The sequence below is a fragment of the Schistocerca serialis genome, chromosome 10 (assembly GCF_023864345.2).
Source record: "Schistocerca serialis cubense isolate TAMUIC-IGC-003099 chromosome 10, iqSchSeri2.2, whole genome shotgun sequence".
Taxonomy (NCBI): Eukaryota; Metazoa; Arthropoda; class Insecta; order Orthoptera; family Acrididae; genus Schistocerca; species Schistocerca serialis.
Window position 1 is genome coordinate 181,911,494 of NC_064647.1, and position 72,089 is coordinate 181,983,582.

Genomic DNA, 72,089 nt, shown 5'->3' on the forward strand with positions numbered 1-72,089 from the left:
TCCTGAAGGACGGCACGGTGCACAACAGCGCATGACCACGACGAAATCAGAAGATACGTATTTTATATTATTTTTTTAATGGATGTAACCACTGAGCTTAAGAGTTGATTTGTGTGTTTTTTGATTTATTTTGAAAGGAAAAGATTTACTTACCTGGTTAATTATAACATCTGTGCTTAATTATTTGTCATAATTCGTTGGGCGTCGTAAGCATCACATGTAGGGAGGTTTGTGGTGTAAAGCTTTTAAAAGGAAGGAAAATATTTTGTGATACGGTCCTTATCGTAGAGGCTACGGGTTTTGAGTGTACGTTGATAGCAATCAGATTTTATTGTATTTAAGTTGTTGTTTTAATTAAAATTTTGTGATCAATATTTTATTACCTTTAGAGATCACTGTTGATATCTAAGAAAATTTTGGTATTGCCATGTGACGTTAGAATCTTTTATTTAACTTTGCGTTGTGCAATTCGTATTTCTTCCTTTGCTTAAAAAGGGAGTTTGAGTTTTAAGCGTTGATTCTGAGAGCTGTTCTTTGATCTGTTATTATTCAAAAGACTGTTGGTTAAATAATGCTTCAGGAACTTTCATGAAGAAACTGTATTGAGGATCTTGCTGTTTTTGATAACATATGTTATAAAAGATGCAAAATTTTAAAATTAAAAAAAAATTTATTAGAGAAACGGTGCCTACCCGTACTCCCCACAACTTCCCCGTATTCAAGGTATTGATCTTCGGGCGTTGTCTGATGTTTTGCCCTCTATCTATCCCAGCTAACGCCTGCGGGGCCATGTCAGGTGCGTGAAACAGGCGCCTGCTGCGGAGGTCCATACACAGCAACACCCACCAAACGGTCGTTGAGTAGACACTATTGGTAGCCACTTGGTTCATCTGGGAGGTCAGCTGCTGAACAGTTGCCCGTCTATTCGCCTGTACACATCTCTCCACCCGCCGTTCACCTGTCAGCAATGGCCCGGTTTTTGGACAGCGCCATTTTGCACGAACGGTATACTTTAACCACTATGGCACACGAACCTTTTACAAACTTAGGCGTTTCGGAACTGCTTCCGCCGTTGGCCCGAAAGCCAATGATCATGTCTTTGGATATCAGACAAATTGCTCCGTTTCCTCGTGACAACAACGAATTCACTGTTATCTACATCTGCTCGACACGCTTTATACGAGGGTTGGAGCTTCAATAGTGGCAAATTGTTATTTGCAGCTCGTACAAAATAGATACGTGTTTCAAAGTTTTACCGACCTTCAAAGTAGTCACAAGCCTTGTGTATAACCCGTTGCCAGCGACGTGGAAGTCGTAGGATACCCTCAGCAGTGCCAGTCGTGCTGAAAGTTCGAGCGGCTCGGTCTATTGCCCGACGAATTTGTAGCGGTTCTGAAACGCATGCCGTGAAGCGTCTTCTTCAGTTTAGAAATCTAGTTGAACTCACGAGGGCTTAAGTCAGGGGAGTGCAGTAGGTGGTTTAGCACTTAGCAACACCAACACTCAAACAAATTAGTAACAGCTTGCACTGTACGTGCTTGTGTATTGTCCTGCAAAATGTTGGTCAGGTCCTGCAGAAAGTGTCATCACTTCTGTCTCTATGCTGTTCATTTTTGGAACACAACCTACGACCAGCCTAGAGACAGAAGTAATGACACTTTCTGCGGGACCTGACCATCATTTTGCAGGACAATGCACAAGCACGTACAGTGCAAGCTGTTACTGATTTGTTTGAGTGTTGGCGTTGCTAAGTGCTATACCACCTACTGCACTCGCCTGACTTAAGCCCTCGTGAGTTCAACTAGATTTCTAAACTGAAGAAAACACTTCACGGCATTCGTTTCAGAACCGCTACAAATTCGTCGGGCAATAGACCGCGCCGCTCGGACTGTCAACACAACTGGCATTGCAAAGAGTATCCTACAACTTCCACATCGCTGGCAACGGGTTATACACAAGGCTTGTGACTACTTTGAAGGTCGGTAAAACTTTGAAACACGTATCTGTTTCGTACGAGCTGCAAATAACTATTTGTCACTATTGAGGTTCCAACCCTCGTACACCATCCACTCCTAGTGCTGCCACCAGCTGTTTGTGACAGTTTGTCGTACGTTGAGGTCGATCAAAGGCGGTGTTGACATTAGTGTGACTTGACCGTGTATAGCAAAAGCAGTCCCGCGGCTGCTGAGGCGCGCATACATATTTGTATTCTGGTTCGATAACAGTACCCATAGACCACACAAAGATTCTATCAACAGTCGACTACATGCGAAAATGCAGAAGAGCTGCATAATAGAAAGTGCTCTCAATTCCAAACACAGGAAAGCAAAGAAACTATGTGATGTTGTAAGAGGCAACCCACTCAAGAATGTCACTTAACCGAAATTTCCGCAACACCGGCAGAACTGCGTATGGCAAAATATCACGGGACGTTTCTTACCACCAGAAGTCCGTAGCACGTGGTATAAAGCTGCAAACCTGACGATACCAGCCAAAGAGAGTCTGGCAAGCGTACACCCGATCTCAGCACACGCCTTCGACAGGCAAGCTCTCGAGCACAGTTTTTTGTATTTGAACCGTCACGGACGTTTCACAAGCTAATAAAATGTAAAAAAATTGAAATAAACCCATCAAACGTGAAATGTGACATGATCTGTGTCAGAAATAAAATAGATTATACAAACATTTTACATGCCTCTGAATGACGCTCAAAATCATTTACAAAAAAGTCCCGATTGTGAATTTACAGTTCTAATTTAAACCTGAAATTTAAGCAGTACTAGAGGATATTTGTCTAGTGGATTATTTGGACCATCCAGTCTGTAGATACGTGGTTTTATCATATTGTTGCTGTGTCAAGTCAAACAATAAGATGTATTTTACCAGCTGAAATATTATGGCTATGGAAAGTCAAGTGGTTAAATATCTAAATAAATGAGTTACTATTGGAAATAAAAAGCAGAAGGAAATTCTGCAATCAGGCCATGATAACCACGTGGCAGTCGAGTGGCCTCCGGTATCATTCTCAGTTATTCATCGTGGGATGCAGCATGGAGATGCATGAAACCGCACTCCCGACCGCTGTCGAAGTTTCGACATTGTAGCTGCTACCACTCAGTCAAGTGCCTCCTCATTTGGCATCTCGAGGCAAAGCGCACTCCTGCCCAGTCCTTGCACCAAGGAAAAATCCATGGCAGTGCCGATAATTGAACCTTGGTCCTCAACATGAGGGTATGACGAGTCGACCACTTTTTTTTGTAGGTGTTAACCATTTTCAATTTTTTTCATTTCTTTATTTTTTTGGTGGAACATGAGACGGAACTATAAACAGTGTTATAAGAAATACACCAGATCAGCAGATAACGTCAGAAAATGCGAATGCGGAAAACTAACAGTTCCTTGTAAGCAGACTGAAGGTAGGAATGATGGAAGATGTGTACATGTAGGTCACCTCCAGCTTCATGACAGGGTGAGAGGTGGAATGAGCAGGGGTCTAGCACTCGAGGCCTGGACATGTCGTCCCCACATCACCAAGCAACTGGAGATTGACAAGAAGGGACAGTCAAGAAAGTAGTCAATTATAATCATGAAATTTCATCGAGTGACACGGTAGGTATGGAAGAGGGGAAATGGAAAACAAGGACAGTGTGGTAGCTGGCGCTGCACCTGCTGGAGGCCTCAAGTAACGTGATGGGTGTTAGCAGAGCACCTCGACACCAGTCGAGTCAATAGCGCCAGGCACGTTCCAGCTGAGTGGGGCTTTGCGCTAAACTCCATGGAGGTAATTCACAAAATAAGCTCTGTAGCGTGGACGTCGTTCAACCACTGTATGTTCATTCTGTAGGAGGGTCTAAAAACTCCCACGACTTGTCCTCAACTACATAAAGACTATCGTCCATCCTTTGACCCAGACTATGGCATGAGCCTTGACTGCAGGGAAACACACGTCCTCTGGGCGAATGAAAGTGTACAGTTCAACCACGGATCGACAGACATGGAGGAAACAGACGACCATTGGATGCCCCATCGGTGCAGGTCAGTCGGTGGATGTCATCGTCCACTAAGTGACCAGTGTAGTATAAAAGAGTGTCCATCACATTAACCGCATGTAAACTTCGCTTAGTGGTGAATTTTCCACAGTAAATGTGACATCATGTGGCCCAGAATGATATGGCTGATGTAGGTTACACCACACCACAATCCACCTTGGTAATAGATGATCTCAACGTTGTTGCAAGGTGCACCATGAAGTAATTGAATGTAGAAACCCTTCAGATGTGGTGGGCGTGCATATGGAAGACCAACGCTTGCCTAGCTAACGTTCACAAAAAAGATAGACAGACGCACAAATAGAGGTGCAGCTTGCCCTACCTACAGTGATGGGGAGATGGTGACCGATGTGTAAATTTCCAAGAGTTGTCATGTGGCTGAGTTCCCTGTGCCCGACCACAGCTTGTTCGTGGTGTTCACATAAAAGGGCGGACATTGGTGAGTCCAAGTCAGTCTGCCTTCTGGGAGAGGGTGAGAGTATCATATCTGACCTTAAAAATGTTACCAGCCATCAGGAAGTAGCGCAACACAGCCTGTAGGCTGCGACCAATCGCCAGTGAAATAGAATGCATCAGCGTCCAAACTACATAGATAGTAAGATATTCCACATGTTGCAATGTATCAAGACAGATGTTGCCAAATTGGTTGCATTGGTGACCTATAGGCCATGCCAGAAGCTGACCATTTTAGTGCAAAGGGTGGTCGATGTAAAGTCAGTACCAAGGTATTGGAAGCTCCAGACACAATGTAGAGAGCCAATTCTTCTCGTGTGAGTCTGCACGAAAGCAGTATCACTGTATATTTGTCAACATTCAGATCAGTGCCAGTGTGTCCCTGTACTTGGAGATCACATTAAGTATGCGCATAGTCTCTTCTCGTGGCCGTACGAGCACCAACAGGTCGTCTGCATTGACATGACAGTGGAACATGTATTACTGCAGGTGAAGCCTGACAGTATACCGTGACTCTCGCAATAACTGTCGTCTGGCTGAGAGCACAGAGGAGCATCGATAGCAGTCATCTCTGACGTAAGGAATTTCTGCTGAGTCTGGAGATTCGACAATTAGTCTGTACAAAGAAGCAGATACTGGCATAGAGTCGTCACAGAGTACCAGTCAAGGGGGCTGGAAAGCTCATGCACTCCGTGACAATGTGGAAGGGTTAACCATTCACCTCGAGATTATCGTGAATTACAAAAATGTTTTGAAAAATTTTAAACATTACTAAATTTTTTCGAAATAGAGATGCTAGATCACGAAATTCATTATCACTGATTTTAAGTTTCTTCATTCCCTTGCATCTCAGTTTAATATAAACATTTTCAAAAAATTTAAAATCCCAACCACTAATTATTTTAAAATATCTGTCTGAGAAAATAATTTTAAATTCGTTATTCAGTTCCAAACATATTTTATCTAATTATTATTTTCCCTCCTTGTCTCAACATTCAAATATTCAAAATAAGTAATGTTACATAAAACATTTACTTGTAGATCACTAATCTTTTTAATTATAAATTGCAATGAACTGTAATAACGTGCGTCTGCACATACAGACAGACAAAACATAATTGGTATAGGATTTAGTATACATTTTGTTTTCACATTCTATCTCATATTTTGTTTCACCGCAGTCAGGCTTAAAAAATGTCTTTGACCACTTTGAGTATATCGGATCGCAATAGCAATCTTTGGCGCTCTGCGTCAGAACAGGTCACGTTATATCACGCGACTTCTACAATTTCACTCAGTCTTCCATTCTCTGGAGAACTTATTCAGCTAGATTCGGTCTATGGACGCACATAATATTACACCTTCCACCGATTTTTTCCTTTTAGTGCACGTTTACCCCTTTACAGTCACATCTTGACCATGGGAGTACGGCATATGGTTCAGCATCGCCCTCCGCATTGTGGATGGTGGATCCTATACGCCACTGTGGACTTAGTCTTGCAACAGGAGCTTTCTGAATAAGCCCAGTGAATAGCCTACTCGTGGAAGCTGGAGTTCCTCCATTGTGGAGCAGGCGACAACAACTGCTTGCCAATTATACTGCACATATTTGCAGCTGGCTTAAACACCCAGGGTATCGTCTCCTTTTCCCGACTGCTGGGATCCACCTCCTGCAACGGCGGCCCCGATCGGAGAATTCCAATTGGATTCCATGTCTGGTTCCTTCTTACTGAACCCGTGACTTTCCCTCTACCACCTTTCTGCGGGTCCTCTCACATACACCTCCATGGTCCATGCCGTGACCACAGATTCGTCTCGACCTAATGCAATTCCCAAAAGCCTCAGTTCTTACTGAGGCCCTCAGCCACCAGTTTTTCTCTATTTTCGGTTAATTCCAGGGCTCAGAAATAGCCTACACAGATAGCTTGGTGGTCGATGGTGACGTTGGCTTCGCCGCCACTCACGCTGGACATACTGAACAGCACTTCTTGTCAGATGGCTGCAGTGTTTCCACAGCAGAGTTGGTAGCCATTTCTCACGTTCTTGAGTACATCTTCTGTAGTCATCATCTGACCACAATCTATTGGTTATGAACTGTAGATTAAAACAGAAGAAACTGCAAAAAGGTGGAAAATTGAGGAGATGGGACCTGGATAAACTGAAAGAACCAGAGGTTGTAGAGAGCTTCAGGGAGAGCACTAGGGAACGATTGAATGGGGGAAAGAAATACAGTAGAAGAAGAATGGGTATCTTTGAGAGACGAAATGGTGAAGATATCAAAGGATCAAGTAGATAAAAAGACGAGAGCTAACAGAAATCTTTGGGTAACAGAAGAGATATAGAATTTAATTGATGAAAGGAGAAAAAACAAAAATGCAGTAAATGAAGCAGGCAAAAAAGAATACAAACGTCTCAAAAATAAGATCGACAGGAAGTGCAAAATGGCTAAGCAGGGATGGCTAGAGGACAAATTTAAGGATGTAGAGGCTTATCTCACTAGGGGTAAGATAGATACTGCTTACAGGAAAATTAAAGAGACCTTTGGAGAAAGGAGAACCACTTGCATGAATATCAAGAGCTTTGATGGAAATCCAGTAATAAGCAAAGAAGGGAAAGCAGAATGGTGGAAGGAGTATACAGAGTGTCTATGCAAGGGCAATGTTCTTCAGGACAATATTATGGAAATGGAAGAGAACATAGATGAAGATGAAATAGGAGATATGATACTGCGTGAAGAGTTTGACAGAGCACTGTTGTTGTTGTGGTCTTCAGTCCTGAGACTGGTTTGATGCAGCTCTCCATGCTACTCTATCCTGTGCAAGCTTTTTCATCTCCCAGTACCTACTGCAACCTACATCCTTCTGAATCTGCTTAGTGTATTCATCTCTTGGTCTCCCTCTACGATTTTTACCCTCCACGCTGCCCTCCAATACTAAATTGGTGATCCCTTGATGCCTCAGAACATGTCCTACCAACTGATCCCTTCTTCTGGTCAAGTTGCGCCACAAACTTCTCTTCTCCCCAATCCTATTCAATACTTCCTCATTAGTTATGTGATCTACCCATCTAATCTTCAGCATTCTTCTGTAGCACCACATTTCGAAAGCTTCTATTCTCTTCTTGTCCAAACTATTTATCGTCCATGTTTCACTTCCATACATGGCTACACTCCATACAAATACTTTCAGAAATGACTTCCTGACACTTAAATCAATACTGGATGTTAACAAATTTCTCTTCTTCACAAACGCTTTCCTTGCCATTGCCAGCCTACATTTTATATCCTCTCTACTTCGACCATCATCAGTTATTTTGCTCCCCAAATAGCAAAACTCCTTTACTACTTTAAGTGCCTCATTTCCTAATCTAATTCCCTCAGCATCACCCGACTTAATTAGACTACATTCCATTATCCTTGTTTTGCTTTTGTTGATGTTCATCTTATATCTTCCTTTCAAGACACTGTCCATTCCATTCAACTGCTCTTCCAAGTCCTTTGGTGTCTCTGACAGAATTACAATGTCATCGGCGAACCTCAAAGTTTTTATTTCTTCTCCATGAATTTTAATACCTACTCCGAATTTTTCTTTTGTTTCCTTTACTGCTTGCTCAATATACAGATTGAACAACATCGGGGAGAGGCTACAACCCTGTCTTACTCCCTTCCCAACCACTGCTTCCCTTTCATGTCCCTCGACTCTTATAACTGCCATCTGGTTTCTGTACAAATTGTAAATAGCCGTTCGCTCCCTGTATTTTACCCCTGCCACCTTTAGAATTTGAAAGAGAGTATTCCATTCAACATTGTGAAAAGCTTTCTCTAAGTCTACAAATGCTAGAAACGTAGGTTTGCCTTTCCTTAATCTTTCTTCCAAGATAAGTCGTAAGGTCAGTATTGCCTCACATGTTCCAGTGTTTCTACGGAATCCAAACTGATCTTCCCCGAGGTCGGCTTCTACTAGTTTTTCCATTCGTCTGTAAAGAATTCGTGTTAGTATTTTGCAGCTGTGACTTATTAAGCTGATAGTTCGGTAATTTTCACATCTGTCAACACCTGCTTTCTTTGGGATTGGAATTATTATATTCTTCTTGAAGTCTGAGGGTATTTCGCCTGTCTCATACATCTTCCTCACCAGATGGTAGAGTTTTGTCAGGACTGGCTCTCCCACAGCCGTCAGTAGTTCCAATGGAATATTGTCTACTCCGGGGGCCTTGTTTCGACTCAGGTCTTTCAGTGCTCTGTCAAACTCTTCACGCAGTATCATATCTCCCATTTCATCTTCATCTACATCCTCTTCCATTTCCATAATATTGTCCTCAAGTACATCGCCCTTGTATAGACCCTCTATATACTCCTTCCACCTTTCTGCTTTCCCTTCTTTGCTTAGAACTGGCTTTCCATCTGAGCTCTTGATATTCATACAAGTCGTTCTCTTATCTCCAAAGGTCTCTTTAATTTTCCTGTAGGCGGTATCTATCTTACCCCTAGTGAGATAGGCCTCTACATCCTTACATTTGTCCTCTAGCCATCCCTGCTTAGCCATTTTGCACTTCCTGTCGATCTCATTTTTGAGACGTTTGTATTCCTTTTTGCCTGTTTCACTTACTGCATTTTTATATTTTCTCCTTTCATCAATTAAATTCAATATTTCTTCTGTTACCCAAGGATTTCTACTAGCCCTCGTCTTTTTACCTACTTGATCCTCTGCTGCCTTCACTACTTCATCCCTCAAAGCTACCCATTCTTCTTCTACTGTATTTATTTCCCCCATTCCTGTCAATTGCTCCCTTATGCTCTCCCTGAATCTCTGTACAACCTCTGGTTCTTTTAGTTTATCCAGGTCCCATCTCCTTAAATTCCCACCTTTTTGCAGTTTCTTCAGTTTTAGTCTACAGGTCATAACCAATAGACTGTGGTCAGAGTCCACATCTGCCCCTGGAAATGTCTTACAATTTAAAACCTGGTTCCTAAATCTCTGTCTTACCATTATATAATCTATCTGATACCTTTTAGTATCTCCAGGGTTCTTCCATGTATACAACCTTCTTTCATGATTCTTAAACCAAGTGTTAGTTATGATTATGTTATGCTCTGTGCAAAATTCTACCAGGCGGCTTCCTCTTTCATTTCTGTCCCCCAATCCATATTCACCTACTATGTTTCCTTCTCTCCCTTTTCCTACACTCGAATTCCAGTCACCCATGACTATTAAATTTTCGTCTCCCTTCACAATCTGAATAATTTCTTTTATTTCATCATACATTTCTTCAATTTCTTCGTCATCTGCAGAGCTAGTTGGCATATAAACTTGTACTACAGTAGTAGGTGTGGGCTTCGTATCTATCTTGGCCACAATAATGCGTTCACTATGCTGTTTGTAGTAGCTTACCCGCATTCCTATTTTCCTATTCATTATTAAACCTACTCCTGCATTACCCCTATTTGATTTTGTGTTTATAACCCTGTAGTCACCTGACCAGAAGTCTTGTTCCTCCTGCCACCGAACTTCACTAATTCCCACTATATCTAACTTCAACCTATCCATTTCCCTTTTTAAATTTTCTAACCTACCTGCCCGATTAAGGGATCTGATATTCCACGCTCCGATCCGTAGAACGCCAGTTTTCTTTCTCCTGATAACAACATCCTCTTGAGTAGTCCCCGCCCGGAGATCCGAATGGGGGACTATTTTACCTCCGGAATATTTTACCCAAGAGGACGCCATCATCATGTAATCATACAGTAAAGCTGCATGCCCTCGGGAAAAATTACGGCTGTAGTTTCCCCTTGCTTTCAGCCGTTCTCAGTACCGGCACGGCAATACCGTTTTGGTTATTGTTACAAGGCCAGCTCAGTCAATCATCCAGACTGTTGCCCTTGCAACTACTGAAAAGGCTGCTGCCCCTCTTCAGGAACCACACGTTTGTCTGGCCTCTCAACAGATACCCCTCCGTTGTGGTTGCACCTACGGTACGGTACAGAGCACTATAAGACCTAAATCGAAACAAGGCCCCAGGAGTAGACAACATTCCATTAGAACTTAGCCTTCAGATAGCCAGGCCTAACAAAACGCTATCATCTAGTGAGCAAGATGTATGAGACAGGCGAAATACCCTCACACTTCAAGAAGAATTTAATAATTCCAATCCCAAAGAAAGCAGGTGTTGTCAGATGTGAAAATTACCGAACTATCAGTTTAATAAGCCACGGCTGCAAAATACTAACACGAATTCTTTACATACGAATGGAAAAACTGGTAGAAGCTGACCTCGCGGAAGATCAGTTTGGATTCCGTAGAAATGTTGGAACACGTGAGGCAATACTGACCCTATCACTTATCTTCGATAATAGACTAAGGGAAGGCAAACCTACATTTCTAGCATTTGTAGACTTAGAGAAAGCTTTTGACAATGTTGAATGGAATACTCTCTTTCAAATTCTTAAAGTGGCAGGGGTAAAATACAGGGAGCGAAAGGCTATTTACAATTTGTACAGAAACCAGATGGCAATTATGAGTCGAAGGGCATGAAACGGAAGCAGTGGTTGGAAAGGGAGTGAGACAGGGTTGTAGCCTATCCCCGACGTTATTCAATCTGTATATTGAGCAAGCAGTAAAGGAAACAAAAGAAAAATTCCGAGTAGGAATTAAATTCCATGGAGAAGAAACAAAAACTCTGATGTTCGCCGATGAGATTGTATTCTGTCAGAGACAGCAAAGGACCTGGAAGAGCAGCTGAACGGAATGGACAGTGTCTTGAAAGGAGGATATAAGATGAGCATTAACAGAAGCAAAACGAGGATAATGGAATGTAGACGAATTAAGTTGGGTGATGCTGAGGGAATTAGATTAGAAAATGAGACACTTAAACTAGTAAAGGAGTTTTGCTATTTGTGGAGCAAAATAACTGATGATGGTCGAAGTAGAGAGGATATAAAATGTAGATTGGCAATAGCAAAGAAAGCATTTCTGAAGAAGGGGAGTTTGTTAACATCGAGTATAGATTTAAGTGTCAGGAAGTCGTTTCTGAAAGTATTTGTATGGAGTGTAGCCATGTATGGAAGTGAAACATGGACGATAAATCGTTTGGACAAGAGGAGAATTGAAGCTTTAGAAATGTGGTGCTACAGAAGAATGCTGAAGATTATATGGGTAGATCATATAACTAATGAGGAGGTACTGAACGGAAATGGAGAGAAGAGAAATTTGTGGCACAACTTGACTAGAAGAAGGGATCGGTTGGTAGGTCATATTCTGAGGCATCAAGGGATCACCAATTTAGTACTGGAGGGCAGCGTGGAGGGTAAAAATCGTAGAGGGAGACCAAGAGATGAATACTGCAAACAAAATTCAGAAGGATGTAGGTTGCAGTAGGTACTGGGAGATGAAGAAGCTTGCACAGGATATAGTAGCATGGAGAGCTGCATCAAACCAGTCACTGAACTGAAGTCCACAACAACAACATATATTCCTGTGCCTGCTTTTTTCTGCATTTCTAAATTATGCCCTTTTTGTTGTTCTAATTCTTTACCATCTTTTTCTTGTCCATTACTACTTTTGCAGTACCAGCTGCTCCACCAGCTAGTGAACCAATGGTTGCAAGATCTGTTAACACTGCCAGTAACAAACCTATTCTTATGAGTAAATTCCCACAGTTTTATCTCTTTTTTTTGCATCAGTTAAAAAATATCAGCACTACTTTATTATTCATTATTGAGTTTAATTATAATTGATTTTGGTTTAGTTTTGCCACTGGGTAACAAAGTGTAATCAATGTTGTAGTTATTCATTTATAAAGACCAAAATTTTTATATCATTGATATTTTATAGCACCCAACCACTATCATCAAGTTCAATACCGATTCCTAATATTCTCTTTCCATACATTATTCCTCTAACGGTTGTAGTAGCTAATTTTTCTCTGACTGATGCAACAGTAGCATGCATTCATTCTTTTGAAGCTAACTGAAGTTGTTCATCTGCTTCATGTCTTTTCTATAAGTCTTTATTATATTCGTATACAATATCAGATTCTTTATAAGCTCTATCTACTGGTTTTATTCCTTGCTCTCCTCCAGCTAATCTGTCATCTTATTTGGTCCACAGACCACAAAACCTATAGCCAGATAGATGAATTTAAGAAAGTAATTTATTAATTAAGGTCCTATGTAGTCCTTTTCCATAACATTTATTTTGCTGGATGTGTCTAGTAAGTTATTCAAAAACTTAATCATATGCGGAATTCCTATTGCATTCTTGATAGTAAAAATCTCTGAATATATTTGTGTTGTTCCCACTTTTTCATTATGGTAATTTTTATTTCCAGATAATTAAACATCTAATATCATTCATCCAAATTTTCAGTTTGTTTTTCTGTATGCCTTTTTTACTAAGCCTTCACCTTTTGTATGCCTGAAAAATCGGAACTTGAAAGTGGTTGTCTTAATTTTGGGAAATTATCTTCAGCATTTTCATTTATCAAACTTACATATTTTTTACCTTTACTCTTTCTTATTTTATTTGTGTTACTATCAGTATACAGTGCTCCTGAAATGAATAATATATTTGCATTATGTAATAGATCAACAGCATAAAATGTTTCACCCATATCATCCACAGTAATATTTTTTTAATTAATCGATTCATTAATCCATCTATGCCCTCTTATTATTTTCCACAAATAGTTAATTTATAACACACAAATTTTGCTGGTACTTTATCAACATATTTAAACATATAAACAGGTTTCAATCCAAAAACTTTATATTCATTGCAGTTAATACTCTTTAACATTCTTTCACTATATTTATTTTTCTGCTTTCACCTTCAGCTTTAGGTATCTTTTTTCTATATTTAATTTCTTCTTCAAATTTCTTCAATGCATCTTGTATTTTTAATTCACTTAATATATGGGTTCATATTCCAGAAATATTTACTAAAGATAAAAAACATTAACAAAACATATTTTTATTTATGGGTTTATGAAAATTAATAAGATAATGCATTCTGCTTTTAACTTATCAGAAAGATAAATCCACATTTATCTGGACCATATTTAGCTTCTTTACTAGCCCATGAAAAGTTAGTATAATGTTGATCAGTTTTTTTTATAATTTTTCATATTCTGCTCTCTAGTCAAAAGGTTCTTGAAGTACAATCATTATGGTCTAACATGATATGTAATATCACATTTTGAAGTACTCAATTAATAAAGATAAAGACAGTGGTCTAGGAAGTCTTTTATACATTATTTGTATTTCCCTTTATTCAGTTTGCTAGTCATGTATATTGTAAAATATCAAACCTGATCATTTCGACATTAACTACACATTTCTTCAAAATCATAAGATTTCGTGTCACCAACAAAAAACTCATAATAGATATGATTTAAATTGTAAATGATTACTAAAATTATTTAAAAAGATAGGTTGTCCCTTTCTAATCGATTTGGTATTTCTAAACACATCTGAGCTAAGTAAAAATAATTTAACCCTCTATGTCCTCCTCTAGTAAAATATTCTCTAACTACATCTTGATTTTCAAGAGCCAAATCATCAAATACTACAAGTGAATTACCTTGGAATTGATCTAGTGTTATAATTGCATCATTGTTTTCAATAAACTTTAGTCATCTTCTAGTTATTTTTATCTTCTAGTTTATTACACATTTTTTCTAAATATTTGATTTTTCAGTTCATCTAAACTTTTTGAATAAACATACAAGTGATTTACTTTATTCCAACTAACCATCGTAGAGCTAGAACATAACCATCAACAATTAATGTTGTTTTTCCACAACCACTTGGTGTGATCATTGCACACTGAATAGAATTAGGAAAGAGATTACTGTGATAATTTTTTGATTTCTTCTCTAGGCTTCTAATTTCTGGTTACTAATTTGTTTCATTTAAGTAAATAAAATTTTATTAATATTAAATGGGTTTCCTATTATAAATAGAGTGATTATTAAAAGTGATATTATATTTTATGTGAATATAGAAGATAGTATTGGAAGTGTGGTTGGATTTAGTAGTCAACCTGTTGAAGTTAATGAAAAATCTGTTGTTATTCATATTCCTAAATTTGTCCCATTTGAATTAATAAACATAAATTTTAAACAAGGTGATGGAAGGTTTCTAAAGGATACTGATCCCTTTCATCGAGAAATAAATAACTAGAGCTGATGTAAATGATAATTAAACTGACTTCAATGGAGCTTGTGTGACAGTTGTTTTAGAAATGTCTTAATAAATTTTTATCCTTATTGAACTCCATCATCATCATTGAGTCAAAAATTATATTTCTGAAATTTTGAAGGAGGGCTTTGTGTGCTCATAATAGGAGCGCATAAAGTTTCCCTACTCTTTACTTCTTTTCAGGAGTACACACATCAACACAAACCTAACATTTCACTCTTTTCTTTCTTCCAGGTCCTTCCAGCTATCATGAAAACTTTGGAGGTCGATCCCAGTGTTTCTTTGCTCAGAAACGAAAAACCACAAGTTTTACATTATTACTGTACGAATGCAAGACAACCAACAGTGTAACTGGCAGCTGAAACTCAAAGGAGCATAAGAAAGTCGCTGGGTTTATCAATTCAAACAAAAAAAGGCATAGATCAACAAGTGAGCACTATGAAGGGAGCTATTTAAACACTTATTTGTTACCTTCAGATAAGGACTTGGTATTATATTCGCAAAAATCATAGCTGAGACTCGCCAGTTTTTGGCACTTTCAGTGTACCTTGAAGTCGTGGGTGCATGGCAAGTAAGTGGTGTGTTGGCATCAGTTAGCATTGGCATCACACTTAGAGTGCATTACTAAGAGGAGGTTAGTCGCCGCCTCTCTCAGAGCGATTTAGAAATCTGAGACAGTGAAGCAGGGGAATGGGACATGGTTCAAGTGGGGTCCTGTATGTGCCATGTAGTTCCTGATTCTTACACACGTATTGTTTGATCCTGAGTGTCCCATAAAGGGATGATGAGAGTCCCACATGGTCACACGTCTATCAGGTGGTCTTGAGCTTTCTGCCCTTGACCTGGAGCGCAGAGAGAAGCCTCCTCACTATAAGGTAGGCAGCGGTGCAGCCACTGATGGCGACCACTAGGAGGAAGGCGACGACGTCGAGCAGCCAGCGCTGGATCCAGTGGAGGTCCAGCGAGGCGCAGCGCAGGTGGGGCGCCCTCTGGTGCCACCAGACGGCCGTCTCCAGGGCTGTCTGCGGCCGGTCCCGGTAGATGGCCGACAGCCGCTTCATGTGCTGCTCGTAGCTGGCGGCACAAACAGGTTCTGGTTCACAACCGTGTTATCATCTGTAGCATCGCATAGACGTCCACAGCAGTTGATGGGGCATTGTTGGTTTTTGTGGGAGTTAGTTGTGCAACATTTGCTTGTCTGTTCACTTGTACACTTCTCCTGTCATCTATGGCCTGTGGTGCACGACAGTGATCTGGGCGCGTTTTGAATAGTGCCATTTTGCCAGGCATGGCATACTTTAACCAAAGTGGCATGCAAACAGTTTACAAACTTAGCTGTTTGGGAAATACTTTCACCTTCGGTCTGAAAGCCAATGATCATGCCCTTACAGATGTCTGATAAATCAGTCTGTTTCTTCATTAAAATGACTCCACTGTTTCCTGTGTCTCTCAGATGTGCTTTATATACCCTCAACCACTAGTGCTGCCACCCGCCACTTGAATGGGGTTGTTGCATGTCGAAGTCGAACATGGTGGTGGTCACATTAATGTGAATGGACTTGTAGATTCGTCATATAAAGTGAAGAGGTTTAGGAATGCCACTACCGAAGCAGTAGTGCTGTACTGTGTGTAATAAAACTGCAGAACTCTGTTTACGAATAACCTCGTCTTTTATTTGTATAACAATAACAAGTAAGGAGTGATTTGCTTTGAAGCTCGATGACGATAATAGTGGTATACAATGACAAGCATTTTCACAAGATTGGAATGAGAATGTAGACTATGGAACACTGGGAGGGTTTGTTTGTACTGTCAGGGTCGCCAGCAGCCGTAGCTGGACTGCTGTGTCACGACCTCTTGAGCTTGCCGCCCTCCTGGAACAGCGCCGAGAGGACCTTCCTGGTGAGGAGGTACACAGCTGAGGACGCGGCAGCGGCGGCCAGCAGGACGAGTGCGATGACGTCGAGCAGCCAGCGCTGGAACCAGTGGAGGTCCAGCGAGGCGCAGCGCAGGTGTGGCGCCCCTTGGTGCCTCAGGGCGTACTCCGTCCACCACACGGCCGTCTTCAGGGCTGTCTGCGGCCGGTCCCGGTAGATGGCCGACAGCCGCTTCATGCGGTCTCCGTAACTAAACATGGACTGAGCTAAGCTGTTCCTCATGTGGAGGTATCATCTCACCATCAAACATAGGAAATCTCATACAGTGACTCTTGTAACGTTTCTGTTATGATGAGTTCCAATAATTTTTTAACAACTTTCCTAATTTCATACACTAAACATATAAAAGGGATACCAACAAGGAAAGGTTCCAGTATTTTATCCAGTACACACCGAAATGGCTGAGCAGCACTCAAAAAGCAACAAGAAACCTGCCCCAGGAGGCAATTAAAAATGAGGCATTTCCTTTATTATGTAAAACCTTTACGCTATTACCCATTATATATAGTAAATAGACAAATCAACCACCTCCCTCCCGCTCTCCCACCCCCCTGCCCCCCTCGCCTGAGTCCTTAAGGAATCCAGTTCTCATCTAAAAACAGCTGTGAACGTCAGATTACTTCACAAATGCGTTAACACGTTACATTTTTGACGTTAAGCACCTGAAACCCTTATGATTCAAGACATTGTAGTTTTTCGCACAGCACAATGTCTATGATGTCATATCTCCTGAACTATGTGTGGTAGAATGGTTGCAATATGAATAACTACTAGTATTAATTACAATAAACAATAAATTAAAACGCCACGATTGATGCCGGAGCTTAACTGCACGAATAAGGAACATTTAGCGAGAGATAAACTGTTTTCTTCTCATGATTTTGTGCGTTACAAGTAAGAACAAGTTTAGAAAACGATTGAAATTATGTTTAAAGTTTCTTTCAAGTCTCTGAAATCTCTCATTTATCATGCACTGGATGAGTGTAGTCTGGGTAATTTGCAGTCTGCTTTAAGAGAACCTTGTTCTTCATACTGTTCAGTGCTTACGACGTCATATCATCTGAACTAGGCGTCATAGAATGATATAATTTTTCAAATATATTCACAGGTGTATAAGGGCACTGCCTGGAAAACGTGTTATGGATAGAATTAGTAGTAAAGAAATAATGAAAATAGTGAAAATGTTGTTCCAGATGCAGATGTTCTTCTCCATCAAAAGCGAAAATTAAGTAAGCGATAAACTTTTTCCATTTCCTTATTTTGTTGAATGTCAGCTACAATAAGTTTGTAAACTGTTTGAAATTATGTGTAATGTTTGTTGGAAGTCGCTAATAGGTCTCGTTCTTAAATACTTGATGAATATGGTTTGGGTAATTTGACCATTTGAGTTATGCTGCCTTAACACGTATATACAGTTAGTCATACAGCAAGATCCACTTTGGCCCACTTTGTTTACATTTTTGACATCACATGACCGTGATGTCATCATCATCATCAGCATTTATATATGAGGCGCTCAGTGCACAATCGAATCAAATCACATTAAGAAAGTTTTGTGAAAAATAGACATGAAGTGTGTGCTGAATAATTAATAACAGGAACAAGTTTAAAAAAATCGATAGAAAATATTCCGTATACTGTCTTCTCATATTAAAGTAGGACTAATTTAACACTGTTATATGGTATTTCGAACAGAAAAATATAATTTCGGACTTGAGTCTTTTGTGCACAGTATGTATTTTACTTGTAGCTTCCTCTTTATTCCAGAGCTCAGCTTCTATTACCGAAACAGTAAGGATAACACATATTTGATTATGTAATTATATTCAATGTGTTTGGTTACAACAAATATTTCCGAACAGGAAGTTATGCAACTTGGACTCGAAGAAAAATATATTCACTTCTGTCTGCTTGCTTTTGCATAGCTGGGGAAGCTCTTATGGCATTGTCACATGAGAGGCTCTTGAAAACACTTTCGTTACTGGTCAATGTTTGGTAGAACGAGGGCCCTGCAAAATTTTACGCAAGTATGTCTTGGGATGGCTCGCCTTCTTTCTTAAGTCAGCTTCTTAAAATTCCACATCGGGGTTCAGAGACTGCTTAAACATTATGGTAAAAGAACATCCCCTCCCCTCCTCTCCTCCTTATCTCCTGCGAGTCATAGTCCACAATTAAAATCAATCAGCCAATCAAAAATTCGAGATGGCGGAAATAACCCTAATATTTTGCTTTATGCCCCATATGTGCTCAATCTCCAATCGAGGTGTAAAAAGAGTTCCAAGTTACATTTTTTCTGAAAGATATCTGCGTCTGTCGTAAAAATTGTGTCAAGTTGCAGCATAAAAAGGTTATTAGGTTGTATTATTCTGAAGGATAACTGCATACTTCTGTCTTAAATCATTCTTCTATTAAAATCATGCATAAAATTGATACCTGCTTTTATGGCTTCGACACCACGTTTTCTTGTTGCCGTCATTTGCATCACAGATGAAGGGTTTTGGAATTCCAGCCGGCTGGAGTGGTCGTGCGGTTCTAGGCGCTACAGTCTGGAGCCGCGAGACCGCTACGGTCGCAGGTTCGAATCCTGCCTCGGGCATGGATGTGTGTTATGTCCTTAGGTTAGTTAGGTTTAAGTAGTTCTAGGTTCTAGGGGACTGATGACCTCGGAAGTTGAGTCCCATAGTGCTCAGAGTCATTTGAACCAATTCCAGCCTGAACCGACATTCCAGGCTTCTGGAGCTCCCTTCGCTTTGTTTCGGTGCCGACAGAGCTCGCGAGATCGACATTCAGATCTGCAGTGATGTATGCAGCTGTCACTCTCTTATGTGCCGTTACAATCATCTTCAATGATCGTTTGTCACGATCACTAAAAGACACACGTGTTGTGACTCAGCGCCTCACGTTTTCCCGCTTTCCCTCTTCTCGCCACTAATCTCTTCAAACAGCAAGAAATAATATTAATTGAAAGCCGCTTGTCTGATTTTGACGAATAAATACGGTACTGCAACTATTGTGTTTTCGGAAGTACGATGCATCGTCCTTCCATCCAACACAGACACTGCGGTATTGTATTTATAAACCGAAACCGTGCAAGTGACTCTAAATTAATGGTAGGTAGGTGGCTAGTGTTTAACGTCCCGTCGACAACGGGGTCATTAGAGACGGAGCGCAAGCTCGGGTTAGGGAAGGATCGGGAAGGAAATCGGCCGTGCCCTTTCAAAGGAACCATCCCGGCATTTGCCTGAAACGATTTAGGGAAATCACGGAAAACCTAAATCAGGATGGTTGGAGACGGGACTGAACCGTCGTCCTCCCGAATGCGACTAAATTAATGTCTCTCCCCTGTACAGAAATATAAATAATGGATGTAGGAGTTAAGGTTGCAGACACATGGTTTACAACATACGGAAGTTTGAATCTGGCCTTGAGTCGTGCACGGATAGCCTAATGGTGAGGGGACTGCTCGTCATAGGCGGGAAATCAGGGTTCGAGTCCCGAAACGCACACATTTTCACCGTTACACACCTTATGGTTGCCTGTATTCGCAACTGTGAATACATTTCCCATGTACTTCATTGATTTGTAACTTTGGATCTAGTCTACTGGGACAGCGGTTTCCAAATGTGCTCCCCATGGGATGTAGCGCTAGCAAAAATACCTCATGAGTGGTCTGATGGGAAAGCGGTGAAGGCAGCGGATGGAATAGGTAGCACCAGGACGCGAAGCCAGGGGCCATCCAACACGTCGGGAGACCCTATCATTACGATCCGCGATTGCCCCCCCCCCTCCCCCCCCACCCAAACCAGAGACCGCGATACAACTTCCGGAACGTGCGATTGGCCCAGCTGTTGCAGAGGAGCCTGCAGTGCGGCCTCTATAAAGATACGATATTGACAAGAACCCGACATGTCGCCTGAAGCTGACGAGTAGGAATCTTGTCGAAACGTTGCCGCAGAACGACGCCTTGACTCGGGTGATAATCGGAGAAGACATCATCATCGAGAATGGCCGGCAGTTCGTGGTCTAGTGGCTGAGTGTCGCCTTGCGCGCCGAGCGAGCAGGTCGTGGTTAACTTCCGGCTCTGCCGCAACGCCGCTTGTGTCGAAACTACTCAGTCTTGTTGGTGTATCGGCCGGAGTCACATGTCACATCGTAGTTGCGCAGCGGAGTTGGTTGTCGTTCTCCTCTGGGCGGCCGTGTTTTCTGCCCGCGCCGTGGTGTCTGTCGAGTTTCCTAAATCTGTTCCTCCTCGAGCTACTGTTCATTTCAGTTTTGACAAGAGTACGCGTCGTGTTCAACCTGGCTCGTTACAAACGACTGGTTGGCTGATGTTATCCGTTTTACACTTGATCAGGTAGATACTGCTTACTTTGATTCTCATTTGTATGCATTCGTTGTCAAGTTTTATGATCCCATTCAAGTAGAACGGCTTCTCACTTGGGTTGGTTCTAAAGTGTTGTTTACACATCGAAATGGTTCCGTTAGTCAAGTCCTCCTTGGAAATGCGACAATAGAGTATACTCGTTTCTTAAAACAGCGTTGCTTCCGTTTGGAGCAGTACGGCATATCCGATGGGAACGCTGGTCAGCACAACATCGCTTCCAGTGTTGTAATGGTATCCGGACTGTAGACATGTGCGTTAAAAAGAATATTCCTTCCCACTGTTTGTGATTACCGGATCCATGTTACGTATGCAGGGCAAGAAGGAACATGTTTTCTCTGTAACAAAAGCGGTCATCTCAGATCCAACTGTCCGCGCCGTACTACTGTTCTGACGTCGTCTTATCAAAAACGTCTTCCTTTAACATTAGTAGACATAGTGTCATCGCAGTCAGCTGTCAGTCAGTCTCCAGCTTTAAGCGATGTAGGGGCAACATTACCCCCTACTTCTTGCGAATTTACACCGTTACCGGAGCGTCCCAGTGTGGGACGACGGCTCCTGCAGCGCACGTCAAACGCCGGCGGACTGAGGACGGTACAGATTTCGAGGACGCCCCACTCCAGTCTCGGTCTTCTGACACGGCGTAGACAGAGGGTGCACCTTCTGGCGGTAATGAGTTGTCTACTGAAGTTAACTGTGATTCCAGTATTACCTGAGCTGATGTCGCTGCTTCTGTTCATGTAGAAATGTCTGTTGAATCTGCGCCACCCACTTCACTCGTAGAAGCCACGGTTCCCGTGAGTTCAGATGATCCTGCTGAGACGTTGCCTGCTGGCGAGTCTTAACAGTGTTCCAATGAAATACCACCCCTCCTCCATGCTGAGACGGTGGAACAAAAGGACTCTACGGGTTCTCTTCCTGGTGATCAGGAGATGTCACCTGACACCTGTCTCTTCTGTACCTGATGTTGCTGTTGGTCATTCTGAGATGTGCTCCCCGATTTCCGATGAACGCAGTGGCGATGGCTCCTCTATCAAATCGGAGCTTGACGTGCCTCCAACACTTCCACATCAAGAGTGTATATTTCCATGGAGTGGTGTAAAACAGCGTTTTCAACCTGCAAGCGCAGCGGCAAGCCGTAAAAAGAAAAACGAGCATTCCTCAGCTTCCAGTGGGGAGGATTAGAATTATACCTACTTTCTACTGCCTCCGGACGTTGAGGAGAGAAGGGCGTGATGAGTGCATTTTGCTTTGTGTTGTTTCATTGACCTTACATGTGCTAACGGATGCAGGCGTATACATTTCTAACCCTCAATGTTAATAGGGTACGTTCCCAATTACGGCTTGCTGCGTTACGCCAGTGTATTTACGATTCCCAAACCGATATTGTGTGTTTACAAGAGGTATTATTTGATGTGTTTTGTCTTCCTGGATACTCGTTGTTTTTCAATGTCGCGCCTGAAAACTCTATCGGTATGGCTTTGCTTTATCGAGATGGAATCCCGCTGACGGTCTTAGAAACGCTATATGATCGTCGCGGTACAGGGTGTACTTTTTATGACCTCACCTTAATTTTTCTTTACGCTCCGTCTGGATCCGATCGTTCATCCGATCGCCTGCGGCTGTATATAAGGAAGAGGTTGTTTATTTACTCCGACGGAACCCGCGCAAGATTTTGTTGGGGGGGGGGGGAGAGGGGACGATTTTAACTGCGTCTTATGTCGTGCAGATCAGACCCACAATTATACATACTGTCGGGAACTTAATGATATGGTGACGTCTTTGCATCTCCGAGATATTTGGGTTTCCAGATATCCTACATTGGTGCGGTTTGCGTTTTTTTTACAGCTACTTCAAGTAGCTGATTAGACCGCTGTTATTTATCTGCCCCCATATGTAGTCAGCTTCTATCGATTGATGTAACTCCTGCCAGTTTCACTGATCACTGTGCTGTTTCAGTGACTTTTAACCACGTCCCGCAGCGGGCCCATCTTTCGCGCCCTTTACGGAAGCTGAACACTCTACATCTCACGGACCATTCTCTGGAAGGCATCATCGTAGACGTATGGCAGACGACAACCCAGTCCCAAGCGCGTTATCCCTCACTTCTAGAATGGTGGGTTGCTTTTGCTAAACCCCGGATTCGAAATGCATTCAAGCACTTCAGCGCTGAAAACCGGCTGAAATAAGGCGGACTAGGGACTTTTATTATATTGTCCTTCGCGATCTTTACGACAATGCTCGTGGTGGCCCGTTGAGAGTTGTCGACGTCCACCGTGTGAAGGCAAAACTTCTACAACTCAAACTTAGGCAAATGGTCCGACTGCGTTCCCAGGCTCGTTCAATCGTACAGGATGAGTTGACCTCTCTCTATCATCTTCTCCGGCTTCACAAGCGATCTCAAAGGACGTGTCTTTCTACGTGAGTGGTCCTCCCAATCTGATACCATGCATGAACTTTACCAGTACATTTTCGAACTTTATACCGAACTGGATTGAGACGGTCCACCGTCTGTTGACTTTACCTCCTTCCTTGATAGTCTTGTTACGCCAGCTCTCCAGGAAGAGTTTTTCTCTGTATTCCGTCGCGATGATATACTTGATATTGCGGCTCGTTCTCCTTAACACAAATCGCCTGGCTTCAAAGGCCTTCCCAAAGAATTTTATATTCGATTTTGGCCCCTAATAGGAGATTCGATAACTTCCGTGTCGAATGAAGTGGTCCACGGAGGCCTTCTCCCGCCCAGCTTTAAGGTTGGTAAAACTGTCCCAATCCCCAAAAAGCGGGGACGTTTGCGTGTGGATCAGGTCCGCCCGATACCCTCTTCAACTATGATTATAAAATAGTAGCGCGAGCGGTAAATAGCCGACTACCGGTATTGTTGGCTACCATCATCGCGAGCCATCAAAGTTGTCTTCCGGGTCGTACTCGCCTGACTCCCGTTGCTGAACGTCGTGATTTAATTTCGATTGCTTCCACCATTCCCGTGCCAGGGGCTTTGCTTTTCATTGATTTTCACCAAGCGTTCGACCGCGTTCATCGTGGATTCCTTACACGAGTATTGACGACTGTTGGTTTTAACGATGCTGCACGACGGCTGTTTAGCTCTCTAATTACTGGTATTCGGGCGTCCATTGACGTAAGTGGCCATCTTACTTCCCCCATCGCGGTGTGTCAGGGCGTCCTTCGAGGGAGTCCATTATCTGTGTTGCTCTACGTGCTGTTTCTGGAACCTTTATTGCGATCCATAGCTGATCGTTTGGGTGGCTGGTCGCTGTTGGGAGAAAGGTTTAACAGTTCGTGCATATGCTGATGACGTTATGGTTCTTCTCCGTACCCATGATGGTATACCACCGCTGAAGGAAGTTTTGGATGCCTTTTGTCGTCTCATGGGAACGCGGGTTAATGACCTGAAATGTCGCTTGCTCAGTCTGCGAGGATTTGACGCTGTTGGAATTCCATGGGCTTTGAAGGTCACCCTATATCGATCGTTAGTTGTTATAATTGACAGTTTACCGCTAAAGATGGCTACTGTAAACTCGAAGTCTGTCAGGGATAAGATTCAGGGAGCAATCATTGAACACGAGCGTCGTTCTTTCTCACTTCTTCATAAGGTCCGGCCATGGAAACGCATGTGTTAAGTAAGGCTTATTTTATTGCACAAATCTTTGCACTTCCTGCGATGATGTACCGCAAGTTTCAAAGTATAACTGGCAAGTTTATATGGCGCAACTCTATATTTCGCATGCATGGGTCATGGCGCGCCCCCGTGTGCCGGGAGGTTTGGGCCTCCCTGACATTCGGGTTATGGCTTCTGACTTATTCATCCGTCGCACCGTTTTAACATGTCTACGTGCCCCCCACTCGCTTACAGCTCGCCTTCATGACTGTATCCGACCGGCGACTTTAACTTCTCCAGTAGATATTGGTAGGATTAGTTATAAACTACGGCACGTTAAGGATTTCTTTCTTGAAGTCAGTTATTTAGGAGTAGATATCCTATCCCAAGAGAATCTCTCCCTAAAAATGCTGTTAAGTCGCTGGCCAATTCCACATTCCCTCTGTGGAAGCCCTGTCGTTAGAAAGGAAATAGAAGATTGTTTGGTCTAAAGTTAGCTTCCCGATTTTCCCGATGGAAGAGGCGTTCTCGTGGTACCAAGTTGTTCATGATATTGTACCTACCAACGTGCGACTTTTTCGTATTGGCCTCAATGTGACGGATCAAATGGTTCAAATGGATCTGAGCACTATGGGACTTAACGTATGAGGTCATCAGTCCCCTAGAACTTAGAACTACTTAAACCTAACTAACTTAAGGACATCACTCACAGCCGTGCCCGAGGCAGGATTCGAGCCTGCGACGATAGAGGCCGCGCGGTTCCAGACTGTAGCGCCTAGAACCGCACGGTCACCCCGGCCGGCGTGAAGGATCGCTGCAATCGTTGCCATGAAACTGATACATTGTATCATCCATTGACCTCCTGTGGTCATGGCCATTGGAGATGGCTTCGTCGACAACTGGCTTTTCTCCTCAGGACGTCGGAGGCGGCTATCTCGGGGGAGATTCTCGTGCGTCCCGATTCATCCTTCTTTCCTCGATCGAAGAACAATACCATCATGTGGCTTGTTTGACTTTATGTCCACTACATGATGGTGAGTGGATATGACGCAGATCCGTGTGCCCTTTTACAATATATGGCCACAGCCCATTGGACGAGGCTCAGGATGCCAAGTTATCGTGAGCTTTTTTCTAGTATGCTGTGTCTTTGTTTTTCATCGACAAGGAGTTGGATGAGTTGTAATCCCCCCCCCCCTTTTTTTGTGGACACTCTTGTTTGGATTTAAATGTTACACGATGTAGAAGTGACGGCGGAAAGAAGGTGCTGGCACGTTAAAATTAAAGCCATATTCGTTCATACTTTCTCATTTAACCCTTTTGTTTTTGTCGAAATGACTTCTTTTGTTTTATTTTAAATTGATTGCCTTAAATAAGTGCTTTCGAGGAAAAAAATATGATTGGCGTTTGTGCAGTGCACGAGAGTCGTGGGCGAGGCAAAGGCTCTAATCCTGCTATAACTAACTTTTTAATTTATATTTTTTGCTTCACTGGTCACATTATTTGAAAAAAAAAGTGGCTAGCGTTGCTGCCTCTGGATCACGGGGTCGCGGGTTCGATTCCCGGCCGGATCGGGTATTTAATAAAAAAAGGTGATGTAGGGATTGGCACATTTGCCTAGTAAGGAGGAAACTCAGATTCAAGTCCTGACCATGGTACAAATTTTGATTCATTGCTTCAGCCTCTATCTTTATCGAAGTCAAACTAGTTGTTAGACCGTTTCTGAATACATATTAAACATTAAAATAAATTTACAGCACTCTTTGCAGTAGGTTTATCATGTATAAATAGAACAAAATGCACTGCTAACCGATCAGGCGTTATCTACAGTACTACACGAATATAAGTCATAGTTCAACGTTACTACCATATATCGAGAAAAGATCTAGATAGATTTACTTCAGATTTTTACACCATACGCTGATAAACGTTCAGGTGGACATAGGTTATAAATATATGGGAAAGCTTTTTAGCAAAAATCTTGGAAACTTCTTGACCAATTTACTTCAGCTTTTTACACAATTAATAAACGATTGGAGAGACATAGGTAGCATATTTGTAATATATACAGACACACACACACACACACACACACACACACACACACACACACACACACATACACACACACACACACACACACACACACACACACACACACACACAGCAAAGGCTCTAATCCTGCTATAACTATAACACACACACACACATGCACACACTTATAAATGAAGACGGTCACAGTTTAATGGTGTTATCAAAAATTTTCTAAAGTTCTTGACCAATTAAAAAGAAAAGTGGCTAGCGTTGATGCCTCTGGATCACGGGGTTCCTGGTTCGATTCCCGGCCGGGTTGGAGATTTGCTGTGCCTGGGATGGGTGTTTGTGTGATCCTTATCATTTTATCATCATCATCATTCGTGACAGTGGCAAAACTGGACTGTGAAAAAATTGGGCCTTTGTATGGGCGCTGATTACCGCGAGTTGGGCGCCTCACAAACTAAACATCACGATCATCGAAAATCGCCGAGGTACCTGCGTTTCCATACATCCAGATGTTGTTTCCAGGCTACGTTGTAATGAAGACCACCACAGTTCACCCTACCAGCCCACTGATTGACACACATTGTCTTTTCCCATGCGTCAACTGCTTCGCTTTGTGGGGGCCAGTCACGTTTGGCGCTATAGTCAAGCTGACATCACGGGTCACGTTGACGTCCAGGTTTGAGTGGACGTAACAACTTCCCGCCCTTGATGTGAGGGGAGGAATTAGCCGCGTAAACGGAGTGTGGAGAGTGACTGCCCTGCACACACACACACACACACACACACACACACACACACACACACACGAACAGAATAACAGCTTCCATCCACTTGAATAATGAGAAATTCGTCTCATTAATAAAAAAAGGAGCGTTTCGGTGTGTAATATTGTTCAGGCAATTATAGTAATCTGATGAGCAAATCAGGAGGTCTGATAGTACAAGAGCAGCCTGAACCAAGTGTTCGGGTTGGAGTCAGCCTCAGAATGGTACCTTACCTGGGATCTATGAGCACTTGAGTCAGCGCCTTGAGCACAGACTCCTTGGTGAGGTTGAGACTGTCCAGCTGTAGCGCCCCGCCGCGCGCCACAACCCTTCGCAGGTTGACGTGCTGGTCCGCGAAGAAGGCCACGCCCACCACGGGCACCTCGTGCTGCACCGCCTCAGACGTGCTCAGCATGCCGCCATGGCTGACGAACGCCTTCACGTTGGGGTGCGCTGCAAACAGTGGGCGCAAGGGGAGCGGCCGTGAAAACCACGCGCTGTGGGGTCCCGGAAACCAGAGCTTCCAGATACTACAATGATATATCACATCCAGTGTTCCTAATTTCTATCTTATATGACTCGTTTTTGGACAAGTAATCGTCTTTGGGGCTACATCAGCAGTTTAAAAAAAAGTGGTGTAGTGCACAGAGGATTACTCATGGATAGGGCAATGAGAGATTTCCAGAGGGAAGTTCAGTCATAGGATTATTACCACCAGAAACGAACCGAACCAACAGCTGTCCCTGTCTGAATGAAAAGAAAAGCACAATTAAGATTTGTAATATGAGGGGCGTTCAATAACTAATGCAACACCTTTTTCGTTTTGGACAATTTCGGTAGAAAAAATGCAGAGTTTTTTGTGGGATGCCGTGGAGTATTCCGCTTCATCCACTACAGTTTCATCAAGTTCGGATACGTCGCGGCGCTATGCATTGTCAGCCTCGAAAATAGCTTGTGTAAAGGAGATGCGTTCCAGGCACAGAGTTGTGATTGAGTTTCTTTTGGTAGAAAACTAGAGGACCGCCGATATTCTTAGGTGCCTGAAAGTGTCTACAGAGACCTAGCAGTAAACAAGAGCACGGTGAGTCGTTGAGCGAGGCGTCTGTCATCATCGCAAAACGTGGCGCAAGCCTGTCTGTTCTCCAGCGTGCCGACTGGCAGCACACAGCTGTGACTCCTGCAGTGCTGGAATGTGTGGACGCTCAACTTCGAGGTGATCATCGGATCACAATCAAACACCTCGCTGCAGAATTGGACGTCTGGGTTCCTCGCCGCCAAATACGCACATCAAAAAATGTTTTGCAACACCGCGTTCCCAGAACTCCTGAAGATAAACATTGACTGTGGATATTGTATCACAAACACAGTCCCTTTCACTATTCAGAGATGTCACTAAACCCATCTAAAGATGTAAACAGCCATGCATGAGTAGTGTCTATTTGACGGAGGGGGTCGGACAGCCAATCAGCTCCAGTCATTCCACCAAGAAAGAGGTAAACGGCTCGTGTTGTCTGTAGATCAACCATGCCTAGACAATCAATATCGCGTTTCGATCACGTCCGCATTGTTACTTTGTACTATGAAGGGCTCCCAACAAGGAAAGTGTCCAGGTGTCTCGGAGTGAACCAACGTGTCAATGGACAGTGAGTGACTTGGAGTGACAAATCGCGCTGTATACCCTGTGGCAATCCAACAGAAGCATTTGTTTTAGCAAATGCCTGGGGAATGTTATGTTCCAGCTTGTGAAGCAGCAGTGATGAAGCACAGAGAAGACGTTGTTCAGGTATGCGGTTGTTTTCTGAAGGTCAGGGTGGGGGTACCCTTCTTGGAAGTAAGAAAACGCTAAATGCGGTAAAAGATGAACATGTTGTGCATAATTGTGTACTGAGAATACCAGAGGAGCGGTTTGGAGACGATGGTTGTATCAGAATCACAATGCACTCAGTCATAATGCTGCTTCTGTGAGGTAATGGTCTGCAGGCAAGAAAATTCCTGAACTGGACTGACAAGCTCATTTGAAATGAGCTAGAAGTCTTCGCCCCAGACTCCAGAGTCCAACCTCACTACCTTCTCTGGCCTCTGCAACTAAGGATGAATGGCCTGCGATTATTTTACATACACTGACAGGTACTGAAAGTCTCCCTGGCACAGTTAAAGTCATCATGAGGGTGAAGTGTGGACACACCCCATATTAATGTTCATTGATATGTGTCTGGGTACTTTGGGTCAGATAGTGCACCTGAACACCGTTTGTACTCTCTTTTCGCTGAACTGAGAGCATTATGAGTTTTAGCTGCAGTGTTACACAGTATTGGTGCTATATCGAATCCCCTTCCCTATGTCTACACACATTACTATTCTGATTCCGTATAACCGAGCGGCACAAAGAAAAGACTTCACTCCCATTAGTTACGTCATGGTTGGTGGACCACTTAACCGCCAGGTACCAGCTTTGCACCGACAGTACCCTCAAATGAACACTTTTCTCTTTCGACGGAGTGAATAATATTTTGTCCGGTGGCGTAGTGCGTAAAGTTCACAAATAATATGTCTTACCGAGAATATCGTTTTGGGGCGCCCACTTGATGATCTTGACGTTGGGCGGCTGTCCAGGCAGGGAGTCGGACTCCCACTTCCAGAGCACCTTCTGGGGCAGCTCCTGGAAGGCCTCCAGGAAGGCTCGCAGCTGGTTCTCCCCCAACTTGTCGCTTCGCACATTCGTGCCCAAGCACATGTATATGACGCCCTGGGGCGCAGAGTCCAGATAATCCTGTAGGTCCTAGAGGGTAGGAATGCACAAAAATGAGTTATCAACAAAGAAGTTTGTTGTAAAGAACTTACAGAACTACAGTTCACTTGCAAAGTATCGGTACATTCCCAAATAGGTTATATCTGAATATCGAATTCATTGACATTACACAGTAATCTTTTGGGTAAACGTTATCATAGTTACTATTAATATAATTTGTATTTTATGGAGATCAAAGAATTTTTTATACATGTGTCAAAAAGAAGAAATGAACACATTTTCTCGATTCAACAAGTGGTTGTGACGCGACTGTTGTAATGAACACCATATGATATATTAACTAAGCCAATACATAGACATTGTCTAGCAAACTAAAAAAAAAAAAAAAACAAGTACAGGGTGTTCAAGGAGGTATGGTCAATATTCATGGTTGTGACAGGAACCAAAGAAGTCTAGTTAACATAGGCGGTAAAATTCATACCTTAGCGCTACGAGAACTTTTTCTTCGACACTAGCAACGAAATCTGCTCTACTGAAAGCTCTTTGCTTTCCGTATTTCGGAAGGACGTAGCCGGGACCAAATTAAGAAAAACTGTATACTAAACCTGGGCTCTAAAATATGTACATTAAGAGCTTTGAACGGTTGTTCAGTAGAAGGGAAGTATTTCACAGCGGAGAAAATGAAAAAGAGCTCATAGTTCTAAAGTAATTCGTTTTATAGTGCATACTTACCAGAATCTACGCTTCTAATGACTGTCCCTGTCATATCCGTGATTGCTTGATAGGTTCCCTGGAATTACGCCGGATAATATTGCAGAAACCGCACAATATTTCAGCGAGACAACTGCCCGCCATCTTCGGGTGCTACTGTACTACTGTAGTAGTACTACAGTAGTACAGTAGCACCTGAAGATGGCTGGCAGTTGTATCGCTGAAATATTGTGCGGTTTCTGCAATATTATCCGGTGTAATTCCCGGGAACCTATCAAGCAGATGCAGCGCCGGGAAAGCCTCAAACAGCACATATCCGTGATTATTGACCAGTCTTCTTGGGACGTCCTGCAGAATAATCACCATGCGCCATTCAACTACCACACAGAACCAACTATGACCGCACTAGAAATTCCAATTTATTTCTTCCAGCGACTTTAGAAACATGTCAGAGGCAATGATTGAATTCTGATAGGTAGTGCCAGTGACATCAAGCTATGAATTTAGGATACTGAGAAACCTACAGGGCATGAGAACAGAAGCGTAAGATGAGTTTTCTTTCTTCTAGACAGGGAAAGAATTGAACATACCATACTAGAAGCAAAGAATTAAACATCAAAGAGCAAATAGGAGAAGTGTAGAAAGAAAGTCAAAAGATAATTCACAAGGACAGATGGCAGCAGAATGAGACATTGCTGATTTTTTTAAGCAACCAAATAGCTTAATGGAAAGAAACAGGATATGTTATAATCCACGACGATGTTGCTGATATTGACAGTGTATTTTAGAGAAAAACCATTGTAGGCAACTGTGTAAGCAGCAAGGATGGTAAAAAACATGGTTGCACTAGGTGTGCTGTTGTCTGTAGAGACTACTGCATCACAGAAAGGAACCACAGACTAACTATCAGAGAGAAAGATGACGAGAATTGTGTGCTCTGAGGATGCATGATCCTAAACTGAGTGGCCGAAAGTGACGGGAAGGACTGTCCCACTTGTTACTAGATGCGTGGTGTGGGGAAGTGTAGACACGTACCGTAGCAGTCTGTTAGAGGCGCGTGAGTTGCAGGCAGGGCAGCGCGTCCCAAGTCAACCGACTTTGATCGTGGGGTAGTAATCGAAATGAAACATGTGCGTGATAGCAGCTCAGAGATTTCACGAGTGCTTGTTTCCCGTGGTCGCAAGTGTCTAGGACGAATCTTCAGTATGGCAGAGACAGTGGTTCCACGCGAATAAGCCGCTGCACACGGCGAACACAAGCGTCTGACGAATGGACGTCGTGTCGCCTACGAAGAGAGAGACATGGAGATGAAATGCTATTACGTTGGCACTAACTGAGAGTGATAGTGGTGAAGTGAAACTTCCAGGCAGATTAAAACTGTGTGCTGGACCGAGACTCGAACTCGGGACCTTTGCACTTGGCGAGCAAGTCCTCTACAGTCTGAGATAACCCAAGCACGACTCACGACCTGTCATCACATCTTCAGTTCAGCCAGTGCCTCGTCTCTTACCTTCCATACTTCACAGAAGAACTAGCAAGTTTGGAAGGTAGTAGACGAAGCACTGGCAGAACTGAAAGTGTGACGACGGGTCCTGAGTCATACATGGGTAGCTCAGGCGGTGGAGCACTTGTCCGCGAAAACCACAGGTTGAAAGTTCAAGTCTCCGTCCGGCCAATAGTTTTAATCTGCCACGAAGTATCATATCAGTGCACACTCCACTGCGAGGGGAATATTTCCTTCTGGATGGAAGTAAAGTGCTGAGAAAGTGTATTGAAATCAATTCTGTCGCCAAGCTCCAATGGCCAATAGGTCTGTATTCGAAATAAAATGAGTTTTCTGACAGAAAGCATAAATTACAACCAGAAACTATCGTTCAAGCTGAGACATCTTTTGGTGCGTGTTTCACAAGGATATCTTTTTTATCCCCTTGTAGTATGTATGTGGTGCCTTCAAAAAAGACAATCTGCTGTCTGCAGTTTGCAAAAGAAAAGTATTCAAGTTCAAAACTGATTGCACCTCAAGCGACACAAAGTTAGAGACAACCTCTGCAACAAATGTACAGGAAAGAATGTGACTCTATGTTTTAACGGAAAGCACTCAATTAGTACACTTTTTACGATTACATTATTCAATATTGTGCTACCAATGCCAACATGGGCTATAATTCCAGTCATATCATGTTAATTTTTCAATTTATTATATTTATTTATTTACTTGAGTGAGATATCGCTTCTATTTAGAAAAGAAATTCGGAGTCGGCTCCATGTACGTGCAGTATGGTCCTCCACCTCGAAATATATCACCCCCACTTTCTCAGCAAACTATGTACTCATTTCTCAGTAAATGAAACTTTTCAAGATATCAACGTGCGGTCTAGATCGCAAAAAATATCTCCTGTCAGTAACGTAGACTAGCATGCAGTCTAGAACCAATTACAAGGCAAATCGTCACAGTCTTAAACAGGTGTTTTCAGTCACGGTCTCATTATTTCTTTAGAGCCACATAAGTTCTAAATCTTTGTTTTTTTTTTTTTTTTTTTTTTTTTTTTGTCATCAATATTCAGACTGGTTTGAGGCGACGTGGCATCAATTCCTCTCCTGTGCCAACCTCTGCATCTCAGAGTAGCAGCACTTCCTTAACTATTCGCTGGATGGATTCCAATCTCTGTCTTCCTCTATAGTTTTTGCCCTTTACAGATCCCCCTAGTACCATGGAGGTCATTCCCTGATGTCTTAACAGATGTTCTATCATCCTGTCCCTTCTCCTTGCCAATGTTTTCCACATACTCCTTTTAGATTCTGCGTAGAAACTCCTCTTTCCTTACCCTATTAGTCCACCTAATTTTCAACATTCGTCTCTAACACGACATTTCAAATGCTTCGATTCTCGTCTGTTCTGGTTTCCCCACAGTCCACGTTTCATTACCATACAGTGCTGTACTCTAGACGTACATCCTCAGAAATTTCTTCCTCAAATTAAGGCCTATGCCCGATACCAGTAGACTTCTATCGGCCAGGACTGCCATTTTTGACAACGCTAGAGAGCTCTTGAAGTCCTCCTTCCTCCGTCCGTCATAGCTTACTTTGATGCCTAGGTAAAAAAATTGTTTTCTTCGTGACCATCATTCCTGATAAGTTTCTCGCTGTTATCATTTCTACTACTTCTCATTACATTCTTCTCTTTGATATACTCTCAGTCCATATTATTTACTCATTAGACTGCTCATTCCATTCAGCAGATCATGTAATTCTTCCTCATTATCACCCAAGATAGCAACTTCATCAGCGAGTCGTATCATTGATATCCTTTCATTTTGAATTTTAATTCCACTCCTGAACCTTTCTTTTATTCGCATCATTGCTTCTTCAATGTACAGATTGAACAGTAGGGGCGGAAGACTACATCCCTGTCTTACACCCTTTGTAAGCAGAGCACTTTATTCTTGGTTGTCCATTCTTATTATTCCCTCTTGGCTCTTGTACATACCGTACATTACCCGTCTCTCCCTACAGATTACCCGTATTTTACTCAGAATTTCGATCATCTTGCACCATTTGACACTGTCTGACACTTTTTCCAGACTTACAAGTTCTATGAGCGTGTCTAGATTTTTCTTTAGTCTTGCTTCCATTATCAACCACACCATCAGAATTGCCTCCTTTACCTTTCCTAAAGCCAAACTGATGGTCATCTAACATCCCCTCACTTTTATTTTCCATTCGTCTGTATATTATTCTTGTCAGCAGCTTGTATGCATCAGCTGTTAAGCTCACACCTGTCAGCTCATGCAGTCTTCGGAATTGTGAGGATGATATTTTTTCCGAAATTCAGATGGTATTGTCACCAGACTCATGAGAGAGTCGTTTTGTTGCCATTTCCCCCAATGACTTTAGAAATTCTGAAGGAATGTTATTTGTCCCTTCTGCCTTATTTGATCCTAAGTCCTCCAAAGCTCTCTTAAATTCTAATACTGGATCCCCTATCTCTTCTATATAGACTCCTGTTTCTTCTTCTATCACATCAGGCAAATTTTCCCCTCATAGAGGTCTTCAGTGTAAATAGAATTTCCTTTGTACTCTTAATGTTACCACCCTTGCTTTTAATTTCACCGAAGGTTGTTTTGACTTTCCTATACGCTGAGCCAGTCCTTCCGACAATCATTTATTTTCAATTTCTTCACATTTTTCATAGCGAATTGTATTTCTCTATTCCTGAATTTCCTGATCATTTTTGTGCTTCCTTCTGACATCAATTAAACGGAGAATTTCTTCTGTAACCCATGGTTTCTTCGCCGTTACCTTCTTTGTACCTATGTTTTTCCTTCCATCTTCTGTGATGGCTCTTTTTAGAGACGTCCTTTCCTCTTCAACTGCACTATCTACTGAATTATTTCTTATTGCTGTATCTGTAGCCTTAGAGAACTTCAAGCTTATCTTGTCATTCCTTAGTGCTTCTGTATCCCACTTCTCTGAGTGTTGATTCTTGCTGACTAATATCTTAAACTTAAGCCTACTCTTCATTACATACTCTTCATTACTACTACATAGTGGTCTGAGTCTATATCTGCTCCTGGATACGCCCTAAAATCCAGTATCCCATTTCACAATCTCTATCTGACCATGTTGTAATATAACCGATATCTTCGCGTATCACCGGCCTTTTCCAAGTATACCTTCTCCTCTTGTGATTCTTGAACAGAGTGTTCGCTGTTACCAGCTGAAATTTATTACAAAACTCAGTTAGTCTTTCTCCTCTCTCATTCCTTGCCCGAAGCCAATATTCTCCTGTAACCTTTTTTTCTACTCCATCCCCTTAAACTACATTCCATTCCCCCATGACTATTAGATTTTCATCTCCTTTTTTGTACTATGTTACCCGTTTAGTATCCTCACCTACTTTCTTTATCAGATCATCTTCAGTTTTTGACGTCGGCATACATACCTCAAGTATCGTTGCCAGTGTTGGTTTGCTGTCGATTCTTATAAGAACAACCAAATCACTGAACTGTTATACCTCTAAATCAAAGAATGAGCGCTGATGGCACGCAATGAAGCCGTTGATGATTCTCTTTGCTCTCTTTCGAATTTCCATAGCTCACGGTCAAATGACACAGACCTTTCATCTTCTGATCACCTTTCTCAACAGCGTACAACAGCAGCTTTTCACTTGCACACAGCCGGCCGCGGTGACCGTGCGGTTCTAAGCGCTGCAGTTCGGAACCGCGGGACTGCTACGGTCGCAGGTTCGAATCCTGCCTCGGGCATGGATGTGTGTGATGTCCTTAGGTTAGTTAGGTTTAAGTAGTTCTAATTTCTAGGGGACTGATGACCTAAGATGTTAAGTCCCATAGTGCTCAGAGCCATTTGAACCCATTTGAACTTGCACACAAAAAAAGAAGATAAAAACTAACACGTGAAAGTGTTACCTTACAGCGATGGATACCCCAGTGTGTCACATGGCCGCCGACATGAATCTCAGGAACCTGTTTTTACTGGGACTGTACGGAGAACTATTTAGCTTCAATACTCGGCGACCGACGCCACATTCAATCCATTATCATTACTTTCTCCCGTTAATGTATTATCCTACGAGAAGCGTCCAATAAGTAACACAACACTTTTTTTTTTTGAAAGCAGGTTGTTTTTATTCGGGATTGCAATACGGTGTATTATTCCCCACCCTTTTGGCTGCACAACCCTATTTTAAAATATTTTCCGGTCAGTGTGACGGCATTACGCCATCCTACACTACTGGTCATTAAAATTGCTACACCACGAAGATGACGTGCTACAGATGCGAAATTTAACCTACAGGAAGAAGATGCTGTGTTACGCAAATGATTAGCTTTTCAGAGCATTCACACAAGGTTGGCGCCGGTGGCGACACCTACAACGTGCTGACATGAGGGAAGTTTCCAACCGATTTCTCACACGCAAACAGCAGTTGACCGCCGTTGCCTGGTGAAACGTTGTTGTGATGCCTCGTGTAAGAAGGAGAAATGCGTACCATCACGTTTCCGACTTTTATAAAGGTCGGATTGTAGCCTATCGCAATTGCGGTTTATCGTATGGCGACATTGCTGTCGCGTTACTCGAGATCCAATGTCTGTTAGCAGAATATGGAATGGGTGGGTTGATGAGGGTAATACGGAACGCCGTGCTGGATCCCAACGGCCTCGTATCACTAGCAGTCGAGATGACAGCCATCTTATCTGCATGACTGTAACGAATCGTGCAGCCACATCTCGACCCCTGAGGCAACAGATGGGGACGTTTGCAAGACAACAACCATCTGCACGAACAGTTTGACGACGTTTGCAGCAGCATGGAGTATCAGCTCGGAGACCACGGCTGCGGTTACCCTTGACGCCGCGTCACAGACAGGAGCGCCTGCGATGGTGTACTCAACGACGAACCTGGGTGCATGAATGGCAAAATATCATTTTTTTCTGATGAATCCAGGTTCCGTTTACAGCATCACGACGGTCACATCCGTGTTTGGCAACATCGCGGTGAACGCTCATTGGATGCGTGTATTCGTCATCGCCATACTGGTGTATCACCCGGCGTGATGGTATGGGGTGCCATTGGTTACAAGTCTCGGTCACCTCTTGTTCGCATTGACGGCACTTTGAACAGTGGACGTTACATTTCAGATGTGTTACGACCCGTGGCTCTACCCTTCATTTGATACCTGCGAAACCCTACATTTCAGCAGAATAATGCACGACCGCATGTTGCAGGCCCTGTACGGACCTTTCTGGATACAGAAAATGTTCGACTGCTGCCCGGCCAGCACATTCTCCAAATCTCTCACCAACTGAAAACCTCTGGCCAATGGTGGCCGAGCAACTGGCTCGTCACAATACACCAGTCACTACTCTTGATGAACTGTGGTATCGTGTTGAAGCTGCATGGGCAAGGCCGTTATTACGGCCAGAGGTGGTTTTTCTGGGCACTGCTTTCTCAGGATCTATGCACCCAAACTGCGTGAAAATGTAATCACATGTCAGTTGTAGTATAATATGTTTGTTCAATGAATACCCGTTTATCATCTGCATTTTTTCTCGGTGTAGCAATTTTAATGGCCAGTAGCGTAATATGAGGGCCTCTCTGCTCGCATGGTACCACTCTATTGGTTGGCGCCGGAACCACCAACATATTGCTGCATTAACGATCTTACCACCACCTGCGCATTGCTTCTTGCTGATTGCACCCTTCATGGGGCCAACCACATGGTATTCGAAAAGGTGCGAGATTCGGGCTGTACAGTGGATGACGAACAGCAGTCCACTGAAGTTCTTGAGTTCTGGTCGGGTGTGCAGACCTTTGTGAGGCCTTGCGTTATCATCGAGAAGCCGACGTTGGTTAGCATTTTTGTAGCGATGAGGTCGCGAAACTCTTTTTTCCGTTTTCCTGAGGATAGTGCTTCAGAGTCTCAGCCATGACTTTACCGGTGGAGAGTGCAACTTAGATCTTCTTCTTCAGAGAAGAGGTGGCGCCACTCCATTGATTGCCGTTTTGAGTCCGGTTCGAAGTGATGAACTCATGTTTCATCGCCTGTGACCACTGTCGACAAAAAATTGCCATGATCAGTCTCGCAACTAACACTTTAGAGACGGTCCCTCGTTGCTCTTTATAATCTACTGTTAGGTGATGAGGAACCCAGCTGACACACACCTTTGAGTGTCCTAACTACTGGATGAGTGTGTCAGCATTATCAACAGAGACGTCCAAGGAGCAGCGAGGTATTTGATAATTATCTGTTGATCATCTCGAATGAGAGTGTCTGCACGTCCCAACACTGCAGAAGTCACAGCCGTGTGCGACTAGCCGAGACGCGGGCGATGGGACAGGTATGCACGATCTTCTTGAGATGATAACAGACGCCATGTCCAACGACTCACCCTGCTTTTGTTCACTGTCAGGTCTTTGTGGCCATTCTGCCACCACCTATGAATATTTGCGACCCTCTGGTTTTCCGCCAAAAGAAACTTCATGACAGGTCTTCGCTTGGGAAGTACCTTCGTTACAGACACCGTTTTATAGGCTATGTAGATCGCCGCCAACTATCGAATCTTCATGGCAGTGCGCGGATTGGAGCCGGAATATTTCACGATGTCCCACAACAAATTCAGCATTTTTTTTTTCAACAGAAATCATCCGAGAAAAAAATGCTGCATTACTTATTGATCGCCCCTCCTATATTGCGATGTTGCCTTACCTTTGGGAGTGGTTGAGGTGGTCTGATCTGCATACCACCCACTGGTACGACGGCCGGGACATGAGGCTGAGGGTAGTGTGTACCCAGGTACGCGTTCACCAAAACTAAACTAATGTTCTTCTCGATCTCACTGGGCAGCGGTACAGACTCACCGAAGAACTGATGGCTGATTCGATCTTGCGTCAGCATGTACACGTAATTCCGATAGTACCAGACGAACATGTCGAGCAGGGAATTCGTCAGTCTCTGCAGAAACGTCATGTGGTAGGAGTATGGCAGGTTGAAGGTGTTCACATAGGACGGGTTCTGATAGTTTCCCACCAGGTCGTTAGCCCAGGGAGGGATGCCATACGCTGTGATACCGACAATTGGAGGGTTTCCGAATTTGGATACGAATGGAAGAAGGCACTCCTGCACCATAACTTCGGCGATTATCAAGTCGAAAGTCTCGTTTTCGGTCAGCTTCATCAACTGGCGCGCACCGTCTGATTTCAGGGCCTTGTCGCAAGTCGTTAGACCCCACTCGAAGAACTCGACCACTTCCTGAGAGTAGCTGAGGTGAGGGACGACCTCGTAGTTGTACTCTTCCTCGTACACCCCGTCCAACACGATGTCCCTGTGGTTGAGCACGGGACGGTCCTCGGGGTCTGGGCTGAAGACGGTAACGTAGTGCCCCCTGGCTGCCAGCTCCAGCATGAGGGCGCGGTTGAAGATGTGGTGGCTGCGCGACGGCGTGCTCAGCAAGCCCAAGATCCTCGCCGAGTCGCAGGGACTGGCCGACAGCAGCAGCAGCAGCAGTGGCAGCAGCAACGAAGGGATCCAAACGAGGCTCTTACTCATTCTGAAACCGTGAGACCAAACCAACAGTCACAGCCGTCTATCTACAGAGGTCAGGCAAATATGTGGTGTGTTGGGGCTTATGGGCGCTCAACATCGAGTCAGGCAAATAAATACCCTCATCTGTAAAATGAGACAAAAGGTGTGTCGCCTGAGATGGAGACTTCATCGCGGTGACGTATACTATCTGATCACCCTCCAAGAACTGAGGAATTGGACTATGTGTCACGATAGGCGTGCAGGCAATATACACTACTGGCCATTAAAATTGCTACACCGAGAAGAAATGCAGATGATAAACGGCTATTCATTGGACATATATATTATACTACAACTGACAGGTGATTACATTTTCACGCAATTTGGGTGCATAGACCCTGAGAAAGCAGTACCCAGAACAACCACCTCTGGCCGTAATAACGGCCTTGATACGCCTGGGCATTGAGTCACACAGAGCTTGGATGGCGTGTACGGCTGCAGCTGCCCATGCACCTTCAACACGATACCACAGTTCATCAAGAGTAGTGACTGGCGTATTGTGACGAGCCAGATTCTCGGCCACCATTGACCAGACGTTTTCAGTTGGCGAGAGATCTGGAGAACGTGCTGGCCAGGGCAGCAGTCGAACGTTTTCTGTGTCCAGAAATGCCCGTACAGGGCCTGCAACATGCGGTCGTGCATTATGCTGCTGAAATGTAGGGTTTCGCAATGATCAAATGAAGGGTAGAGCCACGGGTCGTAACACATATGAAATGTAACGTCTTCAAAGCTCTGTCAATGCGAACAAGAGGTGACCGAGACATGTAACCAATGGCACCCCATACCATCACGCTGGGTGATACGCCAGTATGGCGATGACGAATACACGCTTGCAAGGTGCGTTCACCGCGATGTCGCCAAACAGGGATGCGACCATCACGATGCCGTAAACAGAACCTGGATTCATCCGAAAAAATGACGTTTTGCCATTCGTGCACCCAGGTTCGTCGTTGAGTACACCATCGCAGGCGCTCCTGTCTGTGATGTAGCGTCAAGGGTAACCGCAGCCAAGGTCTCCGACCTGATAGTCTATGCTTCTGCCAACGTTCGTGGATATGGTTGTTGCCTTGCAAACGTCCCCATCTGTTGACTGAGGGATCGAGACGTGGCTGCACGATCCGTTACAGCCATGCGGATAAGATCCCTGTCATCTCGACTGCTAGTGATACGAGGCCGTTGGGATCCAGCACGGCGTTCCGTATTACCCTCCTGAACACACCGGTTCCATATTCTGCTAACAGTCATTGGATCTCGACCAACGCGAGCAGCAACGTCGGAATACGATAAACCGCAATCGCGAGAGGCTACAATCCGACCTTTATCAAAGTCGGAAACGTGATGGTACGCATTTCTCCTCCTTACACGGGGCATCACAACAACGTTTCACCAGGGTACGCTGGTCAACTGCTGTTTGTGTATGAGACATCGGTTGGAAACTTTCCTCATGTCAACACGTCGTAGGTGTCGCTACCGGCGTCAACCTTGTGTGAATGCTCTGGAAAGCTATTCATTTGCATATCACAGTATCTTCTCCCTGTCAGTTAAATTTCGCGTCTGTAGCACGTCATCTTCATGGAGAAGCAATTTTAATGGCCAGTAGTGTAGAAGGAAGTGAGTAAGATTGTGTTGTCACTAAAGAAGTGGGTGTTGTGTAGCGCTTCATACACACACTAAGGACATGTAGGCTAGTGGTGTGGCAACCGTAGGAAAGCTGGACAGCAGCAGGAATGATTAGCGAACAAATTAACAGTGAAGAGGCTTTGAGTGCAACTGGGCGAGTCGCTGCCACCAGCCATCCTATATTGCGGTGGCAGAGCGCGCTCGAAGTACAGAGCTGCTGGAGTTGTGGCTCAGCGGATGACGGCATTGGTTCCTCCAGATCTCGCGTGACCACTGTCGTCGGCAGGCGGAAACTTCCGTTGGTATAATGCCTCGTGGGGGTGGGGGGTTGTGTCCCGCCTGGAAGGCGGCGCCTTGGTCTGCTCCTGTAAACTGAAGGGTAGGGGCTGAATGTAGGAAGCTAGGAGGAGCAGGTGAGGTAGAACACTTGATACTGCAATTAAAATTGGTTTTACTATGTACTTAACATTGCCTGAGATGAGCATGTAGGTGCGAAGCTGTACATCAAGTTACAAAGTTATAAGTAGTGGCTCGCCCACTATGAAATAGAAACAATGTTGCTTCGTCGTCTGTTCGGCATCAGATCGGCTGAATCAGGAGCGACGCTCGTAGAGCTGTACGGCGCCGGCTAGAGGTCGGTGTCGTATTGCCAACCTAGCGGAGCACACCTGCGTTGTGGCATCGTAGCTATCGATACCACAGGGGGGTATTGAAACGTGATACCGAAGAACAGCAGAATTTAACGTCCAGTAGAGCTAGGTGACATCGAACATGTACAAGTCACCAAATATCACCTGAGTAACACATCCATCGGGGACATTGCAGTCATAAGACTGCTGCAGTGGGACTTGGTGATGTGATAGTGAAGTGAAAGCGCTAAGGTGTTCCACAGCTAAGCCGAGACAGACCTCTTGTACTGACAAGGATCCCTGAGCAATGCAGAGAATGGTTGTAAAAATTTGCATGAAATCAGTGGAAGGAATCACTTGTGGGTTTCCAAAGTGCTACCAGCTGCACAGCTAGCAAGTTACTGTGCACAGAGAGATAAAGAGAATGGGATATAGCGTTCGAGCAGCTACTTGTAAGCCAAACACTTTTGTTGCCAATGCTAAGACACACTTGTGGTGATGTAAGAGCGACGCCACTGGGCAGACGATGACGGAAATGAGTGATTTGGAGGGTCACATCACGAAGTGCCCTGTGGCGGTCTGATGGAACGGTTTGAGTTTGGGGACAGGGCAGGGCATTGCTGACTCCCAGGTGATGGAGCAGTGGCGTCAGCATAAGAGGAATTGCTGAGCCAGCTGGAATCGCAGAACAGCGCTGTGGGCGGCACGCTGACACTATGCTGCACCCATGGCTCGCTAGCAGCACCACAGGGGAGACACAGACAAGGAGTTCTTGTTTCACCACTACCAAAGGCAGACTATCAACTGAGCTACCCAAGCACGACTCAGAATCAGTCCTACCTTCTGCAAGTTTTCCAGGAGAGATTCTGTAAAGTTAGGAGGTGTTGTTGTTGTTGTTGTTGTCGTCGTCTTCAGTCCAGAGACTGCTTTGATGCAGCTCTCCTTGCTACTCTATCCTGTGCAAGCTTCTTCATCTTCCAGTACTTACTGCAACCTACATCCTTCTGAATCTGTTTAGTGTATTCATCTCTTGGTCTCCCTCTACAATTTTTACCCTCCACGCTGCCCTCCAATATTAAATTGGTGATCCCTTGATGCCTCAAAATATGCCCTACCAACCGATCCCTTCTTCTAGTCAAGATGCGCCACATATTTCTCTTCTCTCCAATTCTATTCAATACCTCCTCATTAGTTATGTGATATACCCATCTAATCTTCAGCATCCTTCCGTAGCACCACATTTCGAAAGCTTCTATTCTCTTCTTGTCTAAACTATTTATCGTCCACGTTTCATTTCCATTCACTTGCATACATGGCTACACTCCATACAAATACTTCCAGAAACGACTTCCTGACACTTAAATCTATACTCGATGTTAACAAATTTCTCTTCTTCAGAAACGCTTTCCTTGCCATTGCCAGTCTACATTTTATATCCTCTCTACTTCGACCAATATCAGTTATTTTACTCCCCAAATAGCGAAACCCCTTCTCATTTCCTGATCTAATCCCGCAGCATCACCCGACTTAATTCGACTACATTCAATTAACCTCGTTTTACTTTTGTTGATGATCATCTTATACCCTTCTTATAAGACACTGTCCATTCCGTTCAGCTGCTCTTCCTGGTCCTTTCCTGTCTCTGACAGTATTACAATGTTATCAAGAACATCAAAATTTTTACTTCTTCTCCATGGATTTTAATTCCTACTCCGAATTTTTCTTTTGTTTCCTTTACTACTTGCTCAATATACAGATTTAATAACATCTGGTATAGGCTACAACCCTGTCTCACTCCCTTCCCAACCACTGCTTCCCTTTCATGCCCCTCGCCTCTTATGACTGCCATGTGGTTTCTGTACAAATTGTAAATAGCTTTTCGCTCCATATATTTTACCCCTGCCACCTTCAGAATTTGAAAGAGAGTATTCCAGTCAACATTGGCAAAAGCTTTCTCTAAGTCTACAAATGCGAGACACGTAGGTTTGCCTTTCCTTAATCTACGAGTATTTTCTAAGATAAGTCGTAGGGTCAGTTTTGCCTCACGTGTTACAACATTTCTACGGAATCCAAACTGATCTTCCCCTAGGTCGGCTTCTACCAGTTTTTCCATTCGTCTGTAAAGAATTCGTGTTAGTATTTTGCAGCCGTGGCTTATTAAACTGATTGTTCGGTAATTTTCACATCTGTCAACACCTGCTTTCTTTGAAGTCTGAGGGTATTTCGCCTGTCTCATACAGCTTCCTCACTGGAGGTAGGCGGAAGTTAAAGTTGTGAGAACAGGTCTTGTATCGTGCTTGGGTAGCTCAGTTGGTACACTTGCCCGCAAAAGTCAAAGGTCGCGAGTTAGAGTCTCAGTCCGGCACGCAGTTTTAATATTCCAGGAAGTTTCAAGTCTTAAGCTCTCATGTAGACAGATTTTTACCGTGTCTGCTGCTGTCAGATAAAATTATTGCCTTTTGCTTCATGTACAATATAATGGCTACCTGTCTATATTTTGAATGTTAAGTATCCTGTTTGTATTTGCTGCTACTAGATAGCACTCTTGGTGCAATGTTCAGCTGTCCGCAATTGTTAACGCGGGCGCGTCAGTCTGATGTTACCGTAGCCCGAAGCCGTCTATGTATTCTGTTTTAAAAATTTTGTGGCTACAGCTTTATCGCTTGATATTTGGCTTTATATGTGACATGGAAATACTGTTTCTTTTTTGTACTAGTAGTTAATACTTAAAAATTTTTTCCTATGATTTTGTAATTATGTTATAGGTCAGTTTGAGTGCTTCACTTCTGATGAAGGCAGGCAAAGCAGTGCCGAAACCAAGTCAAAAGACTCCCTTTTACGATCGAGCGCTGCTATTCCTTTAATTTCACTTTATAAACGGTCGCTGACCGCGCAGCCATCTTCAGTGCTTTAAGTTTCAATTTCTCTTTTGTTTCTGACAGCATAGTCCAACTACACGCAAATTTACGAATCAGTTCATATATCAAAAAAGGTCGATCTGATTTATATTCAGAAAGTCGATGAAATCAATCCATACTAATTATGACCGGCAGTCAGATATCACCGAAGACTTGCCTAACCAGTCGACTATTATGTCATGGTGGCGAACTATTCCTCCGAGCCATGGCTAAAATATTCCTCGTAATTTTCAGTGTGGCGGACAGCCACAAAGACTCTTCGAGCCGTTTACTTTGAACTCCAGGGCGCGGCTTCTTTGTGGCGGAGGAACACCAGCCTCTTCGTCCCTTTTCGCTGAACTTCCGCGACTGCATCTACATCTACATGGATACTGTACGAATCACATTGAAGTGCCTGGCAGAGGGTTCATCGAACCACCTTATTATTCCAGTCTCGTAATGAGCGAGGAAATAATGAACACCTATACCTTTCCGTACGAGCTCTGATTTCCCTTATTTTATCGTGGTGATCGTTCCGCCCTATGTAGGTAGGTGTGAACAAAATACTCTCGCATTCGGAGGAGAAAGTTGGTGATTGGAATTTCGTGAGAAGATTCCGTCGCAACGATAAACGCCTTTCTTTTAATGATTTCGAGCCCAAATCCTGTATCATTTCTGTGACACTCTCTCCCATATTTCGCGACAATACAAAACGTGCTGCCTTTCTTTGAACTTTTTCAATGTACTCGGTCAATCCTATCTGGTAAGGATCCCACACCGCGCAGCAGTATTCTAAAAGAGGACGGACAAGCGTAGTGTAGGCAGTCTCCTTAGTAGGTCTGTTACATTTTCTGAGTGTCCTACCAATAAAACGCAGTCTTTGGTTAGCCTTCCCCACAACATCTTCTATGTCTTCCTTCCAATTTAAGTTGTACGTTATTGTAATACCTAGGTATTTAGTTGAATTTACGGTTTTTAGATTAGATTGATTTATCATGTAACCGAAGTTTAACGAGTTCCTTTTAGTACTCCTGTTGATGACCTCACACTTTTCGTTATTTATGGGTCAACTGCCATTTTTCTCACCATTCAGATATTTTTTATAAATCGTTCTGCAGTTTGTTTTGATCTTCTGATGACTTTATCAGTCGATAAATGACAGTGTCATCTGCAAACAACCGAAGACGGCTGCTCAGATTGTCTCCCAAATCTTTTATATAGATAAGGAACAGCAAAGGGCCTATACGAGGTGCATTCAAGTTCTAAGGCCTCCGATTTTTTTCTCCGGACTGGAAAGAGATAGAAACATGCGCATTGTTTTAAAATGAGGCCGCGTTCATTGTCAATACGTCCCAGAGATGGCAGCACCGTACGGCAGATGGAATTTTACCGCCAGCGGCGAGAATGAGAACTGTTTTAAATACTTAAAATGGCGACGTTTTCCTTACTTGAACAGCGTGCAATCATTCGTTTTCTGAATTTGCGTGGTGTGAAACCAATTGAAATTTATCAACAGTTGAAGGAGACATGTGGTGATGGAGTTATGGACGTGTCGAAAGTGCGTTCGTGGGTGCGACAGTTTAATGAAGGCAGAACATCGTGTGACAACAAACCGAAACAACCTCGGGCTCGCACAAGGTCTGACGACGTGATCGAGAAAGTGGAGAGAATTGTTTTCGGGGATCGCCGAATGATTGTTGAACAGATCGCCTCCAGAGTTGGCATTTCTGTGGGTTCTGTGCACACAATACTGCATGACGACCTGAAAATGCGAAAAGTGTCACCCAGGTGGGTGCCACGGACGACCACATGGCTGCCCGTGTGGCATGTTGCCAAACAATGTTGACGCGCAACGACAGCATGAATGGGACTTTCTTTTCATCGGTTGTGACATTGAATGAGACGTGGATGCCATTTTTCAATCCAGAAACAAAGCGCCAGTCAGCTCAATGGAAGCACACAGATTCACTACCACCAAAAAAATTTCGGGTAACCGCCAGTGCTGAAAAAATGATGGTGTCCATGTTCTGGGACAGCGAGGGCGTAATCCTTACCCATTGCGTTCCAAAGAGCACAACAGTAACAGGTGCATCCTACGAAAATGTTTTGAAGAACAAATTCCTTCCTGCACTGCAACAAAAACGTCCAGGAAGGGCTGCTCGTGTGCTGTTTCACCAAGACAACGCACCCGCACATCGAGCTAACGTTACGCAACAGTTTCTTCGTGATAACAACTTTGAAGTGATTCCTCATGCTCCCTACTCACCTGACCAGGCTCCTAGTGACTTTTGGCTTTTTCCAACAATGAAAGACACTCTCCGTGGCCGCACATTCTCCAGCCGTGCTGCTATTGCCTCAGCGATTTTCCAATGGTCAAAACAGACTCCTAAAGAAGCCTTCGCCGCTGCCATGGAATCATGGCGTCAGCGTTGTGAAAAATGTGTACGTGTGCAGAGCGATTACGTCGAGAAGTAACGCCAGTTTCATCAATTTCGGGGGAGTAGTTAATTAGAAAAAAAATCGGAGGCCTTAGAACTTGAATGCACCTCGTATGATGGTTCACGACCGAAATAATCGCGATTTTCTAAAAAGGTACTTATGGTAGACATGAAAGTTCAAATGGCTCTGAGCACTATGGGACTTAACAGCTGTGGTCATAAGTCCCCTAGAACTTAGAACTACTTAAACCTAACTAACCTAAAGACATCACGCACATCCATGCCCGAGGCAGGATTCGAACCTGCGACCGTAGCAGTCGCACGGTTCCGGACTGCGCGCCTAGAACCGCGAGACCACCGCGGCCGGCCCTAGTAGACATGAAAGTTTCACAGTATGCCAAGTGTGAGATTCAACACATATGGAACTGGAATAATTAAAATACCTTGTTTTGTCTTTATGTTCATTTATTTACAAAATTCCGTCAAAAAGTTGAGTCATCATCATCATCATCATCACCATCATCATCATATAAGACTGATTATGCCTTTCAGCGTTCAGTCTGGAGCATAGTCCCCCTATAAAATTCCGGCCCTAGTAGACATGAAAGTTTCACAGTATGCCAAGTGTGAGATTCAACACATATGGAACTAGAATAATTAAAATACCTTGTTTTGTCTTTATGTTCATTTATTTACAAAATTCCGTCAAAAAGTTGAGTCATCATCATCATCATCATCACCATCATCATGACTGATTATGCCTTTCAGCGTTCAGTCTGGAGCATAGTCCCCCTATAAAATTCCTCCATGATCCCCTATTCAGTGCTAACAATGGTGCCTCTTCTGATGTTAAACCTATTACTTCAAAATCATTCTTAACCGAATCCAGGTACCTTCTCCTTGGTCTACCCCGACTCCTCCTACCCTCTATTGCTGAACCCATGAGTCTCTTGGGTAACCTTGCTTCTCCCATGCGTGTAACATGACCCCAGCATCTAAGCCTGTTCGCCCTGACTGCTACATCTATAGAGTTCATTCCCAGTTTTTCTTTGATTTCCTCATTGTGAACACCCTCCTGCCATTGTTCCCATCTACTAGTACCTGCAATCATCCAAGCTACTTTCATATCCGTAACCTCAACCTTATTGATAAGGTAACCTGAATCCACCCAGCTTTCGCTCCCGTACAACAAAGTTGGTCGAAAGATTGAACGGTGCACAGATAACTTAGTCTTGGTACTGATTTCCTTCTTGCAGAAGAGAGTAGATCGTAGCTGAGCACTCACTGCATTAGCTTTGCTACACCTCGCTTCCAGTTCTTTCACTATGTGGCCATCCTGTGAAAATATGCATCCTAAGTACTTGAAACCGTCCACCTGTTCTAACTTTGTTCCTCCTATTTGGCACTCAATCTGTTTATATCTCTTTCCCACTGACATTACTTTCATTTTGGAGATGCTAATCTTCATACCATAGTCCTTACATTTCTGATCTAGTTCTGAAATATTACTTTGCAAACTTTCAATCGAATCTGCCATCACAACTAAGTCATCCGCAAATGCGAGACTGCTGATTTTGTGTTCACATATCTTAATATCACCCCGCCAGTCTATTGTTTTCAACATATGATCCACAAATAATAGGAACAACAGTGGAGACAGGTTGCAGCCTTGTCTTACCCCTGAAACTACTCTGAACCATGGACTCAATTTACCGTCAACTCTAACTGCTGCCTGACCATCTATGTAAAGACCTTTAATTGCTTGCAAAAGTTTGCCTCTTATTCCTTAATCTCGTAGAACAGACAATAATTTCCTCCTAGGAACCCGGTCATATGTCTTTTCTAGATCTATAAAGCATAGATACAATTCCCTGTTCCACTCGTAATACTTCTCCATTATTTGCCGTAAGCTAAAGATCTGGTCCTGACAAACTCTAAGAGGCCTAAATCCAGACTGATTTTCATCCAATTGGTCCTCAACTAATACTCGCACTTTCCTTTCAACAATACCTAAGAAGATTTTACCAACAACGCTGATTAAAGAGATACCTCTGTAGTTGTCACAATCAAAGTTGGGTGTTTGAAAAAAAAAAAAAAAAAAGATAACATGCCCCACAATACAATTTTAGTAATAATTCTAGTTCAGTTTATCTAGAAAGGTGCATTCAATACTTATGGAAAATTGTAAGTTGCTGTCTTAAAAAGTTTCCAAGATAATTGGTCACAAATTTCGATAATTTAACATTGGTAGCATAGGACATACAAAGCCCCCTTAATTTATTTACTAAAAATCTCTCAATTGCTGTTGATACTATTTCTTCTATTTCAAGCCACATCTGGTCTGCACTTACTTTGTTAATTTGGAGGGAGTGACGATTGTCTCTGAGGAGGTCGTCAAGGGAATTTTTACCTGCTTTTTTGAATACATATATTTTTCTTTAATTTTCGGATGATTTGCAAGTTATGGTATTTGGTCTCGCTACGACAACTCTGTGTTCGCTAATCTCTGTCCTGATACTCATTATTAGGTCAGGATTATATGTTGCTAAGAAGTCAACCGTGTTTTCACAACCATTTACTACTCGAGTGGGCCTACAAACTAACTTATCGAAATAATTTCCTGAGATTGAGTTTCACACAATTTTGGATGATGTTTAATGCATACGTCCGGATTTGATCAAGTTTTTTAATAAATTTTATCAACTGAATTCGGAAGTCAGTAAAAGAAAACGATTATTATTTCATTCCGGTTGTCAAGAATGAGCTCTATCTATACTAATTCACAGGAACTTACTACTTCAATTTTTCTACTATACAAACTACTTCTAACAGCAACGATCATACTATAGCCCACCGTATTTATCCTATCCTTCTCTGAACACCTTTAGGTCCTTTGCAAAAATTTCGGTTGAACTCATCTCCGGTTTTAGCCAGCTTTCAGTGCCTATGATGATTTGAACATCAGTGCCTCCTGTTAGCGCTTGGAGCTCTGGTACTTTCCCAGAGCAGTTACGACAGTGTACTGCTGTTATAGCGATGTTTCCTAGATCTACGGTCTTCCAGTGCTCGACCTGCACCCTTTGCGAGCGACTGAAGATGCCCTTCATGTTTTCCCCGTGACCCTCTATCCTAAAAAAACCGCCCTGCCAACGCCACACGGTCTCATCTAACCCTGTAGCCACCTCCCGTGTGTTGTGTCACCGCCAGACACCACACTTGCTAGATTGTAGCCTTTAAATCGGCCGCGGTCCGTTAGTATACGTCGGACGCGCGTGTCGCCACTATCAGTGATTGCAGACCGAGCGCCGCCACGCGGCAGGTCTAGTCTAGAGACTCCCTAGCACTCGCCCCAGTTGTACAGCCGACTTTGCTAGCTATGGTTCACTGACAAAATACGCTCTCATTTGCCGAGACGATAGTTTAGCATAGCCTTCAGCTAAGTCAATTGCTACGACCTAAAAGGCGTCATTATCAGTTACTATTGATATTGTGAATCATTTACCGTCAAGAACGACGTTCATCATTAATGGATTAAAGTTAAGTATTCCACCAGCTACGTCCGTTTTTCTAAATTCTAATTTCCTTGTCCTGTTCCAGACATCACGCCAGCGTGCGTGAGCTAAAACGCGTGCATTTCGGCCTCCTCTAGTAAGACGGTGTTGGCTCTCCTGCCAACCACAACACAGTGTGTAATGGACTCCTGACCTACTTAGGGGAACCCGAAACCCCACCACCCCTTTGTCGTTTTGAGATTCGTTTGCTTTGATAACGTCACGTCACGTCACCCGCGCTGGTTTTTTCCAGATAAGAACTGTCGTCGCTTTTCATTTTAGTCAAGTCACGGCAGGCGTCCAGGAGTCGGTGTTCGGGACAAACTTCACTCACACTTTCCTGTTCTTCAAAATATTCTGGCGAAAGTCTTGAACACATGATTTAGACAAGTTGCTCCATTGTGATTTTTCGACACCACAGCATTAACAGGCTGCGACCACACGTCCACTACTTAACACTACCTGCTCACCATCCAAGGGCACAATTGTTACTTCAGGCTGCTACCGTAATTACTACGCTCGCACCGCTTATAAGCCAGAAATAAAATCAGTCTCGGAAGATTTTGGCTGGATGTACGAGACCTTGGGACAAAAATAACTAGGAATATCCGTTAAAAATACCCCTCTTACACCCTTCCATGCGAATTTACCGCTGCTCAAAGCGGTCCCATGCTTAGCCTAAAGCGACTCGAAAGACGTCTAGTTCTTGGTGATTTTCGAACAAACTTTCCACGAATGAAAACGTTCATGAAAAATCTGCCGAATTGTTTCACTGTCGCCTCTTACAACATCAGCAATCACACGAATCCTCAACCTGTGGGCTCTTTGGTTTAAATCTCCAACTTTTTGTATGTTTCCGTTTGCTGTAGACTTTGAGCGTCGCTTTAGATGTGACTCGTCTTCAGTTTCTGCCTGTCCTCCTTCGAATCGCTTGAAACAGTTTTTTTTAAGAAAAGAAAAAAAACTTAAGTACGTGGAATACATTCATCGTAGTACCCTCCTTTCGATAAAGAATCGGCCTGTGTGGGAGACTCCTCTACGAATTTCACATTAATCTGTTTGCTCATTCAGAACACTAAGCATTGCTTCCATGGGCCGCGGGTATACGGCCTGGCACAATCGAAGGCCACGGCCCGACAGAAAGGTCGGCAGGTAAGCGTGAAGCGGGAACGTTTGTCTTTTAAAACAGCAGTCCTGTTAACCCGCAGCAAATCGTCATATACTATAACTCCTCCCTAACAGATCTCGAAGACACTTTGAGCCTAATTATCGCAGCCTATAGGCAGTTTTTCAATCAATCTTCCTACGCTCTGTACGCGAATGGAACTGGAAAGGCCCCTCATGCACTTCCAACTGGTTTACTGGGCCAAAATGTAGTTGTGGATGTAGACCAAGATAGCTTCTTCTGCCGCCTGGTCTACAGCTCCCGTCGTCAAACAACGATCAGTAGTAAGTGAAGCATCGTCAGGATGAATCACTGCGCAAAGACTCGGAATGCTGAAGGACTAGGGAATGATAAGGTGCGTTTGGTGTTCTTTAAACCTGTATACACCGTGCTGATGAATAGCAGAATGGGCAGTTCAGTTGAAGTTGAACAGAGGAGTATAGCTAGAAGGAACGTAATTGTTAACGAATCTTGGGTAATGGAAGATATCAACTGATCGATGAAAGGAGGAAGTGCAAAAATGTTCAGGAAAAGACAGGAATAGAGCAGTATTATGTCGCTCATCAACACTTTAAGAAGGAAGTGCAGAGAAAGCAAGGTGAAATAGCTGTTGTAATAATGGCAGGATATCAAAAAGAAATGGTCAACAGAATGACAGGTGTGGCATATATAAAGTCCAAAACTACCTCCCATGAAATACAAGCAAAGAGGAATTAATAATGTTAAACGCAGAAGAGAGAGCGATTCGGTAGAAGGTGTACACTAAAGACCGCTGTAAAGGGGAAGGATTGTCTGATGAGGTGATAGAAGCAGAAACGAGAGTCGATATGCAAGATAACCGGATTCCAGTATTAAAGTTTAGCAGAGGTTTGAAAGGCAGGAGATGAAACAACTCAGAAGACATTTATAACTTTCCTTAGTAGCTTTTAAAGTCACCAGGGGAAGTAGTAATGAAATGAGTCTTCTATTTGGTCTATAGCCTATATGAGTCTAGAAAGATAGCATCAGACTTCGGAAAAATCCTGAAGGTGGAAAAGGGAGGTAAGTGAAAGAATTGTCGCACAGTCAACGTCACATGCACCCACTTTGCTAACAAGAGTAACGTACTGAAGAAGGGTACAGAAAATTGAATAATACCTGTCAGACGACGATCCGTTTGTAAGAATGCAAAGTACCGCGGCGGTGACACTGAATAAAAAATTCTCGGGTTTCTACATCTACATCTACATCCACATACATACTCCATACATACACCATACAGTGCGTGGCGGAGGGTTTACAGCTGCAATAAGTAATTGAAATTGCACGAGCTTTCGGCCAAGTACTCCTCGGCCTTTGTCAAGTGGTCTGACTGCCAGTAGACTGATGGCACGCCCTCCATAGACACTAGCGGCCGACTGTGACGTCACTGGTGCATGCGGCATCGCCATGTACGCCATATGTTGACTCGGCGTTCGATGCTCCCGCTTCAACCGTGCGATCGCCGGGTCCCTCGCCGTGCTGAACTCCAGACCGCCATTTGTACTTATTGTGTTATTGGTGATTTTTATTTCAATCGCTACTTCAATTACACAATCCCAGAAGCCGTTTGTGCGGGCCACGACGGATGTTCCTAAGACGTGCACAGCTCAAGCAGATTTCTCGGGGTAGCGTAGGCGACAAAACCTCTCATGCTGCTTCCTGTACAGTGCGTACTGTTTGTCCGACATAAGATTGGCCACGCTCGCAAGGTACCTTATAGACCCCATGTGTTCTGAGACCTACTACGTCTTTAACTGGGTCTTAGTAACTTACGGACTTTCTTCGGAGGCCTGAAGATCGATTGATCTTGTGTCGTTCCAGCAAGTGGTTTATCTTGGTAGACATGGAACCACAGAACAGCAAGAAAACAATTACTGAGACCTATTAAAGACGTAGTGGGTCTCAGAACACCTGGGGTCTACAAGATACCCTGCGAGTGTGGTCAATTCCGACAAACAATGCGCACTGTGGAACAACGCAGGAAGGAGCATGTGATGTTTCCTCGCCGATGCTACCCCGGAAAATCTGCTTTCGCACAGCATACTGTAGAAAACGGACACGGCGTAAAATTTTCTGAAGCACCAGCCGAGGCTCACACAAACGGCATCTGGGATTGTGTAATTAAAGGAGTCATTGCAATAAAAACCACCAATAACAGCCTAAACAGAGACGGTGCCCTGCAGCTCAGTGCGGTGTGGGATCCAGCGATTGAAGTGGGTGCATCGGACGACGGGTCAACATATGCCGCCCGTAAATGGTGATGCAGTAACACCAGTGACGTCAAATGGTTCAAATGGCTCTGAGCACTATGGGACTTAACATCTGTGGTCATCAGTCCCCTAGAACTTAGAACTACTTAAACCTAACTAACCTAAGGACATCACACACATCCACGCCCGAGGCAGGATTCGAACCTGCGACCGTAGCAGTCGCGCGGTTCCGGACTGAGCGCCTAGAACCGCTAGACCACCGCGGCCGGCACCAGTGACGTCATAGCCGACAGTTAGTGTATATAAGGGGCGTACCAGCAGCCCGCTGGCACTCATACCTCTTGACGGTGGCCAAGGAGTCCTTGCCGAAAGTTCGTGCAGTTTTGTTACTTGACGCTATTGGAAACCCGATAACTTTTTATTTGCCAAACAGTCTGGCATTATGGAAGACAAAGCTACCCGAGAGGGAAAATTTGAAAATTCGTGGTTAGTTCCTATGGGACCAAACTGCTGAGGTCATCGGTCCCTAGGCTTACACGCTACTTACACACACCCATGCACGAGGGAGGGCTCCAACGGGGCGGAGGGGGTGGGGGGGGGGGCAGAACTGGAGAACTGTGGCAAGGCACCCCAGGCCACGCGGCGCCGGATAGGGAATTCCAACGTCCCGCTTGATATTGGTAGTAAGACTTAAGAAAAATCAAGGTGGTACGTTTTTAGGATTTGTCGATCCACAAAAAACGGTTTGACAGTGTAAAATGGCGCAATATGTTAGAAACTATCTGGAAGACATGTATAAGCCATTGGGAAAGGTATATGCAAGAACCAAGACGGAGTATGGCTGGAATGGTAAGAACGAACAGTTCCAGTTGAATGGGCATAAGACAGGGTGTCGTAAATTAGATGGACTGATAATGATTGAGGTGGTTCTCGGGAGAGTCGGTAAATAAAGGAATATAAATTATAGTGATCTTTGAGAAGAAAAGATACGCTGTATTATGACATCAATTAATATCTTCCATAGTACCTGAAAGGTGGCTACACTGAGCCACTGCGCCAGAGATTGCGCCAAAGAGTATTATTAAGCCGCCTCCACAGTGCCTGTTAAGAACTCGTGGTACAGTGCTTGGAGAGAGCTCGTAGCAGTCAGTGCCTGTTAAGAACTCGTAGAAGTCAGTGCGTGGGCAGAGCTCGTAGTAGTGAGTGCTTGTCGAGAGCTCGTAGTAGTCAGTGCTTGGAGAGAGCTCGTAGCAGTCAGTGCCTGTTAAGAACTCGTAGAAGTCAGTGCGTGGGCAGAGCTCGTAGAAGACAGTTCGTGTTGAGATGTGCTAGTGGGCAAGGCTTGTCGACATGTTGTAGTAAGGAGTGTTTGTTCCATGTTTTATCCAGTTATTTGATGGGAGAGATAGCAGATGTTATTGTAATGATCAGAGTGCATTTCGTCAATATATATGAAGGTAAAAACCACAATGTTCTTTTATTATTTGTGTGTCTGAAATAATGCGTCATTACAGGTTCAGTCAACAAAGCATCTGGCTTGTGTTCTTGTATTAGAGTGAATTCTGGTTTCTTGCGTAATTATAGTTTTTCTAATTTTCTTTATCACATCAGTATAATTGGTATTTAAAAATTCTTGTCTTGTTGGAGAAGAACCGTGCCAGATGTGTACGTTGAGTCACACTCCCACATACAGAACAGTTACTCTTGTGCTTATTGGTTTTGTAGGTTTTATAGTTGCTGGGGACTTAATTAATTAACTGTGTTTACGAAAATTTTCTTTCATTGTTTGTTGCAGTCAGATAGCGTAATAATTCTAGTCAGGGCCAGCCGTTTACGAGAATAGCGTAATCGGACAGACAGCTACTAAAAACTAAAACAAAAAATATTTTCAATCATATTTAATGAAGCCCCCATGCACGTGGCGACCGCTGCTTCGGATCGTCCCTTGGAATTCTTCTGATTGTAAAAATAGTAGACAGTAGTATTGTTGTAGTAATTTCTAGTTTACTAATTGTAGCCTATTTTGCATGTGTACATTTGGTAATTGGCATTCTTCTAATGGTATTTTTCAAAATTTATTTTTTGTTGTTGTCTTGTCTACGGGTTTGACAATTTAGTGCAATTATTTCAATTGTTCGTTAATCGTGTTTGAGGGAAACTTTTCATGTAAATGGTATTGTTAGAGATAAAGAGTCATTGTGTGTAATTTTCGTACAGTGACGAATTTTTTTATGTTTTGTAAATGATTACGCGGTCGATGAAAAAGGCAAAAATGATGGATAGTCAGAATGACGAAATTGTTGACATGGCGAACTCGCCAACACAGGAGAACAGTGTTATGAATAATGAAGTGGAAAACAATGTAATAAGTCGGGAAAATAGTCCGGAACCATTTCAAAATTTTTCTCAATCAGAAAATTCACAGAATACGAGATTAATGATAGAAGATTCTGAAATAGTATCGAACACAGATAGCCTTACAGCTATGACGAAGGAAGCTGGTTTTGTGGGAAATGTTAGGGGTTGAAAAGAATTTTGAAACAGTTACTATGGAGCAGTTGATGAGTGCTATATTAACTGTGGGATCACAGTTACGATCTGAATTAAAAACTGATATGGGAACAATGGAAACACGGTTTAGATCTGAATTAAAATCACAAATAGGAACAATTAAAACCGAGATGGGAACTTTGGGATCTGAATTAAAAACTGATATGGGAACAATGGAAACACAGTTTCGATCTGAATTGAAAACACAGATGGAAACAATGGAAACACGGTTAGACTCAAAAATAGGGACATGTTTCAAAAATATGAAAGATGAGTTAAAGAAAGAAATCAGAGAAGAAGTACAACCGATTTTGAATTCTCACAATAATAGATTAATTGCAGTAGAGATTAGACAAAGGGAACAGGATAGAGAACAGGAAGAAAGAGATCGCGTGATAGTACAAAAATTTTCAGAGTTAAATTTACAACGTGCAAACGATAAGAAAGAAATATTTGAAAGAATCGAGGAATCCGTACCAAATGACAGAATAAATAATCTAACACAACAATATGAACAGTTAACTACCAAATGTGTCAATACTGAAACCCGAGTCGCGACACTTACGGAAGACGTAAACAAACAGAAAGAAAAAATAGGTGATTTAGCGGAAAGAGTTGAGGAGATATCAGATAAACTGACAAATCTTAGTTTACATGGGGACAGAGATTCGGATGATACAGCTCCATTACCATTCGCAGAAAGCGAAGAGTACCAGAACATAAATAAACATGTTGAAAATCAGGGAAAATTTAATGAACGCGTTAAAAGGGAAGTTGAGGCATTACGAAAGGAAGTCAAACAGATCGAAGGCGAAATTGTAGGAAAAGACAGTAAAAGAAATTTGGAATCACAGATATCAGAGGGGTTTGAAGAAAATAATTTGTTTCATTTACGGGATGCGACAAGAGAGCGCCAGGCGCGCGAACTTGACAATAATCGTCATTGGGACTGGGACAGACGCGGTAGGTCTTTGTCGCCACGAGGCGAAAGTTTTGACTATAAACACTTTTTGACTGTTCGGAAATTTAAGATCTTCCGCAACTCTAAGAATGACATACATCCATGTGCATGGTTAGATCAATTTATGTACGCACTTCCGCCAAAGTTGCCATTAAGTCACAAACTGGAAATTATGTGCAGTTATTAATGTCCTCAGGGGATTCACTACTCTAAGTGAATATGTGCCGTAGCGAGCATAGGGCCCCGAGCTGTAGTGGTGCTATTTCTCTTTTAGTTTTCTGCACCGCTGCCTACTCTTTTACTATTCTTTGCATCTGTCAAAACAACTCTTCGACTATCAATCTATCTAGTGAGTAAGTAAACAATAACCGGATTTGACTAATTTACCCAAATGTGATTTCGAAAATTACTGTTTGGACTTACTGTACCTTCTGCAGCATTCATTTCTAGTTTAAACGAAATTTTACCTGTTTCTCTTTGTGACAATATCATTTCATATGTTGACGACATTCTTATTGCTAAACATTCTTGGAGTGAGCACAACAAAATTTTGGATTCATTATTACGTATCTTTGCAAGAGTTGGCATTACAGTAAACTTGGAAAAATCTGAATTTGGTCGTTCTCAGGTGAAATTTCTCGGTCACATTATTGCTACAGAAGGTATTCTTCCTGATCCAGAGAAACTAGATGCTATTCAGTTCGCAATGACATTCTTTTTAAACGAAAATCGGTCGACAACTCTGTTTGGTTAATTTGTATTCCTGATGAGTGGGTCAATAAATTGATTTGGTATACGCATTTCAGTTATGCACACTTTGGTCCCAGAAAATGCTTTCATAAATTACGAGAAAATTGTTATTTCAGTAATATGGAAAAACGTATTCGATCTGTTCTGGCCAAATGCAAATTATGTCAAAAGGCTAAGCCGCCAACAGTTCCTCACAGAGCACCGTTGTTTCCTATCATTCCAGCGAAATTAAAGGAGATGGCTGCAGTCGATTTGTTCGGTCCAGTGGTTCGTTCTACTAATGGTTTTGCGTACATTTTCGTAGCAGTGGAGTTGACGTCAAAATATGTGTGTTTTACACCGTTACGAAAAGCCACAGCTCGTTCAGTATCTAACGCTTTCATCAAACATTTTCTTAAAGAAGTTGGTCATGTTGATAAGGTTATATCAGATAATGGATCACAGTTTCGTTCTAAAATTTGGCTTCGTACTCTACAGCGTCGTAAAATTAAACCAATTTTCATTTCACTTTTTCACCCCCAATCTAACGCTTCAGAAAGATGGATGAAGGAAATCAATAAATTGTGTCGACTTTATTGTCATCAGAATCACAGAACGTGGGATCAGTATCTTCATATTTTTCAAAACATTCTGAATGAACTCTCTAATGATTCAACTTCTTTACCGCCTATACTGGTATTAAAAAATAAAACACCGACAAATCGCATATCTGAAATCGTTCCTTTTCCGCCTTCACGGAAACTGCGGCATTCTGAAGTTGTCAACCTGGCTCTGCAAAATATTGCATCTGCGGCTGCGAGAAGAGAGAAATCAGCTAAACATCCTGGTCGTTTAAAAATCTTGTCAGTTGGTCAGAAGATGTTAATTAGGTCTCATCGTTTATCTCACAAAGGAAAAGGCTTGTGTCGCAAATTTTTTCTGCTTTATAACGGTCCATATAGAATTCGCAAAATTATTCATGATAACACTGTCGAAGTAGAAACTCTTAAATCTCGACGCTCTAAAGGAATACATCATATATCCAACGTAAAAATTTTTGTGGAATGATATACTTTCAAAAAAAAAATGTTTTTGTGGAATGACATACTTTTGAGAAACTAACAGCTAGATGTAAACATGCGGAGAGTACAAGGATACCGCGCTGTGTTTTGGCGGCGGCACATACTCAAAGCAACAGTCAAGTCTGCGCGCCGCTCAAGGCAGTCGTTGACCGCAAACAATTGCTTCCTACGTCACGCGCCTACAGCTGATCGAGCGCTCAGTGCGAATGCACTGACAGCCGTAAACAAATACACAGTGTAATTTCTCCGATTCAATTCAGTATAAAGCTGTAGTGACTTGATGAATTATGTTATTAACATTCAGTATTTTTCAGGATACGGTTCTATAAAATATTTAAGAACTTCAGGTAAATTCTGTGTGTCTCCGACGTTAAGAGGACTTACTATCGAGAAATTTTCAGGAAGAATGTAATTTCGAAGAAGAAACTAATGAACTAAAAAGGGTAACTATTAATTGAGTTTATTTTTCAGGTAACATATTTCCACTTAGGTACGTACTTTAGACGTAATTTGCTGCTCGCGATTACGTGATTCATACTTTGTGCTAATTTCATGTTCTATGAATTTACGTGTGAAGCGACGTGCTTGCGTACATTTTCTGATTTTTGTCAATGTTTATTAATGAACAGGATTGTTATTTGTATATATTATGCATCGCTTGGCTGCACTGCTTTTTCACTGATGTCATATTTTTTTAATTATGTGCCTGTTGTGCTTATTTATTTAAATTATAATTGTCACCTGATTAGTTGTGCTGATATGTATGTAAGTTATACTTTGTGATTTATCTGCTTGCGCCTTCATGTTTACTTATTAGGATGACATATGAACATTTATTTGCTTATGCTGATATGATGCTAATGACATGTTTACTGCTATGCGTATGGATTGCATATTTACACATTTCTGTTTTGTTGTCATAACTACTCTTTAATTTGGTGTATAGAAATGCTGATATACTGTGTACAAACATAGAGTTTAGGTCACACTATTGTATTAATTATAGATTGTTCGCTTGGCAGAGCCTCGTTGTAGGATTTGTGCTGCATCCACTTTTTGACATTCTGTTCACTACTGGTATATTTACTCGCTAGTGCTTGTTATGCTTACGCTCAGTGCCTTATATTTTTAAGATAAGAAAATGAACTGCTATAATTCGACGAACGACATTGGTACAAAGAACTTCGTTGAAGTCACATGAGCTGGAGGTTTTATGGAAGCTGTATATGTATGCTAATAGGAAGGAAGCTAACGACATGACATACCATTACTAGGTTTAGACCATTAACAGTTATTACACTGCATTTTTCGTGAGCAATTGAAATAGGAAGTGACACTTGACACAAAAAATACTCCACATGTTTGCTTCTGCCATAATTCTTGAAGTGGTGTACACACTGTGAAATATTATGCTCATTCACATTCCGTAATCGTACTTAATTACTGAGAGTTATTCGAACTAAGTCTGTTAGAGGTCATGTATGCATTTCTTTGTTTATAATTCATAATGAGCAGAAGATTTGGGTCAGATGGATTACACAGAGGTTGTGTGTTGACAATGTGTCTTCAGATTGTGTGGGATGATGAACTGAAGTTTGCACTAGGACTTTATCTGTACTTGTTCGAGGAGACTGACTAGAGGAAAGAGTTGTTATGGAAGTGAAATGATATTGGTAATAAGGATTATATGTATCGACGCATTGAAGAGGTATTATTGAGGTATTATTGAGATTGTGTGAAGTTGATGATTATTGCAGTTTTGGTGGATAAGAGGTAAAGTAAGTGAGATGCATATTTTTTTTGTTGGTCTTATGGAACAAGGAGGATGAAGATAGCAGACTAGAACACTAAAGTAGAAGGAAGATAGTCTATACACACACTTTGTTAAATCACTAAGCAGTATATATTTTTTTTGAAGAGAGGAAGTATTTGCATATCTTGGCTCACTGACAGTTGTTCAACAACAGTACATTTGATCTGGCTTGGCAAACATTGGTCTTGACATGATGACTATGACGTTGACCTAACTATTATTGACTGTTATACATTGCTGCCACTACTACTTGATACACATGATGAACATCAGATTTTGACAGAATTACATTTACACAGTTAACACCATTCAATTACACAGTAGTACTTAATGTGGATGAAAGATGAGTGAGTGTGTTTTGTGTGTTTACCTTTCCTAATCCTACCCACCTATCTCGTAAATATTATTTTATTTGTTTGTAGTGGCTTGCACTGACACCCATAAATATTATAGGTTTACTGATATTTTAGTATTTGTAATAGTTAATATGACAATTATCTGAAATCATTTTTGTGTTTATTAGAATTTATATGTTTAGTGTAAAAGCATTTGTATGTGTATTCAAACTATTGTTCATGCCTGAACTGTCTGATTAGTGATGGTGAATATTATGAACTGTTACCTGCACTTTTCAACGTAATGTGTGACACTTAGGAATGATTAATTTCTGCTGATGAACTGAGTGATCAGTGATAGTGAATATTATGGACTGTTACTTGTACTTTATCTACATGATTGGTGTCACTAGGACATGTTTAGTTACTGCTAACGAACAGTGTGATCAGTGATAGTGAATATCATGGACTGCTCTCTGGACCTGCTCATCATTGCTAGGTGCAACTGATGGACTACTGGTATGGAAATGAAGTCACTTCTTGCTGTCTGCACCTACTCAACATTGCTGGGTGCCTCTGATGAACTGATTCTACTGAACTAATGTGACTTGTTGCTGTGTGCACCTGCTCAACTTTGCTGGGTGCAACTGATGAACTGCTTCTACTGAAATGATGTCACTTGTTGGTGTCTGCACCTGCTCAACATTGCTGGGTGCAACTGATGGACTGCTTCTACTGAAATGATGTCACTTGTTGGTGTCTGCACCTACTCAACATTGATGGGTGCAACTGATGGACTACTTGTATGGAAATGAAGTCACTTCTTGCTGTCTGCACCTACTCAACATTGCTGGGTGCCTCTGATGAACTGCTTCTACTGAACTAATGTGACTTGTTGCTGGGTGTACCTGCTAAACTTTACTGGGTGACACTGATGGACTGCTTCTACTGAAAAGATGTCACCTGTTGGTGTCTTTTTTTTGTATAAACTAATCATTGAAAGCATTTTATGCGAACATTTGTATAAACTGATTTTTTTGTGTATTGTGTGAACTATTATGTAAAGCCACATGTATGAAAAGAATTTGTATTGCCTACTGTATTTTATATATTAGGTTATTGAAAGGTCAGTGCAAAGCCAAAATTTTAACTAATTATGTGATATTTAGGTATTAATATTATCTTTTATTTTTGTCTGTATTTTTGTGGACGAATTTGGTGGTATTTTCACCACCAATGCTGGCAAAAATACCATCAAATTCTGGCTTGTGGAGGAGGGGCATATGAAAGGTGGCTACACTGAGCCACTGCGCCAGAGATTGCGCCAAAAAGTATTATTAAGCCGCCTCCACAGTGCCTGTTAAGAACTCGTGGTACAGTGCTTGGAGAGAGCTCGTAGCAGTCAGTGCCTGTTAAGAACTCGTAGAAGTCAGTGCGTGGGCAGAGCTCGTAGTAGTGAGTGCTTGTCGAGAGCTCGTAGTAGTCAGTGCTTGGAGAGAGCTCGTAGCAGTCAGTGCCTGTTAAGAACTCGTAGAAGTCAGTGCGTGGGCAGAGCTCGTAGAAGACAGTTCGTGTTGAGATGTGCTAGTGGGCAAGGCTTGTCGACATGTTGTAGTAAGGAGTGTTTGTTCCATGTTTTATCCAGTTATTTGATGGGAGAGATAGCAGATGTTATTGTAATGATCAGAGTGCATTTCGTCAATATATATGAAGGTAAAAACCACAATGTTCTTTTATTATTTGTGTGTCTGAAATAATGCGTCATTACAGGTTCAGTCAACAAAGCATCTGGCTTGTGTTCTTGTATTAGAGTGAATTCTGGTTTCTTGCGTAATTATAGTTTTTCTAATTTTCTTTATCACGTCAGTATAATTGGTATTTAAAAATTCTTGTCTTGTTGGAGAAGAACCGTGCCAGACGTGTACGTTGAGTCACACTCCCACATACAGAACAGTTACTCTTGTGCTTATTGGTTTTGTAGGTTTTATAGTTGCTGGGGACTTAATTAATTAACTGTGTTTACGAAAATTTTCTTTCATTGTTTGTTGCAGTCAGATAGCGTAATAATACTAGTCAGGGCCAACCGATTACGAGACATAGCGTAATCGGACATACAGCTACGAAAAATAAAAAGTATTTTCAATCATATTTAATTAAGCCCCCATGCATACCTATAGTACCCGAGGGAGCTGAGGAGGGTAAAAACTGAAGGCTGAAATTGCAGGGGAAGGCAGAGATTGAGGACGACGAGCGTGAGTATGAGATGAACAGGTTGTACAGTAGGGATGACGGTTACCTCTGAAACAACCTGTTTTCGGTTGTGTCGGTTTATTTCAGCGCCAATTCAACCTGTCAGATAAAACCGCTAAAAGTAATCAGTTTCTGAAATAACCTACTCTCTGTTCTTATTTGCTTTGTCTGAACAAAGACTGAAAAATGTTGACTGTTTCAGGATACATGGAATCAAACTATTATATTTAATAGACAAATGAAAGAAAACGTAGTCCATTTCGTAAGTGGCAGGTGACTGAGTGCTACGAAAAATCTGCTGTTGAGTCCAATGTTTAGAAACCCTGCTAAAAAATCGATGATCGTACCACTGTTACGGCATTACGAAGAGTCTGTGGTAAACGGCGGAGAACTCTTTTCTTTCGTATTAATTTGTCCGTTTTCGAGGGCTAGAAGCAAGTAAAGCCATATTATGTAGACACTGGCATCAGATCAACTACTGTCTATTTTTATTGCAAACTGTGGATGAAGTTTTAAGTTATAAGTTTTCTCTTTATATTGTGTAGCAAGTTTGTTGTTGCTCCTCCAGTTTTTTAGCTTTTAAAGCAAATGGAGAATTATGCTTCGTTGAAAGAGCACTTCGTACAATACTTGCAGACTATGGATGGTGCTATTCTGTAGTATAACTGACGTCCGACGAAGACAGCGAGAAGTACCGCATAGGCCAGAAAGGGAAACTATTGGGAAACAGGTACATTATGGTCTCGTCTCTTCCGTACCAATTCACGTGCCATGTATCTGTCGCTCGTTTCTGTCAGCATCGTTATTCAAATAGCAGTGATCGCTTCCCCTATTATCTATAATAGCGCAGTATTTCAAAACAATGGAAATTTTGTAAATAATAGATTTCAGCTATCAGTCGTCCTTTTGAAATTTTATTCGCAGATCTAGATTTCAGCTAGAAACTAGCCATTCTCAATGCACTATCATTTTTGATCAATGCATGTAATGTTGGTCGGGCTTCATGATATCAGCCTCAGTTCATTGAATACCAGTATTGATTATTATTCATTGAACTGTGGATGAAGCCCACCAACAGGCATTACATGCATTGATCAAAAATGATAGTGCATTGAGAATGGCTAGTTTCTAGCTGAAATCTAGATCCAACAATAAAATTTCAAAAGGACGACTGATAGCTGAAATCTATTATTTACAAGTCAATGACAGTCGCTGCGTGCAACAACCTCTGAATGTAGGGTAACCTAATCTAAATTTTACGAATAAAAGTTACTCGTTCTTAAAAGAAAACAGTTTGTTTAAAAATCAGAAATCTATATTTCTGTTTTTTTACTGGGTCAGTAATAGAAAGTTTCTGTAAATAGCCTTTGAAAGAGAGTATTCCAGTCAACGTTGTCAAAAGCTTTCTCTGAGTTTACAAATGCTAGAAACGTAGAATTTGCCTCTCCTTAATCTATTTTCTAAGTTATGCCGTAGGGTCAGTATTTCCTCACGTGTTCCAATATTTCTACAGAATCCAAACTGATCTTCCCCGAGGTTGGCTTCTAACAGTTGGGAAGGGAGTGAGACATGGTTGTAGCCTCTCCCCGATGTTATTCAATCTGTATATTGAGCAAGTAGTAAAGAAAACAAAAGAAAAATTTGGAGTAGGAATTAAAATCCATGGAGAAGAAATAAAAACTTTGAGGTTCGCCGATGACATTGTAATTCTGTCAGAGACAGAAAAGGACTTGGAAGAGCAGTTGAACGGAATGGACAGTGTCTTCAAAGGAGGATATAAGATGAACATCAACAAAAGTAAAACGAGGATAATGGAATGTAGTGGAATTAAGTCGGGTGATGCTGAGGGAATTAGATTAGGAAATGAGACATTTAAAGTAGTAAAGGAGTTTTGCTATTTGGGGAGCAAAATAACTGATGATGGTTGAAGTAGATAAGATATAAAATGTAGACTGGCAATGGTAAGGAAAGCGTTTCTGAAGAAGAGAAATTTGTTAACATCGAGTATAGATTTAAGTGTCAGGAAGTCGTTTCTGAAAGTATTTGTATGGAGCGTAGCCATATATGGAAGTGAAACGTGGGCAATAAATAGTGTGGACAAGAAGAGAATAGAAGCTTTCGAAATGTGGTGCTACAGAAGAATGCTGAAGGTTAGATGGGTAGATCACGTAACTAATGAGGAGGTACTGAATAGAATTGGGGAGAAGAGGAATTTGTGGCACAGCTGGAGTAGAAGAAGGGATCGGTTGGTAGGACATGTACTGAGGCATCAAGGGATCACCAATTTAGTTGGCTCTGAGCACTATGCGACTTAACTTCTAAGGTCATCACTCGCCTAGAACTTAGAACTAATTAAACCTAACTAACCTAAGGACATCACAAACATCCACGCCCGAGGCAGGATTCGAACCTGCGACCGTAGCGGTCGCTCGGCTCCAGACTGTAGCGCCAAGAACTGCACGGCTCACCAATTTAGTATTGGAGGGCAGCGTGGAGGGTAAAAATCGTAGAGGGAGACCAAGAGATGAATACACTAATCAGATTCAGAAGGATGCAGTAGGTACTGGGAGATGAAGAGGCTTGCACAGGATAGAGTAGCACGGAGACCTGCATCAAGCCAGTCTCAGGACTGAAGACCACAGCCGGCGGGAGTGGACGTACGGTTATAGGCGCTACAGTCTGGAACCGCGTGACCGCTACGGTCGCAGGTTCGAATCCTGCCTCGGGCATGGATGTGTGTGATGTCCTTAGGCTAGTTAGGTTTAAGTAGTTCTAAGTTGTACGGGACTGATGACCTCAGATGTTAAGTCCCATAGTGCTCGGAGCCATTTGAACCATTTTTGAACTGAAGACCACAACAACAACAATAATAGAAAGTAAAAAAAAAACAAAAAAACAAGACCTGTTATAATCGAGACCAAATAAATTCGGAAAAATACCGGTTACACGGAACTAAAACTGTGGTATATGTTTTATCGGTCGGTCTGTCCCGCCCCTACTGTACAGGAGAGGAACTTGAGGCAGGCCGCGTCGTACCAGACAGATGACGGATGACAGAAACGGAGCGACTGTGGAACTGACCTGCGTGGTGCTGCGGCTAACGGAGTCAGTAGCGGCAGCTGAACCAGACGAGAGACGGGTGGACTCTCCTCAGTGGAGTAGGCTGGCTCTCCCAGTCACACAGTGCCTGCCGCTAAGGTTTCTCCCGGCGTGACGTAACGCCTGGGTGAGAGCGTCCGCCGCCGCGCCGCCGTGTGAAAGGCTTACGCAGGCTCGCGGCAGCTCACCGTCGACCTCTTGTTCCGCAATGTGAGCCGCGTGAAGTTTCTGCGCATAAGAGATTAATCAGAGATAGCCAAAAAATAACGGAAAAAAAACAGTCCGCCTTGATAGCTGAGTGGTAGCAACACCGACTCAAAGGAAGACCTCGGCGGTTGTTCGTGACGTCACGTCAGCTAGGCACGGCGAACGGCAGGTCTGTTGCAGGCATACTCACAATGGTGGTGTCTCCCTCTCCGACACAGGAAAATGTGAAACTATTGGCGGTAGTTGACCAACACACATTGTTCTGAGAGATTTCTACATCAATTAATTGTGCGATTCATTACACTTCTTAACAAATAGTATACTCCTGAACTTAAATTTCCACCTGTTTTAAGGATTGACATACAATAACAACTTCATGGTCCAGCAGCAACATAATTCGTGCTTCTTTACCTTATTTGTAAATCTGAGGAAGTTACGTTTGTACTGGGTTGCTTTTACAAGAAACTGTGAACATATTGGTGCTCTTCTTTAAGTATCTTGGTTGACTATGGGGTGAGGATCACTGAATGTCAATGAAATATCTTACGATTGTACACGTTGGGGGAAGGCGTGGGGGACAGAAGAAGAGGCAAAAGAGAGATACTTGTTTTATCAAATAAATTTTTTTGATCTTGTAACGTTTCTCCTTTCAGTTGCAAGAGGGGAATATTTATCTTTTCTAAGTGCATGTTTAAAAAAGTTTAATCTCAGCAGTGTTTTCGATGTATGAAGCTATTTTGTTTCCTGTTTAGAATTCCTTTCGTTGAAAACGACTGTAATCTAATGACTGGCAACAGTTGGACATTTGCACATGTAAATTAGTTCACATTTCCAGTGAGGATGTCAAACGAAAATAAATAAATAAATAAAAGAAACGAGTTAATTGTAAGGAGGTTGGGGTAAGTTTTGATAACAAAATGGATCAAGTAAATATAGTTACTTGAATGTAAAATTTCCGAAGCTTGCAATGGGGCAAAGCATCTTCTCATATTGATCTACGTTTGTTTCGACAGGAATCAGTAATACCGAACTATGATCTTCATTTGTAGCTTTACAATAGTAACAAAATCTGTCATCTAAATAAAACTGCAGAATCCAAAACAACATCAAACATTTTGTCCAAAAATAAGAGATTTATAGTGATAAGCACGCCCAGGCGTTTCTGCCTGCAACAGACCTGGCGTTCGCCGTGCCTAGCTGACGTGACGTCACCAACAAGCGCCGAGGCCTTCCCTTGAGTCGGTGTTGGTGATAGCCGTCACAGTAGCTCAGCGTCTTTGGTCAAAGGGTTAGCTCCTCTCTGTAATAAAAACACTGAGTGAATGTATCCTCGATGAACTTGAACGGATGTCGTGGAACGTCCGCCCCGAACCAATCGAACGAACAACATCGAATAAAATGAGATTTTTTTAAAAAAGTGGTCAGCGCGACGTACGAGGGCTGTGTGAAAAGTCCGTGCAAAGTCCGACAGATGGCGCCACCGGAGCGCATCGAGGTCATGTTTAGTTAGCAGCATCTTTGGAAAGAACGCACACCAAGTTTCAGTCATTTTGGTCTATTTCTTTGTGTTTGGCATTCGTGTGAATCAAGGAAGTCGAGTGATTGTCAAAAAATGGACGAAGAAGAATTTAGTGTGGTGATTAAACGTTACTTTATGAACGACAAAACGCTTCAGGACACTAAAGAGAAGCTTGATAAACATTACGGTGACTCTGCTCCTTAGATTAGAGCAGTTTATAAGTGGTTTCAAAATTTTCGGAGTGGCCACATGGGCACAAGTGATGCTGAACGTCCTGGACGCCCTGTGGAGGTTACGACTCCAGAAATCATTAATAAAATCCGTGATATAGTGATGGATGACAGAAGAGTTGATGCGTGAGATTGCTAGTGCTGTGGACATCTCGAATGAACGGGTACATAATATTTTGGATAAGCATCTGGACATGAGAAACATATCCGCGAGATGGGTTCCTCGATTGCTCACGCTTGGCCAAAAACGGAATCGTGTGAAGCGTTGCAAGGATGGTTTGCAGCTGTTCAGGAAGAATCCGCAGGACTTTAAGCGCCGTTTCGTCACTGTGGATGAAACATGGATACATTAATATACTCCTCAGACCAAACAACAATCTAAACAATGGGTTACCAAGGGAGAATTTGCACCAAAAAAGGCGAAGACAAGTCCTTCGGCCGGAAAGGTTATGGCGACTGTCTTTTGGAATTCACAAGGGATAATCCTCATCGACTATCTGGAAACGGCTAAAACTATTACAGGTGCATATTATTCATCGTTATTGGGCCGTCTGAAAACCGAGCTGCAAGAGAAACGCAGGCGATTGGGCCGCAAAAATGTCCTTTCCATCGCGACAGTGCACCAGCACACACCTCAGCAGTTGTGGTCGCAAAATTAATGGAAATAGGATTCCAACTCTTTTCACATCCCCCTTATTCTCCAAACTTGGCTCCCTGGGACTAGTATTTGTTCCCCAATTTGAAGACATGACTGGCGGGTCAAAGATTTTGTTCAAACGAGGAGGTGATTGCAGCAAATAATAGCTATTTTGCAGACTCGGACCATTCCTATTATTCGGAAGGGATCAACAAATTAGAACGCATAGGACGAAGTGTATAAGTCTAAAAGGAGCCTATGTCGAAAAATAAAAAATATCTACCCCAAACACGTTAGTAGTTTTTATTTTTGAATGGACTTTTGAAACACCCCTCGTAATTCCATGCTAAGGGGCCCGGGTTCGATTCCCAGCTGGGTCGGAGATTTTCTCCGTTCAGGAACTGGATGCTGTGTTGTCTTCATTATCACGAACTCATCCCCATCGACGCTCAAGTCGCCGAAGTGGCGTCAATTAAAAAGACTTACACCAGGCGATCGGTCTACCCGACTGGAGAAGCCTAGCCACACGGCATTTCATTTCAGTGAAAAAACAGTCCAGATAGCAATGGTTATTTTATTAAAATGACCGATTTCGGGCTAGTCTTAAGCCATCTTCGGAATAGCTTCATCAGCCGGACGATGTCTAGGACAGTCAGCTGATGGTTAAAATGGATCTAAGCACTGTGGGACTTCAAATGCGAACATTTTAGGTTAGGCTATACCGTGACTGTTATTGACATTAAATGGAACAACAAGTTTACTGTTACCAGTCACCGTTTTATTTATTTCCACGACGCGTTTCATAGGTTTACACCTCCATCATCGGGTGGATTTACATTAGTTAGTATGACGTTTGTGTGTGTGTTGTGTTACGATTTTTGCAGAAACTTGTGGCACTGTCTAGTGGAGAAACAAGACACTATTTCAGAACATGGTTTTGGGTTTCTTCTGACAAAAAATTAAACTGATATCTAACGGTAAACATAAGATAAGTAAAATAGAGTACCTCCAGTGGTCACAGGTTCCTTTCGCTGTCTTAACACATCACATGTATACTGTTATATTTGTAAACAAATATGGCGTCCGGAATCTGCTGGGTGCAAGGCTCGTGTAGCAGAAGAGAAGACATTATCGCAAAGTATAAATAATATACATGGTAACAACATTATTGAATAATTATTTAAAGCCTTTGGAGGTGTTTGTTTTGAGGTGTTGGATACATGTGTGTGTGCTTCAGGTGGCATAAAAATCCGATTCTGACAAGTTAAAACAGCTTAAACTTCATACTCGTTTATACAATCAGGTGAAATGTTATAATGGCTTAAACTTCATACTTGTTAATAACAAACGGGTGAAATTTTACAGACTTTAAGTACAATAATCATATTGGCTACAGCAGTAAAATTATACATAAATAACAATATTCGATTGGGATTACTAGACAGATGTGAGAGGCTGGACACAGAAGGAGAGGAAGAGAGAGAGAAAGTGAGTGAGAGAGAGAGATAGAGAGAGAGAGAGAGAGAGAGAGAGAGAGAGATAGTGGAAAGAGTGATTGTATGAGAGCAAACTTTACACGGCAAGGGGTCTTAAGGTTACATGTTACATATATTATCTGCCTAAAGGTTGGGGTAATACATTGGTTAATGCTTTAAAATATGCAGGTGGATATACAGTTTGTGCCAGTAGTTGATGTACAGGGTGTTTCAAAAATGACCGGTATATTTGAAACGGCAATAAAAAGTAAACGAGCAGCGATAGAAATACACCGTTTGTTGCAATATGCTTGGGACAACAGTACATTTTCAGGCAGACAAACTTTCGAAATTACAGTAGTTACAATTTTGAACAACAGATGGCGCTGCGGTCTGGGAAACTCTATAGTACGATATTTTCCACATATCCACCATGCGTAGCAATAATATGGCGTAGTCTCTGAATGAAATTACCCGAAACCTTTGACAACGTGTCTGGCGGAATGGCTTCACATGCAGATGAGATGTACTGCTTCAGCTGTTCAATTGTTTCTGGATTCTGGCGGTACACCTGGTCTTTCAAGTGTCCCCACAGAAAGAAGTCACAGGGGTTCATGTCAGGCGAATAGGGAGGCCAATCCACGCCGCCTCCTGTATGTTTCTGATAGCCCAA

General features: G+C 42.6%; 1 protein-coding gene across 1 annotated transcript; it reads right to left on the bottom strand.

Moving 5' to 3' along the window:
• Positions 1 to 15,509: 15,509 nt before the first annotated feature.
• On the bottom strand, positions 15,510 to 39,962 carry LOC126424650 (UDP-glycosyltransferase UGT5-like). The gene is made up of 5 exons (XM_050087382.1): positions 39,123 to 39,962; positions 29,995 to 30,217; positions 27,672 to 27,891; positions 16,552 to 16,845; positions 15,510 to 15,771 (listed from the first exon to the last, which is right to left on the bottom strand). Exons 1-5 carry the CDS (start codon positions 39,960 to 39,962, stop codon positions 15,510 to 15,512), a joined length of 1,839 nt encoding a protein of 612 aa, XP_049943339.1.
• Positions 39,963 to 72,089: the final 32,127 nt, after the last annotated feature.

Bases quoted from the DNA above. Each gene is read 5' to 3' on its own strand.
- LOC126424650 (XM_050087382.1), bottom strand. From the start codon at position 39,962: ATGAGTAAGAGCCTCGTTTGGATCCCTTCGTTGCTGCTGCCACTGCTG. The intron at 30,218-39,122 runs GTAAGGCAACAT...CCTACCCTCTAG, and splicing joins CACCTCAACCACTCCCAAAG to GACCTACAGGATTATCTGGA. The intron at 16,846-27,671 runs GTAAGGTACCAT...CATGAGGAACAG, and splicing joins CAAGTGCTCATAGATCCCAG to CTTAGCTCAGTCCATGTTTA.